Source organism: Neomonachus schauinslandi, chromosome 14 (genome assembly GCF_002201575.2).
Source record: "Neomonachus schauinslandi chromosome 14, ASM220157v2, whole genome shotgun sequence".
NCBI classification, from domain to species: Eukaryota; Metazoa; Chordata; class Mammalia; order Carnivora; family Phocidae; genus Neomonachus; species Neomonachus schauinslandi.
Window position 1 is genome coordinate 15,414,104 of NC_058416.1, and position 72,089 is coordinate 15,486,192.

The 72,089-nt window shown below is 36.5% G+C and overlaps 1 pseudogene; it reads right to left on the reverse strand.

Annotated features, from left to right (window-relative positions):
* Window positions 1–10,445: 10,445 nt before the first annotated feature.
* Window positions 10,446–40,180, reverse strand: LOC110576998 (annotated as a pseudogene).
* Window positions 40,181–72,089: the final 31,909 nt, after the last annotated feature.

A 72,089-nucleotide genomic window follows, 5' to 3' on the forward strand; every position in this document is an offset into this window, starting at 1 on the left:
CTTGTGACTCACTGTTATTTTCATACTTCAGATCTTCTGCCAAAGTAGAAAGTTGTCATGTGGCTCGAGTTGTGAAATATAGGCTCTTTTAAATTTTGCTTTTTGTGTTACACAGTTCTGTGGGATTTGACAAAGGCAAGGAGTAATGTATCCATCGCTGTTGTCATGACCCAGAATAGTTCCATGGCCCCCAAATTCCCTCATGCTGCCCCTTTAGAGACAAGCCCTCCCCCAGCCTTCAGCGTATGGAGCCACTCATTTGATCTCTTGTCTCCATAATTCTGCCTTTTTCTACAATTCATATGTAACTTCTTTGACTTAGCAAAATGGATTTGAGCATCATCTATGTTACTAACAGAACCAAGAGTTCGTTTCTCCTTCTTGCTGAGAGTGTACAATGGAGTAGTAGGTACCACAGTCTGTCCATCTACTGGTTGAAGGGAATTTGGGTGGTTTCTAGGGTTTTGTTTTTTGTTTTTTGGGGTTTTTTGTGAAATAAAGAAATAAAGCTGTTATAAATAAACATTTGCATGCAGGATTTCTAAAAATATAAGTTTTTATGCCTGTAAGATAAATACCTAGGAATGGAATTTGCTAGATCTTATGGTGAGTCTGTGTTTCACTTTATACAAAAAAGTCCATGTTTTCCAGCATGCCTGCTCTATTTTGCATTCCCAGAACAATCTCTGAGAGTTACAGTCAGTCTACATCCTTGTCTTGCACAAGTAGGACAAGTAATGCAGAAAACAGAAAGATCCCGAACAGGTTTAAGGAAAGGGCCAAAAAACAAAAATTGTGGTATATCTTGTTATGTTGCGATTCTCCTAGGGAGTCCAGCATCCCTAATATAGTGTGGGGAAAGCAGCGGAAATTTTCCAAGTTCCAAGGGGTCTGTGTGAGTGCTGAATGGTTACAAGAATACAGAACTGTGGAGTTACCAATAACTGAAGTTATGTCAGGGTGAGGGCATGAAACTTACTTGCCAATGCAAGACAGAGGAAGCCAAATGGAATGGAATGAGCAGTAGAGTACAGCATATCAATTATTTCCCCGTAGCAGCATAATAAAATATTTCTACCCCTAACTAAGACCACCTCCAGAACAAATTAAAGCAGAAGGAAATTTGTCCTAGCCTAAGCCCTGTCTCACAATACTCAACTAGGAAGTCTCTATCTTTCATGGTCTTGGAGTTAGGAGGTGAAAGGTAAGCATAAAATGAAAAGAAAAATGATACAAAATTATTCTTCTCACATAAGAGAAAAACAAAACCACAGAAATGTTCTTCACGTTGGAAATCAAGGAAGAAGTACAGACCAAATTTAACAAAGCTATTAAACAACCGTATATAGCTAGCATTTTCACATTTTCGTCATCCTATTTCCTGGGGGCATTTAACTTTTCAATACAGTTATTGTAGCAAAAATCCAGAACTGTTGAATTATCATAATAAGTCATCTGTTCCAAGGAAATTTTAATTTATCACACAGCTACCGAATGTACTTGCTATATTTATACAAAAATCACTCCATAGGATTTGAGAGGGGCTGAGTAATGTTGATTTTCAAAATTATCCATAAGTCACTGAAATAGAGTGCACATGGTAAAGTTAATGTGTTGAGTGAGGTTGTTGCACTTTTAATTATGCTAATTATTTCCTGAGATATGTGATCAGGCAAAGGGAATTAACATAAACTATGAATTGTGTCATACCTCTAGCTCTTGACTAAGCCAAGGATAATTTGGATATGGCTTCACTTCTATTTCTATTTACCTTTAAATAATTTGACAAATGGGAATAAGGGAGCTGAGACTTGGAAATACTGTGTTTACTATCTGTGAAAGATTAACTGTGGCATGAAATATTCCCAAGGGACTGCAGTGATAAAATGCTCCCAGACAGGACTGCAGGGTTGCCAAGAGAAAATCTGAAATCATGGGTCAGTTCCAAGTACAAGCTCCAAATACATGAGAGGTCTCTGTAGCCAAGATTATATGGTCTGCCTGGGAATACAAGACCAACCTCAGCAAATGCAACATTGATTATTTTGATCCAAGTGTGTTGCTTGCTGTCTCAAAAATCCCTGAGTCTCACATGAAAAGATGTTCAACATCACTCATCATCAGGGAAATACAAATCAAAACTATGATGAGCTACCACCTCACAACTGTCAGAATGGCTGCAATTAATAACACGACAAACAACAGGTGTTGGAGAGGATGCAGAGAAAGGGGAACCCTCTTACACTGTTGGTGGGAATGCAAACTGGTGCAGCCACTCTGGAAAACAGTATGGAGGTTCCTTGAAAAGTTAAAAATAAAACTACCCTATGATCCAGCAATTGCACTGCTAGATGTTTACCCAAAGGATACAAAAATAAAGGTTTGAAGGGGTACATACAGCCCAATGTTTATAGCAGCAATGTCCACAATAGCCAAACAATGGAAAGAACCCAAATGTCCATTGACTGATGAATGGATAAAGAAGATGTGGTATATTTAAGAAACAAAACAGATGAACATATTGGGAGGGGAAAAAGAAAGGAGGTAAAGGGAAGCAAACCGTAAGAGACTCTTATTAAGGAGGGCACCTGTTGTGATGAGCACTGGATGTTATATGTAAGTGATGAATCACTGAATTCTACTCCTGAAACCAATATTGCATTGTATGTTAACTAACTAGAATTTAGATAGAAATTTTTGAAAAAAGAAATAAAAAATTTTAAATTGGTGACTAAGAAAAAAAAATAATCCCTAAGTCTCTCATAAATATCTCATATATCTCTTTATATTGGTAAACACTGGGAGTAGGATTCTCAAAAATAGCTTTTATTCTTGCTGTTATCTCAGACAGGTGGACTCTAAGCTCACGGCACATCCTAACTCACCTTGGATCAAGAATAACTCAGGGCTAGGGATGCCTGGGTGGCTCAGTCGGTTAAGAATAACTCAGGGCTGAAATTCTGGTAAAACTTCTTTCCCAGATAAGGATATACCTCTTCCTTCTAGATTAATGTTACATTTTCTGATAAAGTCTGGTCATTTTATCAGAAAGGTGGTGTTCTTGGCACCTAGGAAATAAAATGATAGAACCAGAGTAAAAGTGTTTCCATTTTGGGGGTGTTGTCGAATTATTTGAAATACCTTTCACTCAAGTAACAGATTCATAATCTTTACATCTTTCTTCTTTCAACAGTTGAGATCATACTTTTTTTGACGCTGCCATCTGCCAAATTCCTACCGAGGCTTCCAGGCCCAACTACAGACTGTTCCACATCATGCCTTTCACACACGTTTTGCACATGGAAACACAGCATGGCAAACTAGAAAGAATCTGAGTTTTGAAACAGAACAGTGAGTTTGAAACCTACCTAAAAGACTAAACAAACAAATAAACAAGAACACTCGTAAAGCTGGTGTTTCTGGTATTAATATTAACATGTATTAGGGGCTTATTACATTCCAGGCACATTTAAAGTATGTAACATATGCAAAGTAATCCATGTAATTCTCATACAACCTGTGAGGAAGCACTACCAGTGTTTAGTAGAGAGATGGGGAGAGTGAATACAGAAAAAGCAGGGAACTAGCCCGATTTGCCTTGCTCGTAAGGGACAGAGCTAGGATTTGATCCTGGGAAGACTGGTTCCAGCATCCATGCTCTTAACCTCTTCGTTATACTCTTTATTTTCACAGTTTGTGACGGTGCCTTCTTTAGAAAACAATCAGCTAAAATAAAGTAAGTTATGCCAATGTGATTTTAAACTGGAAAACAGCTATCAAAGATTAGGTATTATCATTACCTATTATCCCATTTACATCTGTTGTTTTTTATTTGCATAGAGTTGATACACAATGTTACGTTCGTGTCAGATGTACAGCTTAGTGATTCCATACGTTCCTGTTATGCTCTGCTCACCACCAGTGTAACTTACCATCTGTGCCCATATGTCCTATCTTGCTATTATAACATCATTGACTATATTCCTTATGCTGTGCTTTTTATTCCCATGACTTATTCATTCCCTAACTGGAAACCTGTATCTCTGACTTTCCTTCACGAATTTTGCCCAACCCTTAGCCGCATTCTCTCTGGCAACTACCAATTTATTCTCTGTATTTATAGATCTGATTCTGCTTTTTGTTTTATCCATTTAGTGCTTTGTTTTGTTTAGATTCCACATATTAGTGAAATCACATGGTATTTGCCTTTCTCAGTCTGACTTATTTCAATTAGCATAATACCCTCTAGGTCCATCCTTGTTGTTTCAAACGGCACAATCTCATCTTTTCTATGGCTACATAATATTCCACTGTGATTATACCCTACATCTTCCTTATCCATTCATCCATTGGTGGACCCTTAAGTTGCTTCCATATCTTAGCTATTGTAAATATGCTTCAGTAAATATAAAGGTGTATATATCTTTTGAAATTAATGTTTTCTGTTTCTTTGGGTAAATACCCAAGAGTGGAATTATTGGATCATATGATATTTCTATTTTTACCTTTTTTAAGTAACCTCCACAGTATAACAGTAAAGATACTGTTTTCCACAGTATCTTTACCAATTTACATCCCCACCAACAGTGTACAAGGTTCCTTTTCCTCCACATCCTTGCCAACACTTGTTGTTGCTTATTTTTTTTATTTTAGCTATTCTGACAGGTAAGGTGGTATCTCATTATGGTTTTGATTTGATTTCCCTGACAATGATGTTGAGTATCTTGTCATGTGTCTGCTGGCCATCTGTATGTCTTCTTTGGAAAAATGTCTATTCAGGTCCTCTGCCCATTTTTTAATTGGATTGTTTGTTTTTTTGGTGTTGAGTTGTGTAAGTTCTTTATATGTTTTGAATAGAAACTCCTTATCAGATATATCATTTGCAAATATCTTCTCCCATTCAGTAGGTTGCCTTTTTGTTTTGTTGATGGTTCCCTTTGCTGTACAAAAACTATTTATTTTGATGTAGTCCCATAGGACTTTCGTAACGCAGTTTACCAGTGATTTGTAGGACCCAGTTTAATTATTTGTTTTTATCAAAGTAAAAATAGCAAAAATATTCATGGCCTTTCAAGGAATCGTAGCCTAAGGTTCTGCTAGAATTTATTGACCAAAGGTAATTTAATTATTTTATAATTAAAAACATAGTAAGGTTTGCAACTAGATGTACTAAAATTACTTTTTTTTAAAGATTTTATTTATTTATTTGTCAGAAAGAGAGAGCACAAGCATGGGCAGTGGAAGGCAGAGGGAGAAGCAGGCTCCCTGCTGAGCAAGGAGCCGGATGCAGGACTTGATCCCAGGACCCTGGGATTATGACCTGAGCTAAAGGCAGATGCTTAACCGACTGAGCCACCCAAGCATCCCTCAAAATTACTTTCTCAAGAAAATTAAAAGTTATTTTTAGCAGGAAATGTCAGAATATTGTGTGGAAGTTGGGAGAGGATAAGACTGTGAAATATCCTTTGAGGTGCAGAATTGAAGGCATATCCATGTTCTTTATAAATGGTTCATTAATTTGGGAGTATATGGATATGACTTAATGGGATATCTATTATTTCTATATATAGTTTAAATAACATCAGCATAGCTGCTATCATCATTGTATCAAGGAAGCTTCTTGCAAAATTGTTTTCTAGGGTGAGAGGACATTCCATGTGGGAATGAAGATGAGAAAGATTTAATGTCCATCAACTACTATATTTGTAAAAAAGGAAAACTATGAGGGGGACCTAGAGATAAGACCTCACATGACACTGGGGGAATAAATTCCAATATTCTTATAAAATATTTGTTGAATTTGTACTCACATTTCATACTGGAGGGTTTGGCCCAAGAAAAAGACTCAGGAGGAGGTACCCTGGGTTGAACCTTGCAGAATAGGTACACTTTTGATGGAAAGAACCGGGTCTCATTACAATGAAAGGGAACGAGGAAGGTACCAAGTAGAGCACAGACACTTGGGGGTTGGTATTCCTGAACCCTTGATGTGGGCTGGGGGTTAAGAGTCTGACAAACAGCCCACGAGGAAAAGCAAGGGACTGGTTGGTCAGAATGAACATTAAAAGCTGTGACCTGGATAGAGGACCGATGTCAAAGTCAGACATTTGAGGGGGGAGGGGTGGAAAAAACCCCAAAACCTTGACCCTTCAATCAAAGGGAGTCATAGGACCAACTGAGCTGAGACAAAAGCCAGACAGAAAGCTGAAGAATGCAAGGATATAGAGTAATGGGATTCAGCAAAAGAGAGACTGTTTATAATTAATATAGGGCCTTAGTGGCTTTTCCCTGTTCCAGGCCCACCCCTGCAGGGCTGCACTGGAAATATTTAAGAGTTAACTACACCAGAGTCTTCAAATATTCCTTATCAGTCTCTTGGGTAAAAGATAAGCACGGAGATAATACAAGGGATCCAACTGTTAAATCAGACTCAAACAAACCAGAGATCTTATCCAGTACAAAGCCTTAGTAAGACTCTCGAGGATAGAGGTGATTATGAAGCAGAAAGTAGGAAGAGGTATGGAATTATCCAGTGGTTTCCCAGATTCTTTTGTGCTGGTTCAGGATGCTCTGTGACCTGCATTAACATATAGAGTCTCTAAGTAATGTATGATTACACAGAAGGGAGCTCATTCAATCATGAAACATCTCCACTTTATACGCCAATAGTTACATAGTTTAAGTGATATTTTCCACAGCGCTAAATGCTCTGAATTCATAAATTCCAGTTTACTTACTATATGCAAGCTAAATGGACCAATGACATTGTGCAAACCAGGCTCTCCCTTTTGCATTTCTGTGCTACGAAGATCTAAGCTGTCTCTCAAGCTAGAAACTAAACAGCGGGCTCTTTCAACTTTTCTCTTCCAGACACATTTTGGTAATTTCACTTCCTAAATAGCTCTTAATTCCCTATTGGTTGGCACTATTAGGCCCTTATCCTTCGTTGGCTTATTGCAATAGCCTCTAAAACTAAGGTTCTGTGCTCAAGGCTTGAACCTCCTCTAATGCAGCCTTGAAACTACCATCAGAATAAAAGCCTATATGTTGTGTATGATTCTATAGAAGCACTCAATCAAAAATACAATTTTAAGAAATGCATTAACTTCTTTTTTTGGTCTACCTCACTGTACTCTAAATTCTGGAGATACAGTCTCTCTGGGAGTCATCTCTTTTGGTTAAATGAATGACATTCATAGTGTTAAAAACATATTATGTATGTTTGGTAAAAACTTAAATAAACAACTTGGTAATATTCTTTTAAGAATTTCATGTTAGGGCGCCTGGGTGGCTCCGTCGGTTAAGCGACTGCCTTCGGCTCAGGTCATGATCCTGGAGTCCCGGGATCGAGTCCCGCATCGGGCTCCCTGCTCAGTGGGGAGTCTGCTTCTCCCTCTGACCCTCCTCCCTCTCATGCTCGCTGTCTCTCATTCTCTCTCTCTCAAATAAATAAAATCTTAAAAAAAAAAAAAAGAATTTCATGTTAAACTAAATCTCTTAGCAGCAAGAAAGGGGACTTTCTATAGAATTTCTGTAAGTTATGGAAGGCAAACTCACACATTATTTCATGCAATTCAAGGCTAATGCCAGACGCTTGTTTGAGAGAACATAGCCATGGGAAAAGTGGTTAAGTGTTCTGTGGCTAAGATAATTTTGATTGACCAGTAAATAAAAAATAATCCAAGGTCAAGGAGGTAAGGGGTGACATAGGTTAATGAATATTATCCTTTAATTTAAATGTCACAAATTTTCAACCTTGTGTAAAAAAGGTATCCAAATAATTGGAAATGTTGCATACCTGAAAATAATAGAACAATTCTTATTAGGTTCATTGCTATTAACGGGGCACCATTGAAAAACTCAGATTGTAGATTTCTGGAAATGCTACAAAAAATATTTGCTTAATCCATAGAATCGATATTAGAAGAAAGCACTGTTCTAACCTGTTTCTATAACCCACATAATATGCACATTATATTGAAGTAGTATTATGATTTACTATATTCTTATTTCCAAGTGTTTTTTAAGAAATAACACGAGTACGGACAATTGTGAATATAGGGACAAAAACTTGAGGTGCGCTTTTGAAAAGGAAATGTTTAATATCTCTTTGATAACCTTTATGTAATGATAGGTAATCATGCATAATGCATAGGGAAGAAACAGATTTATGTTTCTAAGCCTGACAAACCCAATCACATTTGGAACAAACCCTCCAGTCTAGAACATTAATTCTTATCAAGGGATACATTGCACTTAGATAATTAAACTGCCATTCCCTATATCTCACAAAGACACAGCCTATCAAAATCTGTAGCATAATCAATTTTATGTCTCCTCTGAGGAAAACTTTGGAACTGAAATGTCTTATTTATTTGGTAGAAAAACAATTGAAAAGAATCTCTATCCCAATTCATGTGTTTTTCTTTCTAAAATATAGAAGTTCTTACACATTTAACTTGAATGAATGCAACACAGCTTGGAAAACAGAAGGGTACAATGTCCTCTGCAGTAAAGAAACGTGACAATATCAGATTGTAACCCTGAATGATTAATAAAGATAAAGCCAATGTTATGGAACTTTATTTTTACTTGGTATATATTTTTAAGTCTCTGGTTCTATTTGGCATACTAAAAAATGAAACATGCAACACTAACATTAATTATGCACCGAGTCTATACACAGTCAATGCTATAGGTCTCTTCCAGCTTCTTCTTTGTCTATTGGGGGAAAGTAAATTGTCAACAGGCTATAAAGAAGAAGTTACATATACTCTATGTTAAATTTTTTCCCTCTTTATATTTTTCTCTAGATTCAACCCTATATTTCCCTCCACTTTTCCCAGTACGTGATATTAAGTTTTAAGTTTTCAGATTCCTTTGAAGTTACAGAATCATTTGATTTTTTTCTATATCGAGAAAATATCTTTTTATTTTTCCAGCTTGATTGTGATATAATTGACAAAATTGTAAGATATTAAAAGTGTACATCATGATCGTTTGATACATGCATACATTATAAAAGAAAAAACTGACACAGTTTAAAAAAATATTTAACATAACTATTTTATTCTAACAAAAACCTGTAGCATGGGCATCATTATTATTCCTGTTTCAGAGAAGAGCAAAGAGAACTGCTTAAGTCAAGTGATTTGACAAACGGCTCAACTGGTAGGTAGTGAATGTTAATTACAGCAGATATTTGGCAGATTCTTCGTCATGCACACTTGAGAAGAAACATCCTAAGCTTCAAATTTAGGTTTCATTACTTATCAGCAGCATGATGTTAAACACATTATTTAAACTCTTTAAATCTTCATCTTCTCATTCGTGAAATGGAGATAATAAATCACTTAAATCACAGCATTAATAGAGAACTGAATGAGACTGTGCAAGCTGAAATACTTAGCATACCATCTGATATACAGTAAGTGCTCAATTAATGTTAGCTATTATCTCCAAAGTGGAGCTGGAAAACGCTAATGATATCATCAATATGGAGCCACCTGATTCCATTTTATAAAATATGGCTGCTATACTTTTGGAGAACTGTAAAAGATGGCGCCGCAGTTGATCTTTAGAGACATTAAAAATGGTGCTGCAGAGGGGCGCCTGGGTGGCTCAGCCAGTTGAGCGGCTGCCTTCAGCTCAGGTCATGGTCCCAGGGTCCTGGGATCGAGCCCCGCATCGGGCTCCCTGCTCAGCAGAGAGCCTGCTTCTCCCTCTGCCTCTGCCTGCCACTCTGCCTACTTGTGCTCTCTCTCTGTGTGTCAAATAAATTAATAAAATCTTAAAAAAAAAATGGTGTTGCAGAAAAAAATGAATTAAATTATTGCACAGAAACATGGTAGACCCACAGTCCCTTCTAAATACAAAGGCAAGGTTCAAAAGGGAGATGTCAGACCCTGTCATTCCTGTCTCTCTGCTCCAAAATACAGAACACTTTATTCCATCCGATCTGTTTGAAAAGGAGAAACATGCTGTGTCTGATTTTATTTTTTACAGAGACAGAATACTACCATGTGATATTGAAAATGATTTCAACTCAGGAAGTCTTTATTCAGTTAATTCCAACATGTAAATATATGCCAAGTTACTGAATGCCCACAGTGGAACTTCTTCCTTTACAAAAATCCTCTAATGGAGGGATTTTTATCTTTCTGACTCTCTGGTGTACTCTGAACACACCAAGAAAAGTAGCTGACATTTAACAGATTTTCAATAATTTTGATCAAATTAATGAAAATAACAAATACATGACTGAACTTGAACTTATTTATCTTCAGTGAACCGGCTTCCCTTTCATCATCTTACATAGCAAAGGATAAAAGAGAATCATAAGTTCTAAAAGAGGATACCACTTACAGTATTCCTCTCTTGTTATCTTCAGCAGCAGATTTTTTTAAGTTGTTGTTCACACTTGTATTCAAGCTCATACTGAAGTCTCATAAATCCTTTCCAAGCCTTTCAATTTCATCAATAAGGTAGTCAACATCTGCTCGCCTTGTGGCAGGGTTAGAAAAAACCATTTGAAAAAATTTACTTTGTCCCCTCATGGCTGGTAGCTTATCATGGCTGTGCCTTCCTTCACCATCTGTGCTTTCATCTTCGGAGCAATCTGTATGTAAATGTAAATATTATTAAAAGGTAATTTTACAAGTATAATGCTCTCCCACATTCTAGATGGCTACATAACTATCATTAGTTCGGAGTAAATAGCAGGCAATTTAAAACTATCAGGGATAATTTTTAAGAAGAGGCTGAGTACAGGAAAACAAAAAATAACACCCATCATGCTCTATATTCCTATGGTAGCTCTCATTACTTCACAATGACCAGATGCATAAAATAAGATAAATGTGTTAGAATGCATTAAAGAAGGTTGTATGACATCTTGCTTATATTTATATGGCAATTCAAATAGAAGTATCTGAGAAAGAGGTGAAAGGAAATAGGAAATGGAAAAATGGCATATTTTGGTATTATAACTTTCATTATTTGAATTATTGTACTACATCTTGAGTTTTTCTACAAGGTCATTGTAGAAAACTGCAAAACGGTTTCTTAGTAAATTTCCCGGAAACAAATCCCGCCTGTGTAATCATCCTGAACGGCTCTTCCAGCAACAACACACCCGTGACGCTGGGTCACATTAGTACCTTCTCGGGGTATTATCGGCAGGGCAAAGTGGCGCGGACACTCAGGAAAGCCAGAAGAGGGCATTCTAGAACCCCTCAACCTGCTCCTCTTCTCAAACTTCTACTTCTGCACACAGCTCACTTTTAGAATGCTGCAGATGCTATCCATGACTTAACTTCCCCCTAAGGCTTATGTAATGGCTGTGTAGAAGCCAATATATATTTATCTCCCTTCTAGTCGGGCATTTCACGTACTGTCCTTCCCTAGCTAATATTTTAGTTAATCAAGATGATCATAAAATAATAGATACTAGTTATTGCCTGCAATATTTTAAGGAATTGTTTCATGGTCTTTCCCTTGCCTTCCATCCAGGAACATGTCCCTAAGAGGGACAGTTCTCTGGTAAATGAGCTGTGTGTACCTCGGGGGCCAGCTTGCAAGTCTGTGTAAATACGTGCCTCACTAGCTCTCAGCTGGTAGTAAGTGCCCTCGTGGAAGACCACACTTATAGATTTAGAAAACTAGGAAGAGTTTCACTTAAAACTTACCTCAAATCATGAAATATTTTAACAAGTCATATTATGAGAAGCAAAAAGCAAAACAAAACAATCTTTATTTTCACTTAGGACTTACAAGCCCAGTGAGTTTTTTGGGGTTTTTTAAAGATTTTTTATTTATTTATTTGAGAGAGAGAGAATGAGAGACAGATAGCAAGAGAGGGAAGAGGGTCAGAGGGAGAAGCAGACCCCCCGCTGAGCAGGGAGCCCGATGCGGGACTCGATCCCGGGACTCCAGGATCATGACCTGAGCCGAAGGCAGTCTCTTAACCAACTGAGCCACCCAGGCGCCCGCCCAGTGAGATTTTGATGATTGAAAAAGCTGAAGCTCTTGAACACTGGTATCAGAGAGTTTGTGTTCAGTGCGTCCTAGGACACCCCACATTACCCAACATAAGTGGTTATGATGTTGGCTTAACTCAAAGTAAAATGTGTATCTGTGATGCATGCTTAAGATTGGTAAAAAACTTACAATAAATATATGTGATAAATTACATATAATGGTGGTGATCCTCTTTATTTTAACATATATCATTAAGGTAAAGACAAAATATCCCCCTTGCTATGATATTCATTTGGATTTTTTTTCAGTATTATTATTGTTCTCTAATAAAATCTCACATTCTTGCTCAGATGATCTTTTGATAAGTATTTCAAATTTTGTAACACTTCTCCAACTACCTCTTCTATTGCTGTTAAGAATTGTGATGGTTGGGCGCCTGGGTGGCTCAGTCATTAAGCGTCTGCCTTCGGCTCAGGTCATGATCCCAGGGTCCTGGGATCGAGTCCCACATCGGGCTCCCTCCTCGAGGGGAAGCCTGCTTCTCCCTCTCCCACTCCCACTGCTTGTGTTCCTGCTCTCGCTATCTCTGTCTCTGTCAAATAAATAAATAAAATCTTAAAAAAAAAAAAAGAATTGTGATGATTTATATTCTTGTCTTCTCTCCTACTAAGCTTTCTTAGCCAATTTAGGACTGGGATTCTGTCTAATTTATTTTATACCTCTAACTCTTATTGGAACACCTGATATACAGTAATTGATGAATGGCTTAAGCAAAGAGTAGGAAACTCAGCATATTGCATATTAAACACTCAGTAAATATTTTTAAATTATATAAATTATGACTGGATTAATTTGCAAAATGACTGACATGTTGAGATTGAGCTCATCTCTATACAAGTATTAAATTAATGGCTTGGGGCCACATGACCACCATGTACTAGCCAGTCAAACTAACCAGACAGACACATTATTTAAAAGGCAATATTAAAATTAAAAACAACACACAACACACACACACACATACACACATATACACTTACCTTTTGGAATTCTTGATCTCTTTCAAAACCTTTTGTCATATGTTTAAGTCTTGGTGGAAAATACCAGAAGCAGACATTGGTGAACTCAGGCTAAATCAAACATAAAAAGTTTACAAGTATCCTTAAAACCCTACCTAATTCCTTAAGTATTTCAGAGGTATTTTAATGAATTTGATTGTTAATATGTTTAAAAATAGTTTTTAAGGACCTAATACACATCAGACCCTGGGCACAGAGACAACAGAAATGGTCACTGTCCTCACAGAGTTCCCAGTTTGGCCTAGGCTCTTGCTGTCTTTCTCGAAAACCTCTCCTACCACAATTCTGGATGATTTTCCTATCTATGCAGGTCATCCTCAGTGTGCTCTGGGCTATCAGTTCCCTCAGAGATCTTCAGCCGCCCATTCCATGACCATTCCTCAAAATATTTTAAACAATAATGCTAGTTCCAGTTTCATATTTGAGAAAGGTCATTTGGGTTGAAATATGGACAATGGATTAGAGGAGAGAACAAGTGGAGAGAGAAGAATATTAGATATTAGAATATTAGGCTCTGATAGTAAGGCAGGAAAGAATGGAGAGGACTTCACTAAAGCAGTGGCTGTGGGTACAGATCGGAGGGTTTACACTTCCAAAATCCTCAACAGATATAATTAACCTCTCTCTGAATTCACCTTGAAATAACCTCTGAAAGGTTATTTCAAGGTGAATTCAAGTTTTCTGGTTTCAGTGACTAGATGTCTTTCACATAGATAAAAAGTATAAGAGAACTTTACTTAAATTTAAGCTCATTTCGGAGAGAAAAATAAACTCGTAGAGGATATGCAGTATTTAAAAAAAGACAGACTTTTGGGCACCTGGGTGGCTCAGTCGGTTAAGCGTCTGACTCTCAATTTCAGCTCAGGTCTTGATCTCAGGGTCGTGAGATCCAGCCCCATGTGGGGCGCCACACTGGGTGTGGAGCCTGCTTAAGATTCTCTCTCTCTCTCTCTCTGCCCCTTCCCTTCCTCTCTCTCTCTCTAAAAAAAAAAAAAAAAAAAAAATTAAATTAAATTATATTTTTAAAAAAGACTTCTTTACTTCTAGTTTCCACTTAAGATTGCAAGAGACTCACAAAAATTAAGATAATAATATAGTCAGAGGAAAACAATTTCAAAGACAGACAAAGCACATTTTTTTTCCTAACAGTTGTTCTTATTAGCATGGTTTCATGCCATTGGATGGTTGACTGGGACTTGGAGAGGAAAGTGGACAGAATGCTGGCAAAAATCTCAATTTTTTTCATTAATATCTACCTAGTGGCTTAATAACGATCTACTAAAGATTATCGTAATTTGAAGTCCACCTTCTCCTATGATCTACTGTCCAGAAACCCAGCTGCATAGTATAACATACAAGAAAAAAGCAAGTACAATTAAATTACTCTTATTCTGTGCCAGAGAAATCAGAAAAGCAATTGTAACCAAGTACTTTTAATTGTCTTAAAAATGAAAATATTGAATATAATCATCAGATAAAAGTCTTTTGGACCCTTGGCATATAAGACATAAAACTTAAATGAAACAGGTTTTAAAACCTAAGTGATTTGCATTTAGATAAGATAAAAATATTTATGATAATTGCTTTAAAATTATCTCAGGTAAAATTCAGGTAAGAATTCTCAGCAAAGTATAAACCAATTAAATTATAAAAAAAAAAAAAGAAGTCCTTACCTCTGCATCAAACACAAGCTTAAAGTTATCTTTTTTCTTCAAAACCTTACAGAAGTATTTTGCAAGTTCCATGTATCTGTTGATCTGTGCCTCAAAACCACGGGTTCCCTATAATAAAAAAAAAAATCAAAATAAAGTTTCCATTCAAAAGTAAGTTCCTTTAAATTACATTGAAAAATTCCTGAAATTGATTACAATTATTTAAATGTACTTATTTAAATAATGTGATTATTATCTTACTACTAGTAGGTGTTCTCCATTATTACTTCATTTTTATTTCCAGATCCTTATCCCACTTTGATCCCTACTGTCTGTGAACTTAAGGCCAATTACTTAGGCTTCCATACTGCAGGGCCTAGATCTACACCTGTTCGCTAAATATTTTGACATGTAATTTTCATCTGTCTAGTATGTAAAGCAAATTTTTAAAAATTACATGTAATGTTATGAGGAGTGGGAGAAATACTACAAATAAAGCTCTTGGCATATTTGCCAGCAGAATGTATTTAAAAATTAACAACCGTTGAGCTTCTGCTACATCACAGGCATGCAGTTCAGTACTTGAATCACATGGTTAAATTTACTTTTAGAAGAGCCCTAAAAGGTGGGCAACTGAGACACAGAAGCACTGTCCAGTCTGTGTCTCCACCTACCTTCTTTCCCTTGATGATTTCTGCTTGTCTCGTGGTACTAAGCACTATACAGGGGGTGACTTTCCCACACCCTGTTTTCATTTGAGACCTTCTCTCTGAATCTCAGACTTATACACTAAACTACTTATTCAACTCTCCACTGAGATGACTAATGAACATCTCAAAATGGCATGTCCAAGACTCAACTCCGGATCTTTCTACACAAACTTGGTTCTCCCACAGTCTTTCCAATGTCAATAATGTATCAATTTGATCTTCTAGTTGCTAAAGACCAAACCTTAAAGCTCTCCTATCCTTTAACTTCTGCTTTTTCTCCTAGTCCACATCTAACATTTTGGTAAATTTCATTAGGGTTACCTTCAAAATGTAATTAGAATCTAATATTCCTTAACCTGTCCACTGCCACTCTGCCGGCCCAGTCACTCTCTCCCCATTATTGAAATTGCCTCCTAACTGATCTCTTTGCTTCTGTCCATACACCTGTAACCCAAGCTGTGGGTATGTATTCACAGTTATTCTAGGTTTTACAACCACATGAAGTGGTATGTTAGTGGATTCTCAATACATAAGCCTTTGTAATCAGAGCTGGCTTCATGGGCATGCCACCTGCATGGTCACGCAGGCCTTATACTCAGAAGGGATTTGTGTTTAATTTAATTCTCTGCCATTGCTGTCCTGAAATTCTTTAAAATTTTGCCTTGGGCTTGTGTTTGTAGGTAAAGTGAATAAAGTGTCCCTAATGAGACTGTGGATCATGCATGTGAGCTAAGGAGATACAGGCAACTTCCATGTCTTGCCACCCTATTCGAACACAGCATTTGCAATGTTCAATGAACACGGAATTCCACTGGCCCTGTCATATGTGGGAGCTCCGTGACTCTCCATGCAAGAACAGGTGAACATAACTGAGCAAGCGGGGATGGGAAGAGCCCTAAGAGACCACACTTTATGCTCAAACCAGAACTTGTTCCCAACAGAATTTGTTTCCTTCACTCCTTATCCTTTTCAGTGAATTCAGTATCTTTCTCCACAGGAAGTATATATGTATATTTTGTGTAATATTTATAATATGTATATTTTATATGTACACATATATAATATATGTAAAAAATTTAATTATATGAATATGTGGTTAGAACCAACAACTCTCACAATTTTGAACAAACATTCATTTGGAAAAGGCATTGTTAGTATTTGAAATGCTTAAGAATATGAATGATTCAATATCAATGGACTGATTTCTTGTGATAACCACGTTATCATCTGATATTATGCCAGAAATTTTTCTTTGAGGGCAATCTGGTTCGGGGGAAGTTATAAACAGTTAAAAAGGGAAGGAGAAAAGTTAATAGAAATTTATTGATGAAGAATGTTCCTACTTTCAATTCTGACAAAATGAGGCCAAGGATCATTGAAGTGATTACCATAGAATTTACTACTTTCCAGGAATTTTCCATATAGAACTTTTGGTGGCATTCATGCATATTGGATTGGCATTTAAAAATATCAAGGTATGTGTCCATATTGCAAATGCATCTTTAAGCTCTGTGAAAAAAAAAAATCTACAAAGGTTGAATATTATAGACAATGGCACTTATAGTTAAAGCTTTATTGGCCCCCGTTAGCCCATGTTCTCCAAAAAGCAGACATCACGATGAGATTAAAGGTGCCAGGATTTTAGTGGTGGAAGTAGCTTGTTGGAAAAGATTAGGAGGAGTTGGTTAGATTGCGAGAAGAAGTCAGACCCTAAGTGAAGGGGAAAGGGGGCCTACGTGGGGTGAGCTCCCTAGACTACCATGAAGTCTGAGGAAAATACAGAAAGGCCACTGGGGAGGCCTCACACCAAGTTAGCTGTCAGAAGAGCCTTATGCCTCTCAGGAAGGGGAATGCTTAGAATCCTAGACTCAGTCACTGGCTGGGAGAAAACTTTGGGAAACAGCCCCGGGGCAAATGTAATTATGAATTTAAGAGAAGCAGATGGGGCTTTTGGACAATTAAACTCCCTATAGCATTCTCATGGCCAAAACAGATTCATTTTAAGAATCCAAAAGCAGTCCAACCCATGTAGAAAAATCCATGTAAAAGGAAGCTTTTGTGTTATATTTGCTTTTGCATGTATAGTCAGTGTTTGTAGCATCTTATATTAGTATATGATTTTCTCCTTATTTTTATAACCTATCAGTATTTTATGTAATTGATTTTATTTATAAGAAGTATGAATTTCATTAACAGTGGCTCCTCTTTCTACCATCAATGAAGTACACATTGTGTAATTAGAGCAAAGGAGGACAAAATAGAATTTTTCTTTTTTTTTTTTTTTTAAGATTTTATTTATTTATTTGACAGAGAGAGAGATAGCGACAGCAGGAACACAAGCAGGGGGAGTGGGAGAGGGAGAGCAGGCTTCCCGCTGAGCAGGGAGCCCAATGCGGGGCTCGATCCCAGGACCCCGGGATCATGACCTGATCCGAAGGCAGACGCTTAACAACTGAGCCACCCAGGTGCCCCCAAAATAGAATTTTTCAAACTTGCAAGTCAACTCCTCCCTTTCGAACCTGCTATGGATATTTCCTGAACTTGATTTCCAGTGTGAGTCATGTTTTTTTAATGGGAAAAGCATTTGCATTCCAGTGTATACTGAGTTTTTATGTAATCATCTGCACCCACTGAAAGGGTATTAAATTTTTCTTATCTCCCCAGGAGTCAAATGCTTTTCAAAAGAAGATACTTTAGCATTCAGGAGTAAACATGAGCTCTCTCCTTCCCTCTCTCTCCCTCAGAGTGGGTGTGCCAGCTCAAGTACAAGATTCCAGTTTCCGAAATGCAGGCTCCCTGTCCTGTGGTAGAAATCTCCTTTGCACACATAGGGTGATGTGACATGGCCTCACCGTGTTGCCTGAGGGGGAACCGGGGTATGGGAAACTGACACTGAAATATTCTCTAAGTAAATAGGTGATCTTCCTCTGATTCGGAAACCTTATGTTTATAGGAAAGATGAAGTAAATAAATATAGATACTAAATATTCAGTGGTCACATCTGTTTTATAGAAGGCCAAACAAGGTGGCCCAAGTACACAATTCTTTGACAGTCTAGCTTAATCCAGGCCAAACGTGCTTATCTGTGCCTTTTAAACTGCAGGTCATAGGCCATTGGTGGATAATAGAACCAGTTAAGTGGGTCATACCAGCTTTTCTTTCAAAGAGAAAGAGTAGAATAGAAAATATTACAGAATTTCATATTATAAGGTGTTTTCCTGAAACTTTTGTTTTAATTGTGTGTGTGTATCTATTATTGGGCCACAACATAAAATTTATTTCTTACTGTGGATTGCATTAAAAAAGGTTAAATGCCACTCCTTTATTGTATAACAGATGAGCTATATGATGCTTTTCATAATCACTTACATATATAATTTCTTTTATAAATGTTTTGATACATATTGAGCATTTATGAGTTCAAGGATAAACCTGTTGACAAGTATCTAGGTGTATATACTCATTTAAGGAAAGTCAAGGTATATGCAGTGACTGACAGCTAAGCTTTAGCAGAACCAGCAACCTCTTATAGAATTCAGGAGGTCCATGAGAATATTTACATAAGTAAAATCTGTACAGAATCAAACTGAGGGATATTTGGATTATCAGTGTCTGAGAGATCTACACAAAATTTTGAGCTTTGTGTTTGCAAAAATTTGAACTTAGAATATTTTTTAAAGCAAGTTTAACAAAATTTCCAAACTGGATATTTAAAAATCTTCAGGAAAAGAACTTAGACAATGCATATCTTTGAATAGTGAAAGTTATCAGTGAAACTCCAAGATGAACTAATGGCTGGTTGTCTTCCTGAGTAACTGATATTCTTGTATCAGAACGTTGACTATACATCAGGTTGTTGCTGGGTGACTTCTATGAAAAGTGGTGTCTCTGGTTTTGTGGTAATAGATTTCTAACAACAACAACAACAAAAAGACGTCAAATTAAATAGCAGTGTCGGTAATACATTATAGATGGTGTTAGTTCATGTCAAAGCTTTCATCTACACAGAACCCAATGTCCATCTTTCTATAGAGGACTGGGGATGGAGTGATAGAAACAGCTTCTAAAAGCATGCCAATTATTTAAGTTAAAACTTATAAATAAGGGGCAGGCGAAGGGTATAGAACATATCCTGCTTTGTCATAATCTTTGGAGAGAACATCTGCTGATCTTGACTCCAAGGTAGATTGCACATCCATGTAATAAATAGGGGTTCACATCTGAGAATCTATGTTGACTTTATGTCTACTTGACTATTAACAATTCCAATGAGTAGGAGGGAAAAAACAGTTTTTTTTTAAAAGTTGCAGACAAGTTTAAATTCTTAACAGATTTTTATTCCTACAGTTTGGTAGAGTATATAGTAACAGTGGGACATGCCAAATTTTTTTCCACCTCAGTTGGAATTTAGACCTGAGAAGCCAAGCTTGTCATCTGTAATTAGAAATATAGTGGTTTTCTTGAGAGATGTTTAGGAAAATAATGAGACTAAAACTTTGGAAAAGACACCCAAATAGAACTCAAAAAAATGGAATAGTCTATACTCTTTATCCAAATGAAGAGGACCTAATAAAGGGATGACAACTTCCTACCTTTGCTTTCCACATTAACCATAGCTTAAAGATATCAACATTTCGGCCACACTGAATAGTTTTATCTCCAGTGTCAAAGTCTACATCGTAGAGTTTATCTGGCTGGAAAAGATATCCAGCTCGCATCTGGTTGCATGCTTCCAGAAGACCCTAAAAAAGGAATAATATATCTACATGCAGATTATATACATTTCAATAAGAAACCACCATTATTTATTTCAATTAACTTAGCATTTCTACTTTACATACACTTTTTTTCGGTTACCTTCATTTATTTTATTTTTTAAAATTGTATAAGGTTTTGCATTTTAATTCCGGTATAGTTAACATACAGTGTTATATTACTTTTGGGTGTATAATCTAGTGATTCAACAATTCTGTATGTTATTCAGTGCATGCACTTTTAAAGAGAATTTTATCTTATATAAAAATATGTTACTTTTCTAGGATTTTAATACATCCAGTTGTTCTTTGGGTTTATCTGGAACAACAGATGGTATAATTGGATTAACACAATTTCTATATTTTTCTTTAACTTTTCTCAAAGTCCTTGAAGTTTTGCTGCTCTTTTGAATCACTTGCTACAATATATTGAAGTTAATGAGCACTGAGGGCCTCGTTCACTTGAACTAAACTATCCCATGAATCAGCCATTCAGGTGCCAGTTAGCAAAGTGCTCTGAGAGTCACAGTAGGTAGAGAATAAAGTAACCCATTCATTTAATTTTGTGCTTCTCACATAAAAGATGTTGAAAGAATGGAGAAATATTTGCTTTGGATGGTTAAGAAGAAATGTTTCCCATCACCCAGTTAAAGAGAGACTTTTCTCAAAGGGTGTGTGCAGAGAGAGCACAACCAAGGCTAAATCCGTGTGCACAGACGGGGTACCGTTTAAATATACATCAAGCATAACTTTTGTACAAGAAGCAAATAACAATATTATGTGTTTAGTATCAACTGGCCGCTTCACAAATAGTATATCATTTGAGCCTCACAGAAAACTCATAGCAGAGGTACTATTGTTCTAGCATTTTTGTAGACTGAGGAAATGGATACTTTAACATATTGAGCAATCTTCAAGGTCACATAACCAAACAGTGATCAATCTGGGATCTGACAGAAGGGCAGTTTGTCTTGGAGTTTGTGGAAACCCAACTTCAAAGCAAAAATCTCACACTCCTTTGTTTAGGATAGGCTGTGGATCTAGGCAAAGGAGCACAATGTGGTGGTAAGAATTGAAGTATTTAGGGGAAAAGGAATAGAAATGATACCTTGAAAAGAGTGACTTATCTATCTATATGTTAGGACTCCTCTTTACACATGTAAATGTTTTCTTTAGTTTACTTCAAACTCCCTTTTAATGTTATGTTAGACAAGAGCTGGAGACTATTTAAAATACTTTAAAACAGTATAATCAGTGTAAGTTTTATCTACTCTCCTGATGTGATGAGTAAGCTACAGTTAGTCATATTTACCCCCAATTTGTTGCGCACTGTGCGGGGGCCGGGGATTTGTGGTGAGCAAGGGTGGAAATGCTCTGCCTCACGAACCTTACAACCTGGGCTTCAGGAGGTTGGGTGGGTTGGACACTAAACCAAATATGGCATATGTGAATGTGAAATTGTACCCAGGTTAAATGCTATGAAGGAGTTTCACAGTGTTGGGATATTCCACTCTAAGGATCAAGGATTTTTCCCTTAGTCTGAAAGTCTAGGAAGACTTCTGGGTAAAAGTCATTTTCGAGTTCAGTATGAGCTAAACTAGAAAGATGCTGGGGGAAGGTGTGGGAGACAAAATGGAGCCAGACCCTGATAGGCAGAAGGAGAAACTCCTGCGAAGGTCATAGGGGACAAGCTGCATGATTCCTTGGAAGTAAGGGCAGGTCAAGGGATATCAAGGGCAGAAAGCAAAAGGAAGCACAAGATGAATGGGAGAGCCGAGAAGGGTATGGGCTGTACCTCCCAGGCTTTGTAGGCCATGTCAGGGATTTTAATCCCCATCCTAAAAGCAATGAGAAGCCACTGAATGGGTTTCAATTTTGCATTATGAAAAAGTCCTTCTGGTTGAAAGAGATTGACATGATTAGCACTTCATTTCAAAAACACACAGCAGAGGATGCCTTGGGTGGCTCAGTCGTTGAGCGTCTGCCTTCGGCTCAGGTCATGGTCTCAGGGTCCTGGGATCGAGCCCCGCATCGGGCTCCCTGCTCAGGGGAGAGCCTGCTTCTCCCTCTCCCACTCCCCCTGCTTGTGTTCCCTCTCTCACTATGTCTCTCTCTGTCAAATAAATAAATAAAATCTTTAAAAAAACAAAAACAAAACACACGGCACTTCCTTTCCCTTAAACAATTAAATAAAAGACATTTAAGATAGTTTTAATTGTATTTTAGGTACAGTTACAGCAAAATATATATACTTATAGTGCCTATATGTGCCTTTTCAGCATCAAAAAATATATTCATCAAATACTGAATATACTTGGTTTAAACTGCTCATTAAGGCATGAGTTAAAATGGTCTAATGTGCAACCTTACGCATTCAGATGGTTGAATAGATAAGGATCAAATGTTCCTCTTAATTTAAGGCTACAGCACAATAGGCTTATTTTCCAGAGATGACCCTAAAACTAGTGAAAGCTTTAGTAGTTTGGGGGTTCTGTTCTCCCTCCATTGATCATCTATCTGTCTTTAAGAAAAGATAAAAAAGAAGTATAAAACAAGAAAACAGAAACTTAACTTCTTTGAGGAACACATGATATGTGATAACAGAATAAAATGTACTATTTCAACGTACTCACTATGGATGAAGAAATCAGGGAAGACTGCAAAACATTTGTTTTTGAGTCTTAAACATAAAGATATCAGAAATCCGAACGTTGAGGACAGACCTGTTAGCAACAGGAAGAGGGAGCAAACTCAGAAGCTTCTTAAAGAAAACAAATGTAGTCAAACTATAATTTCCAGATATTGGACACACAGGAGAGGACAGGAAGGAGTAGCCTATTAACCTGCAGGCTTCAAACACAAGGCAGCTGCCCTTTTATTGATGGGATATTGAAGGAATATGGCCGCCATGTGGCCAACTTCACAGTCTGAAGCAGAGCTAAAAGTTCCAGCCTGCGTCGCTGAGAATGGTCTAGGCTAAGAGAGAATAAAGACTCTCTCAGAAGAGACAAAGTGGGCACTGAGTACTCAGGAGTGAGTTTCTTAAATTCCACATATAAGTGAAATCACATGGTATTTATCTTTCTCTGACTGACTTATTTTGCTTAAGCAAGATACCGTCTAGCTCCATCCACATTGTGGCAAATGGCAAGATTTCATTTTTATGGCTGAAAGAGAGAGGCAAACCAAGAAACACACTCTTAACCCTAGAGAACAAACTGATGGTTACCAGAGGGGAGGTGGTGGGAGGGATGGGGGAAATAGGTGATGGGGATTAAGGAGGGCACTTGTGATAAGCACAATATATTGTACACCTGAAACTAATATTACACTGTATGTTAACTACACTAGAATTTAAATACTATTTAAAAATAATTAAAATAAATTTTTTTTAAAAAGAGTAAGTTAAGGCAATTTGTAGTAAGAACACCGACACTTTATTTTTATAGCCAAACTCTTTAGATTGCTGGTGAGTAAGAGAGAAAGAAAATAAAGCTGTAACTGATACTACATAAAATGCATTTGCATTTCTGACAATGACATGGAGATAAGAATTCCTAAGTTGAACTTCATCATTGTATCCCTCCTTGGAGGAGATCATGGGCTTATCTCTCTGTGTAGCATTGCCTTTACTATTGATGGAGATAAAATACACAAATGAATAAGCATATAATAATTTCATACAACACATAAATTTGTGCTTTCTATGCTAAAAATATATTGCAGTTACTCATAGTTATCTACACTTAAAATAAGCGACATTGGGGCGCCTGGGTGGCTCAGTTGGTTAGGCGACTGCCTTCGGATCAGGTCATGATCCCGGAGTCCCGGGATCAAGTCCCACGTCAGGCTCCCTGCTCAGCAGGGAGTCTGCTTCTCCCTCTGACCCTCCTCCCTCTCATGCTCTCTGTCTCTCATTCTCTCTCTCGCAAATAAAAATTAAAAATCTTAAAAAAAATAAAATAAGCGACATTTTTGGCCCTACACTCTGAAATAACAAATGGCCTATGGGCCAAATTTGATCCCTAAGAGACATTTTGTTCGTTCATGGTGTTTTTAATAAGTGGGGCATGAATGATCAGGTTTTTTATAGACCTCATCACCGCCCACTGTGTCATCCCAGATCTTATCCACACATGGAGTTACCACCTGTGCTTACAGTCATTTGGTTTTGTGGCACCTCAATGACCCAGTGGCTACTTAAAGATCAAGGGGGAAGGATCAGCTTAGGAGGGCAAATTGTCCTTCACTGTGCTAATTCAATGAGGCCATAATTATTTTGATTTTTAACATTCACAACGAAGCTAGTCTTTACCAAGACATCCATCACAGAACTACTTAAAAATAGAAATCATTTACTTTGTCCCGGATCAGGATAGCAGAGCACTGAAGGGGGACACCCATGAGTTTATGTGGATTCCAGGTCACAGAGTTGGCCCTAGGTGACAAAACAGTTCCAATCAGTGCTCACAGTCTAATGAAAGAGAACAGAAGCCTAAACAGGTAATTTTGCTTTCACAAGCAATGGCGCAGGTCTTACCTTTCAATGCCACTGAGTTTATGGGAGTGGTTTCTGGACAGCAACAATCCACCTCCCCAGGCTGCCTACAGGTACAAAAGATATGTGTTCTTCTATTAATTCTTTCTTTTTAAATAGCATCGGCCACTTTTTCCCATGTCAAATTATTTCAAAATTTGATGAAGCTTTAATTGCTGTGTTAGATAATTATAAACTTGGCTATCATTATACTACTTATAAGAACAATGCATTTTAAAATTTCCTCCTCTGAATTCTCATTGCCTATTCACGACACAGTAAAGTTTTAGGTTTCTAATTAATTTTGTATAATTTCCAGAGACAGATAAAAAAGTTGGCATCAAATTTGGCAATACCACAGAAAAATTAGCATCTCTCCCATGTTGTATAATTTTAAATTTGTCTAACTCTTACCAAAGCTGAAGAAAGTTTTGCCCAAAGTCATTGTACTAAATTAATAGCATCAAAAATTGTGATTTCCTTAATAGGTATTAATTTTAAAATGTTTATTAGAGTAATGGGCTAAATCTTCTTTTGATTTAAAATCAGGTTTAAGGGGCATCTGGGTGGCTCAGTTGGTTAAGCGCTTGATTCTTGATTTTGGCTCAGGTCATGATCTCAGGGTCCTGGGATTGAGCCCCGCATCAGGCTCTGAGCTCAGTGTAGAGTCAGCTTGAGATTTTCTTCCTCTCCCTCTAACCCTTCCCCTGCTCGCACGAGAGTGCTCTCTCTCTCTCAAATAAATAAAAATAAATAAATAGATAAATAGATAAATAAAATCAGATTTAACTATTTCGTCAAATTTATTTTCTAAATTGTTGGTTGAAGAGAGGTTTGGGCTCTTTTAAAATACTTGATACATTTGTAGCTCTTTCCAGGCTAATATATTAAGTCTATTTTATTCATTATAAAAATTAGTTTCCAGAGAAACTTTCACCTGGCCTGCAATGTCAATGAAGCGATTTTAAGGACTGCTCATAGGATACATTTTTTAAAGGGGAAGTTATGAGTCAGACTAAAGGAGGTGACTTACGTCCACGTGCATCCAGAGGCTGTGTGTCTCACAAATATCAGCGATGTCGTGGAGAGGGTCGCAGGCCCCGAACACTGTGGCGCCGCCTGTGGATGTGACACAGGAAGGGGTCTGGCCCTGGTGATGACACAAGCTGAGTTGTGGGCACAGTCTCAGGAGGTGCCAGGAACAGCCCTGTCACTTCACCACTGCACTCCTGGGCACCAGGAAGCTGGATGACTTGGACACGAACACTAAGTACCTAATAACTTCAAATATTCTGAGGTACCTCCAGGACTGGAAGAAGTAGCATAACCATAACAGGAACTCCTATCACTGCCTCTGAGTTTCAGTTATTATATTTCTCTCCAAATTTATTTTCGCAAAATAATACCACAAAAATGGAGATGACCAAATTCCTTTATGTAGTCCATGTCCTGATAACTTTTCATTGGATATCTGACAGAAAATTATGAGAGAAATACTGCAATGTTAACTTAATTATTTCAGTTTAATTTTATAAGGAATTTCCCACACTTAGGGATTATTTTATTTCTCTTAGCAATTACCTTACCAGTTGTTTTTCACTAATGAAAATAGGTAAAGAAAATAAAAATGAATTTACGTGTTAAGTATGGAGCTATAGAACATACCTTTGTTTTAGCCTGTAATATATTTTTCTCTAACTCATCTGGAATCATCTTTCCCCTTAAAAATACAAATACACACTGATTTATCATGAGTGAATATGCATACCAATTCTACCAATGAGAAGAATAAATGATATGCAAGACTAAAAAAAATTAGTTTTTAGTGTCTCCCTAAGGCATTCATATGTGTGTAAACACATATTAGGTAAATGTTCAGTTCCCAAAAACCAATGGTAAATATCATGTTGAATTAAAGAATGTTTAGTGTGCTATTCGGTCATCTTAAAATTTGTATTACTTACGCTTTCTAAGAAAGACACAGAATTATGATCTTTCTTTCAAGTGATTAAACTTCAATTTATTTTATTTTATTTTTTAAAGATATTATTTGTTTATTTATTTATTTATTTGTCAGAGAGAGAGAGAGCACAAGCAGGGAGAGCGGCAGGCAGAGGAGAGGGAGAAGCAGGCTCCCCAATGAGCAAGGAGCCCCATGCGGGACTCAATCCCAGGACCTTGAGGTCATGACCTGAGCCAAAGGCAGACGCTTAACTGACTGAGCCATCCAGACATCCCTAAACTTCAATTTAAAGTAAAGATCTCTTCTCTGGCATATACCCTCACCCTGACCCTGGCTGTAACCCTGAACCTAACCCTAGATCTGGGGGGAAAAAAAGGGAGAAGAAATTCAGAATTTCTAAATACATAAAATGGTATATATACACAATGGACTATTACTCAGCCATATAAAAGAATGAAATCCTACCATTTGCAAAGACATGGATGGAGCTAGAGGGTATTATGCTAAGCAAAATAAGTCAGTCAGAGAAAGACAAATACCATATGATTTCACCCATATGTGGAATTTAGGAAACAAAACAAATGAGCAAATGGGGAGAGAGGCAAACCATGAAACAGACTTTCAACTCTAGAGAACAAACAGGTGGTTACCAGAGGAGAGGTGGGTGGGAGATGGATGAAATAGGTGATGAGGAGTAAGGTGGGTACTAGTCATGAGGAGCACTGGGTGTTCTATGGAACTGTTGAATCACTATATTGTACACCTAAAACTAGTATCACATTGTATGTTAAGTAACTGGAATTTAAAAAAAACTTAAAAAATAAAAAGTAAAAGCCTCTTGACATCAAGGTATAAAAATCAGGTATCCAATCGCAGAGGGAGGAAAAAGGGTGGCAAATTTCAGATGGCCTTCACATTTCTTCACAGCAAATATCTGAGAAAAACAAGTCAGTACTTTTCTACTCAGTCCGGGTATCAGACTGAAACCCAGCATGCCTATTGATGATTCACTAGAAGCATTCCTACTAACGTCAGGAATAAGATCAGGATGCTCACTACCATCAGTACTATAGCATTTTTCTCTGAAGAAATTATCTATTATTTAAATGTATGATAGAAAGAAAGAAAGAAAAGAAAAGAGAAGGAAAAAGAAAAGAAGAAAAAAACCTAATGGGAGTACATATGGCTATATACCAGATACCTAAAATTATGTATTAAAAAGCTTTTGAAAATAACAAGAATGTTGAGCAACTGGGTGCTTACAAGAGTAAATCATATTCTTATTTTTAAAAACTAATTGTTGTGAATAAATAATAGAATATCCCATTCATAATAATAAAAAAGATGTAAAGTATCTTGGGTGGGGGTGATTCTCAGGAAATGCACCCAGAATATATAAAGAAAATCAAACAACTTGTGATAAAGTACTGAATAATAAACTTATAAAACACATTTGCAAGATATTTTATATTCATTTACTTTATATTTCAGAATTTCTAAATACATAAAGATTCCTTACCAGCCAATTAACAAATAATAACAACCAATAAAAAATGGGCAAAGAACATGAACAGACAAATCATGGTAATATACAATTGGCTGGTCAGAATTTTCAATGATAGAAGTATGGATAATATTTGGGGTTAGCATTGTAGTTAAGAGCATCAATTATCTCAAAAATGTTTGAAGGGCAAATAAAAAATCTTTATGAAATTGTAAATCTAGACATTCTTTGAATCAATAATTTAGTTTCTAGTAATTCATGTGAGATATTCAAACAGACTCTCGAATATTTTTATACAATTATATTCATTTAATCATTGTTCTTAAACACTAACATCTAGCAGGAAACCCGTAATTGTCTTTTAAAATAAGATTTATGAAATTCTGTTACATTTATAAAATGGAAAACTCTGAAGTAATTAAAAAAGAATAAAGTCTGCATGAATTCATGGGATAAGATTTCTAAAACATATTCTAAAACCAAAAAAACCTATGAAAGCAAGTTACAGAATACACATAGAATTGATGTGTAAGTTTGATATGAATAAAAATGATCCTCATAATATATGTAATATTTGTCATATTATTTATTTCTGAAACCTGGTATTCAAGGAAAATGGAAATATGTTTTTACTTTGTAGATTGCTAAAGCAATTGAGTTTTTATCTACAAATATTATTACATTTTCATGTGTATTTATTATGCATATAATTCAATATATTTAAAACAGTGAAGATCTGAGACAGTCCCACTCATATAAGACTATATTTAGTAAAGAAATTTTAAGAATAGGATAGGATAACTTTGGCACTTCTTATCATACTAATGGCAGTTAAAATTTATTGAAATTGGGAGAGTATTCTTGCTAAAAATTGGAATAGGAAATAGGATTTTAATCTACGAAGCATAATGATAATAATGATTTTTAAGAATGTGTTAGAAACATACCTTTCATCACATTTTACTTCAATTACATTGTCGGTTCCAATACCAAGGATTGCTGCAGCTTTTTTTACTGAATAATGACCCTTGGACAAAAATGAAAATAGGAAGGGCATTCATTTCTCTGCATTTCATGATCATTTACACGAGTGCATTTGGGGGCATAAACACGTAGCTTTGAATGGGTTTGCACATGTATACGTACATCTATATACACATGTACGGTCTCAAGGCATATTTCCAGGCCCTCATGGTAACATTTGTTCAGATGAAGGAGGTTGTGACACCTTATTTAGAAGGCACCATCACACAACTCTTCACATGCAGTGGGGGTTTGAATATTCTAGCTCTCCATATACATAGGAAGTCATGTCACTTATAAATCTAGTAATAATATTCTCCAGTGGTAAAATCCTTACATGCTCCAGACAGTTGTAACTCTTGCATTACAGATATCTATATCTATATCTATATCTATATCTATATCTATAGCTATATCTATATTTTTTAAGGTGTAAGGCTTGGAGAAATGCATTGATTCTTCTGATGCCTGCAATTCTGAATTTTGGCTTTGACATCAACTTTGATTTCTTGCCTTTTAGATAACTATTCCCTTGTATCATTCTGCCTGGTGTAAATAGTATCAGTAAGATGGAGGTATTAACAGCTCAAGATCTAAACTTGGACCTGGTTATTTTTAGTTGCCAGGAAAAGACCAGATATATGAAAGAAAAAAATGCAGAAATTTAAAACCCTAACTATGATTCATATCAATGGAGAATGCACCAATTAAATAGGAAATGATATTTTTAATCTACATTATGGAAATTCAGCATATTTACTCATTCTATGCAAAAGTTATATGTCAAATGATGAAAATGACATTTGTAAACCAGCATCTTAAGTTATGTAAGTTTTACAGTAAATGACATTAATTATGCAGCAGTGGTCTCCAACTTGATAATATGCCTATATATAATGCCAATTTGAGTTTGGTCATAGAAACATATTACAAACACAGGGACATTTCAAAGAAAACCCTGTGTTTAGAGGCACTTTCAGGTGGAATTCTCAAACTGGAATGACTATTACATTTTAATATCACAAATATTGCTGAGGTGGAAAAGAAAAATGTGACCAGATTTATTAAAGGGATGCATCGATTTTTAAAAAAGAAGCATTGATGCCGTATACAAGATTGGAACACTAAAACAAAAGGAGATGTCAGTGGATACATTGTCAATATCAGAAACATTTGGCTGAGGACCTAGTCTATAAAAATATGCCTTTCTCTATAACTGATTCCTTTGATCCTCACTGGAAAAATAAAACATCAATCACATTCTTCTCTACATTCAATGATAAAGCAAATCATTAAGTCTTTACAATTTTTATGGCTTCATTTTTTTTTGGGTAAAGATAGCACAATGCTTTATATTTATAATCACATTTTTTGTCAGTTTCTCATATTTTGAAATTAAATTTTAATCCTGAATTATCTGTATTGCTAATCTCTAGAACCTATATTGACTGGAAAGTTGTTTTTTCTCTTTCTAATATCAATATGCAGACCCAGACACAGAGATTACTGAATCTATGCATTGTTAGAGTGAAGCTAATATTTTGACTTCCAATTACTTTACAGTTTATCCCAGAAGGCTCTTAAAAGTTGGAAAAATCTAGACTTGATACTTACTTGTTCGGAAACAAATAACACAACGCACAGGAGTGCGGTCATGCCTTGTCTTTTTATCTCTGGATATTGCTTATAACGGGCTACTAACAACACCATAGAGGTTGGATATACTTCCACCTATGCAAAAGAAATAGTAACATTAACTTAATTTCAACAATCAGAAATGTTTATTGAAATCATGACAATCTGAGAGCTTTCTGAAACTAAAATGGTGCCAAATTACCAACATTATTTTATTTTTTTATTTAAAGATTTTATTTATTTATTAGAGAGAGAGCACAAGTAGGGGGAGTGGCAGGCCGAGGGAGAAGCAGGCTCTCCACTGAGCAAGGAGCCCTATATGGGACTCGATCCCAGAACCTTGGGATCATGACCTGAGCCAAAGGCAGATGCTTAACTGACTGAGCCACCCAGGCATCCTGCATCAACATTATTTTAAAACTGTCTTTCCTTGAAAGTGTTGCGAGAAATGTCAAACACCAAAATTCATAAGTTTTAGATTTATGGAAATTTTGTTTATAGTTATAACTAACACAATGGCTCATGAACATTCATCTCTTAAAAATAATAGCATTCACTGAAATATATTTTGAGTGTCTCCTAATATGTATTTTATTTAGTTTAGAGAAATGATTTCTTGCTTTTTCTTACCAGGTGCAAATATTCCTTCTGCTTCTGTTTCTTGCCAGCCAATAATTTCATACATTTTCTTAAGAAGAACTGTTTCGATGACAGTAAATACTGGAGCTATTTCATAGGTAAACCTATATTATATACATAGATTTCTATTGTATATACCAGGGTATCTATTGAATCATATAAAATGGAATAAATCATGTGCTAGATAAGGTTATACACATTTTTTGGTTCTATAGAAGACTGTAGAAGAAATAGTTAAAACTTATATGCTCTAAATCACCCCTTCCAGATTAAGAGTATATTAGTTCTACAAAGTTCTACAAGGAAAGTATCATGGACTCCATTGTTTTGTGCAGTAACTGGGAATTTCTTTCACACCAAAAGTAATTTTGAAAGTAAACCCTACCCTCAGCACATACACAATACCGTTTATGGCCAGAAAATGCCCATATATATATATACATATATTGCAAGTCAGAAAGAGATCTAGAGCTACAGACAATATTGTGCAGAACATGAAATAGGTAGAAAAAGCCTTTTCTCAAAATTGATTGATAAAGATTTTCTACCTAAAGATAGCACTTTGGACAAGCACACCAAAAAAAGGCTAAAAACTATTACGTTTTCAGTAACAGCTCGAAGCAAGTAGATGGTACAAGGCAAGAACAGCATGGGATTCATGAACAAGAATTCAGAGAGCATGGCAATGGGGACTCACTCTCCTCTGAGTCACACCATGAGATTAGAGTCCCTTCCACAAAAGAAGCAGCTAAGATTAAAAAGGCTATCAGCTTTTGTCTATGCATACCATATACAATAAGCAATGAAATACTGTGCATTCTGAAATCAGAGTTGGTTTGGTTATTTTCAAGAAATTCTTTTATTTGTCCTCAAACACATTTTTTTTTAAAGATTTTATTTATTTATTTGAGAGAAAGAGAGAGAGACAGAGAAACAGCATGGGAGGGGAGAGGGTCAGAGGGAGAAGCAGGCTCCGCACTGAGCTGGGAGCCCGATGTGGGGCTCGATCCCAGGACTCCGGAATCATGACCTGAGCCGAAGGCAGTCGCTTAACCAACTGAGCCACCCAGGTGCCCCTCAAACACCTTTTAAAGACCCCTGTAAGTGTTCTTAGATAGAGATACCCCAGTATCGGACACCGTTTATATGCCACTTGAGATGCTCTCAGCTTCCTCTGTCTCTAAAGCCTCTGGACGTGATTCAGGCCCAGCCACAGCTGTGACCACTTTCACTCAGACACACTCACAACCCAACAGAGAATCACTTCCCACCTACAAGGCAGGCACTGACCTACAGCCCGGGGGTCGCCTTTTGCATCCAGCCATGGCAAGTCATGGAATCTTCTGGGAGGCCCAAGAATGCCCAACCATGGGGGAGTTAACATCCCATGGTGCAGTCCTTTGGCCATAAGACAGCCGGTTGAAAATCAGTTCTTTCCCCTTGTTCCCTACAGATGGACTGCCCTTTGGAGCAGTCATTTACAAGAGGGCACTGCATCCCAGATGATGAAGCATTCGCTTCTGCTTGTACTAATGGTATGAACAGGTCTACCATCTCCCTTATGTTGCTCTTCTGCCCTGTCCTGACTCCCTTCATCTTTCCTCAACCCTGTTCTTCAGGATGGCGTGGCCTGATAAAGTGGTTACGCATAAGCTCTTGCCCAGGGGGCCCCACACAGAGACCCAGTAAGGAAACCCATTGCCTCTGAGAATTAAGACTCTAGTTCTAAGAGAAACAAAGTAAGAAGCAAGCCATATACACTGATATTTCAACCGGCTCATTTCCGCCAGCACATGGTATGCCAGCTTCAACTTCTACATTACCTTTCTGATCCTATCTCTGTGCCATGGAGTAGGCATTATTATTCTCCGACAACAGAGACTCACTAAACTTCCCAGCACTGCAGAGGGTAGAATTAGGACTGGAATCGGGTTCTCCTTATTTCCACCTCACATGATCCCACTGTGTCAGGGTATATTAAGAGATCTCCATTCATTAAAAAGGAAGAAACTGAAGGTCAAGGACACTCTCTGAAATCCTTTCTCTCTGCATCTCCCATATGTTCTTTCTACTCTTCTTCTTTATTTTCCTCAATAGAGAATGATTAAGTCTCATAACGGTGGGATTCTAAACAATGGAGTAAGATTTATAAATTGAGTTTTCTGTCATCATTTATAGAGCAAAGAAACATATTCTCTCCAAAGATAAAGTTTTTTTTAAGTAACATTACTCTGTGCATATTTCAAAGGCCATAATCAAGCAATGAAAATTAAAAACAGCAGTAGCTTGTGTAAGCCATTTATGTTTACATTTCATACCTACAAAATGCTAATTACTACCATGAGCGATGCATCATTAAAGACCCAAAGGTAACTAAACAGTTAAAGTAAACCTTACTTTCCACATCGCAAAGCAGTCTCTCCTCGTAAACATTTAGTTCTTGGTTTTAAAGTTTAAATTCCTACCAGCTCTCTCTTTTGATTGCTAGTTAAATTATATTAACATTTGACACAGACTGTTCCTTTCAATTTCATACCCAATCATTTCCCTGTCCTTTTAACCTTGAAAAATATTGCCCTAAAATTAACTTTACTTCAAAACACTGAGGCAGTCGATCTAATTTTTATGTGACCAACAGTTTTGCTATGGCAAAGGCCAATTTTTAAAGAATCACACTGGAGTTGGGTATAGATTTCCTTTAGAAGTTTACTTTCTTCACCTTTGATCAGATTCGGGTTCTAATTTATATTCAGGCTACTTCCCATACACTTGTGCGTGTCTTTTAGACTACTGTATGCTGTGGGCTCTTTGGAGTAGTGTTTAAATGATTCCAACCCAAGAACTGGACTCACAGTCTGCACACCAATAACCCAGACTAATTAACTGACCTTTACTCCTTACCAAGGAATTCAGATCCTGAAAGTTTCTAGAGACTGTCCAGAGAACATGGAGCAGCTTCTTTGCATTTCTCTCATGGTATGGACTATTTGTTTTTGATACAGCAATCATTGTATCCAGCAAAAATATACAATCTACATCTTCACTCTTGTTTACGCATGTCTCTGAGGCCCAGAAGGATACCCACATGTTGGTATTGGCAGTGGCGGTCAACCATTCCTCGGCGAGTCCGACCACATCTAGCCCACTGGAGAGCTGGTTAAAAAAGCGAGGATGTCCTAGAAAAAAGACAAAACTACAAATGAGCCAAAATAAAAACACAGGGCTAAAAAGCGTTTCGATTTTCTATCAGTTTCTCAGTTAACAAATATTCAGGGATCAAGCACACATAAACGAATTATTTCATTCAATAAATACTACTGAGAGCTATCATAGGCAGGGACAGTACTCAACACGGGGGAACACAGTAGGAAACAAGGTGGACAGAGCCACTACTGTGCAGATCTTACTGACCAGTGGAAGAAAACACCAATGTGTTTAACTGCAATTGTGAAAAGCACCACAAAGGAAAAGATGGGCATGTTATAAGACCATAAGACCATTCCTTGAGGGCCTAAGGCGGTCAGGGGAGCAGGAGAAGCAATCGTTAGAGAAGGCTTCTTGGAGGAAGTGATTTTTCAAGCAAGATCTAAAGTTAGCTTCCAGACAGAGAGTGGAGGAGACGCATCATGGGTAGGAGGATAGCTTGTGAGAAGCCAGGGAGTTGAGGAAGAGCTCATAAGCTTGAGGGGCAGGAACCCATCCTGGGTCTAAAGTAGAAAGACCCAGGCTGGGATGCATGAAACCACCTCAGTGAGTGGGGAAGGGACCTCCAAAATCAAATTAAATAATTGTTTCTCAGAAGCTGCTTCCACGTTTTTTTGGACTGATATTTACAATGAGTTTTTGAAGACTTATATTAATAAAGAATCACCCAGCATTAGTTGCCACATTGAACATTCTATATTCAACTCAGTTTAAATTAATTTCCTCCTTAGCTCCTTTGCACTTCTTTGACAACATAGCTCAAGGATGACATGCATCACAACTCTCTGCAAACCTCTTTTCCCTCGGGTCACTTTCCCTGGCTTGCAGCGCCCCTCTTCCCATAGCGCCTGCATAGTTTTAACACGTAGGTGCTCAGTCAGTGTTCCTTAAATCGAAAGGAATGGAACGCCTGGAAGTTGTGGCTGTTACAAGTGCTTCTTTCTATTATTAACTTTTTGCTTTCTCAGCATCTTTGCCTTTTCCCTCTGTGCTTGATCCTGGGAAATGCAAATGCAGGGAAAGGGCCCCTAGAGATTCATCTACATTTGCAATGCTGAATAAGGGAAGGAAAAAGATCTTGATTTACATCTGTCAGAGTGCTTCCCCACTGCCCTGCTGTTTTTCAGAGCTTCTTTTGCTATTTTTGTTTCTAACGAAAACTTATTTCAACTTCACATTTACTTTGTATGGTTGAACTTAGTCTTAAAACATGCCTTTTATTTCGGAATCCTATGAGGCTTTCTTTTTGCCTTATTCAATAATATTTTTCTAGTTGTAAATATACTATATGTTAGAGAAGTGCATAGAATAGAAAGTGATACATACAGAACAGTAATTTTTATGCATATATGTAAAGAAATTATCTACATAGCTGTCTCAATATTTATAATAAATACATTTGGAAGGTATAACTTAAGAATGTATTTTTATAAATAGGTAGTTTTATATGTGTGTATATATACATTTTCACACAGAGTTTAAAGTATAAATATAATTGAAATCATATTAAGCATTTTATTTTGTGGTATGTCTTTTTATAAATGATTAAAATTCTGTGAGAAATTCCCCATGACTTTCCTAGGACTTTAAATGGTAACATTGCATAGTGTCTCTCAAAGGATATCCAGTTTATATAAGATAAATGTCAAAATGAGTATACTTTTTTTGGGGTTTTGGTATTAAAATTAATGCAGAAATGAGCATTCTTAAATATAAGTCATTTTTGCTTGTTAGCATGGTTGATCAGTTTGGTCTGAAGATAAAATATTTGTGATGCTAAAAGTTTCTGGGATGTCAAAAATACATTATTTTAAGTGTCTATTTGATTTCTATCAAATATTAGGCTAGTCATCATACACAAATGATTTCTAATTATTAAAATATACATGAAGTATTTTCACAGATCACATAGTAAGAAATGAATAATAAACCCAGGGATATAGGTTGTAGTTGAACCCTTTTTGTGTGTGTCTCTTTCCAAAGATTATGTTGTTTCCAATACATTATTTAGTAAACAGTTAAGATTTTAGAAATAGAGTTCCATAGAGCCTATTGAAACAGTGTTAACTCCTGGAAGTATCATTGCTCTAAGTGGTTAAGAATAAAGTTACAATAAAGCTAATCAGAAAACACAATTTCTGGGCGCCTGGGTGGCTCAGTTGGTTAAGCGACTGCCTTCGGCTCAGGTCAGGATCCTGGAGTCCCGGGATCGAGTCCCGCATCGGGCTCCCTGCTCGGCGGGGAGTCTGCTTCTCCCTCTGACCCTCCTCCCTCTCATGCTCTCTGTATCTCATTCTCTCTGTCTCAAATAAATAAATAAAATCTTTAAAAAAAAAAAAAAAAAAAAAAAAGAAAACACAATTTCTAAAATATAGGATATATATACATATTTATACATATATAATTTTTTATCTCTCTATATTTTATTGATGTAAAAGGATAATCAATTGAGCATCAATAATAAATATGACCAAATGAAATAGATAAGTGAAAATAAGTTAAAATGGAACATTTAGTTGCCATTGGGATATAACTCCCCAAACCAAAACTATTTTATTTACTTTTCTTGTTAATTAATAAACAATTCATATGTGATAACACCAATGTTTTAAATAAAAATGAGTAAAACTGGACCATTTTCAACATATACATAAACCTAAGACTATTCAATCCATCTCCAGTTCAGGAGCATCAGTTTGAAAATTACCTGTTTTAACACCGTATTTTAAGGTATCTGTACAGTCACCAAGTAACTGCTCCAAAGATTCTGGGAGGTCAGACAGTTCCAAGTTAAACCCATCCAAACCTTCAAGAAGTTGATGAGGATAATGAAAGTCCAGTATTTTACCCTTAACATCAAAACTTTTTTTGATGTAATGCAGAAGAATATTTACCACTTGTACCAAAAAACATTTTGTTAAATCTTTACCATCCTTGGATGGCAACAAATCTAGAGAAAAAAAAAAGAGATAAACAGCCAGGTCAGTAACTAGAATACCAAAGAAAATCACCACTGGAGACAGAGTTTTGTTCATTGGAGATTAAAGATATTAAAAGGCCATGTCAAATAACAAGTAGCATTTGTCCAAATCTTACTTATAATTTTCATTCAAAGTCCCACTGGATAACAATTTTCACCAAAAAAAAAAAAAAAAAGCCATTTTAGATTAATGCCATTGGAGTAATTGAACCATCAAGATGCCCCAGGTTGACCTTATTATATTGTCTAGTCAAAAAATGAGCTGCTAATTGTACGTTTAAAAGAAAATGAAAGCATCAAGGGGCGCCTGGGTGGCTCAGTCAGTTAAGCGGCTGATTCTTGGTTTCAGCTCAGGTCATGATCTCAGGGTTGTGAGATCCAGCCCTGAGTCAGGCTCCATGCTGGGCATGGAGGCTGCTTGAGATTCTCTCTCTCCCTCTCCCTCTGCCCCTCCCTGCACGTTCTCTCTCTCTCTCAAAAAAAAAAAAAAAGTTAAAGCATCAAATCTTAAAGAAATTACAATTGCTTCAATAAATATGTAGATGACAAAAAAGAATGAAACAAATAACATTTGTTACCGACATCCATACCTGAAGCATAAGCATTTGATAAATTAGTCATTACATTGTCTGTCTGAACATCTTTTGTTGCATTTTTCTCAGTTGATTGAAAAGCATGACTGAAAAGATTTTTTTCTCATCTGTTCCTTATCTAAGTTAAAAAAGGAAGTATTTTGTGGTTATTAAAGCATGCTGATAATATGTATTTAGTGCTTTTATCTATAAATAGATGCTTTCAAGAAATTCATAATCATTGAAATTCTTATTTACATCCACATGTGATCTCTGAAGGGTAGGTATAAACTGGAGAGGAGCATTAATTCTACTGAAATTATGTAAGCTCTTTTATAACCATATAGAGAACAAATGATACAATTTGTGGTTGTTAGTTTCATATCAGTTTAGTGTACAGGATTAGGAATTTAGTAATTAAGATCTACCATGTTTAATTATAAATAACAATGCCCACTTCATAATAAGATCCTGCTACTAACATTTAATATATGTAATAATGTCTACTATATTTTAAGAGCCTTGCACACATTTTAATCCTCACAATAATCCTACAACATAATCCCATTTTGCCAGTATGCAGATAAAGAAACAAATTTAAAGAAGTTAAGTAACAGTAATAATCCTAAATATAAATAATTCTAAATAATTCTAAAATCTCATATGTATTGTTCTATTCAATCCTCATAACACAGGGTTATGATATAGATGCTATTATTATTAACAAAAATAGCTTATGTGGTAGAACCAGGATTTATAGACAGATGTTTGAATCCAAAGACCATTAAGTTATCCTTCAAACATTAATATTTAAAAACAGCAAATCCTGAAGTCCTCTTCAATAAAAATATTAAACCAAATATCCAATCAAGCAAACAAGTCATTCTTAAATATCTTTTAATGTTCTGGGCATGTGGTGCAGGGAAGGACATATAAACTGTAATTCATAATATCAAGGTGTTTTGCCTACAGCTAGACAGAAAATACGAAGTAATTAGAAAATAGTTTCTAGCTAAATTTTGTAGTTTTGACTTTATAAGCTTAGTGGTATTAAATGCTTCCAGTTCTAATGGATTTTTCTTAAAATAAAATAAACCATTCTCTATATATTTCAGATTGCATTTTTAGACTGTAGCAAAATCAATTTGGTTTAGTTTTGATACAATGTTTAAGCACTTTTAAGTGTTTATGTATGACAGATAAAAATGTTCTATTAGAGCCTTTTCCATAAAGGATAAAAACCTGATACATGAAGAAACTGTGCAAGACAGAAATTACAAAAATGTGAGATTATCAGTAAAGCATGCAGAGTACTTAAAAACAAATTTCCATATTACACGTTGACCCTGTAGACAGACATATATTAGGTTAATTCTTCGTAAAAATTCTTTTTCTAGAGGAAAATTGCTTTTTAAAGTTTCACTCCTATACAGAATGAATAATAATTAATAACATAAATTCTAAAGTAACTAAAGTTTGAGAAGCATAAGTCCTTTTAAATAATTGGTGGAAATAACAATTACAAGAAAAAGTGAAATTAAAAAAATTCTACACATGGAACAGTATTACAAATGTTTATAAAGAAATTATGTAAAAACCAAAGATCTGATATATTGGTATAAGAATTATCCTTCATTAATAGTTCAACTTACACATTGAATCTACAACCTAAAATTATATTAAATTTATATTTAATAACAAAATGATTGTTTAAATATGTAAGACAAAGATTGCTAAAATGTTTTTGTCAAAATATGTGATATATGATTCATATATGTGATTAGTAATCATATAAAATAAGTAAGACTTGTTTGACAGTCTGCACTTTTTGACAAGTAACACTCAAAATCCCACTCTTTCAGTTAATAATAATTGCCATTGAATTCCCACTTCTTCTCACAAAATTTCAACTTACTTGTCCGGCTATCTCCACAATCCTTGACATCCATGTTCTCTGAAGAAATAGTATCTGCTTTCAAAGATTGCCTGGAGCCAGAGAGTGATTTTTATGTGATGGAAAAGAACCTGACCATGAAAGGTGTGTAACTGCTCTAACTTATAACATAGATTCTCTTAAAGCCCTTTTTATTGATGGCACAGAAATCTGAAGCAATTTCATTATTTGTAAAAATGGCAGGGATACAATGCTTTTATTTGTTTAGAGAATTAAACAAAAGATGATTGTAATGTATTTGTGTTTAAACGCTACAGCTTTTTAAAAGTATGATTTCCTGTCAAAAAAGGAATGGGCTTCAACTTCCCTTTTGACAATTACAACTTTTATCTGCAGGGTAAAGTGTTAGGTACTTAACATTCTAGGGCAGAAATGAAAAAAAATGCATGGGCATGTTAACAATACAATTCACACCCTTGCAACACAGGTATTTACTTGCCTTTGGATTGAAAACCTTAACATTTTATTTTTTTTTTAAGATTTTATTTATTTATTTGAGAGAGAGAGAGCACAAGCAGGGGAGAGAGGCAGAGGGAGAGGGAGAAGCAGGCTTCCTGCTGAGCAGGGAGCCCAATGAGGGACTGGATCCCAGGACCCTGAGATCATGACCTGAGCTGAAGGTTTCCGCTTAACCGACTAAGCCACCAGCTGCCTGACAACCTTAACATTTTAAATAATCCAAAAATACATAATGGTCTTCACTTCTGAGCCTCATTTCCAAGTATGCAAATTTTCTGCATTCTGCAGAAAATTCTGCAAATTTTCTCCAGAATTAATCAAATGTCCACTTATCCCTTGGGATTTACAACTATTAAATAATATGCTGGTCAACATCATTTTTCTTTATTAAGCAAGTTTAAGCATGTTAATGAGAGAGCAGGAAAACACTGATGATTCACATAAGAAAATCACCGGGAATACATTATCCTCTATCCTAGGCATTTGGGTGCAATTTATAAAATGATTAAGTAACTTAATTTATTCTAATAATAATGAAAAAAACATTGTGGTTTATCAAAAGCCATTTACAACTTTCAACCCAATTTGAGACATTACTGCAGCTTTTTCCTCATTAAGGAGTCCACTTAGAGCCTGTAACAAACAAAAATATATATATTTGATGATTTGAAAACCATTTCCCCCTTCCATTGCTTTCCAGTGGAACTGATTGATGATGGTAGAAGTGGCATATATGTGGGAAAATAGAAAAAATAAACCGCAAGGAGTCCACAGCTGTCTTTCCATTTCTTTGAATGATCTGCAGAACTTCTTTGCTCTAATAGTATCATGACATCCATTAAGGAAAATTATCCCATTATCTTCATTCTGCAAAGATGAACCCTTCTCAGGACTCCTAGACTCACCCTCATCTCCATCAATTGGCCCACCCAAGATCGCCCACTACCTGTGCAGTGTGTCATCTCTCACATTCCAAGTTCATCCCCGAAGCTCCTCACCTGCCCCTTCCTTTCTCACACATAATAGCCAGCGGCACTCTATGTTCAAGACTCAAACAATCCCAATTCTGAGGAAATGGGTTTTGATCCATAAATTACTCTCTAGCTATCATTCAGTTCTTCCTTTCATGTCCTCATGTTGGCAATTAGATTTTTATTTGTAGACATGCTCAGGCCAAAACCCTCCCCAGCCCAAAGGGAAATTAATGTTGTTGTTTGTTTCACCTTACCCTAATTTTATACGTTTGTAAACACAAGTAAATTAAAATTAAAACCCACAATTTGTCTCTCCAAAGCATGTGAAAGCTTTCTTATATTACATGGCATTATATAGGATTACAAAGGGGAAAAAGAGGACAATACTCCCCTCTTATGATTGATACTAATATTAACGCCTACAGATTTCTTTCACTGGACCCCTACTGTATTTTGTACTGTGCTAAATATTTTTCATATGTTGAATCTTCATAGAAAGTCTATGATTTTGGCATGTCTCCTTACCTCAGTTCTGCCATCAATAAAGTGTGCATGGTACTAATACTTACTCATGGCTTTGTGGTATTGAGATAATGCCTCTTAAGGTCTTCTAATATTAATTCTTTATGTCACTCTTTTCTCTGGCAATCCTGACAGACAAAAACAAACAAAAAATCATTTTGAGAATGCCACTTGCTCTGACCAAAAGAGTGCACTGCTTCCCAACTACTATTTGATAAAGTCCTTTATTGACTCTTTCCTTGTGTTAACCTCTTAGTATGCATTTATAGAAATTTTCTGCATCTCAAAAGTAAGTTCATTCACTCTTTTTCTTACTTCCCCTCATTATATTTTGTAAAATTTCATCTGTTTTAAATGCCTTCCTTCTTCCTTTCTTCTAATCCAAAAGTTACATTTAATGCATATTTATCAAGTACTTCTATGTGCCACGCACTCTTCCAAGCTAAATTTGTATGAACTCATTTAATTCTCCCTGAAACCTTATAACACTGCTGTTTACTTACTCCATTTTACAGATGAAGAACCTAAGGCACTGAGAATTCATGTTATTTGCTAAGAATCACATAGCTACTAACTGGCAGATCCAAGACTCAATCCCAGCTATTCTGGTTCTACAATCCACTCTCTTAACCCTATCCTGAATTCTATCTGAGAAGTTCCAACTCACATCTTAGTAGCTCCATAGATATTTTCTTACCTCCATCAGTGAGCCGAAGTGATCTTTATTTTTCTCTGAATTATCACACCAAATATTGGTCAATTTTTGTATAGTTTATTTGGCAGCTTAATACATTTATTAGAAGTTGTGTCTTGGGGCACCTGGCTGGCTCAGTCAGTAGAGCATGTGACTCTTGATCTCGGGGTTGTGAGTTCAAGCCCCAAGTTGGGTATAGAGCTTACATTAAAGAAAAAAAAGAAGTTCTGTTTTGATGTGGGAGGGGAAGTACCAAATGTACATTCAATACTGCCCGTAAGGAAGTTACAACTTAGCAGAAAAGTGAGTAATGGACAGAAAAGTGTCATATTTTAATAAGGGAAAAAGTGCTACATTTATAACAAGGATGATAATCATAGATTCTAGAAGAGACATGGGACAGGGTGGTACAGGAAGGTGCCATCAAGGTGCTCTGTGAACATTTAGCAGGAGACGAACATGGAAGTCCTCTCTACAGAGGACAACATGTGAGCTAAAACATGTAGGATTAGTATGATTTAACTACATGCTGAGAGAAGAGACGTATTCAAGGAAGAATCAAACAAATGCACAGGATATTGAGATGTCAATTGAAGAAATAAGAGAAAACCACAGTATAGGACAGCCCAGAAAACCAACAGGGAGAAGTAATCCTGGGGAGGTGGGAAGGGCACATGAATGTGTTTGGTGCTTATCCTTAGAGCAAAAGAAATAAGAGAAAACCAGAGAAGGGTTTGAGATATGCAGTGACATGACTGTGTTTTCCTTATGGTTGTAGAAACAATGGTGAAGGGATGGTGGTTGAATGTAATACATATATTAGTAAAACTCTGAGCAAGAGCTGTTTATCATCTTTGAGATTAACAGATTATAGAAAAGGAACATATGCCTTCTGAGAAATTTTCCAAAGTGCATTCTAATTCAAATACATGAAATTGAGGGGCTCCTGGGTTGGTTAAGTGTCTACCTTCCACTCAGGCCATGATCCTGGAGTCCTGGGTTTGAGCCCACGTTGGGCTCCCTGCTCAGTGGGGAGTCTGCTTCTCCCTCTCTCTCTGCCCCTCCCTCTGTTCTTTCTCTCTCTCTCTCTCTTGCTCTCTCTCAAATAAATAAATAAAATCTTTTTAAAAATGCATGAAATTGATAGTGATGATGGCATTATACAAACACATAAAATGATACAGAATTATAAGGGGGTAGAAAATGCCATTGAAACTGAGAGATTTAATAACGATAATAATTTATAGGCATTGAGCCTTTAGTCTGAGGCACAATCTGTTCTAAACCTTAATGAGCATTAACTCATTTAGTTGTTCCCAAGCTCTATGAAGTAGTTTATTAGTTAAAACCATATATGGCTGCTTTAACAGAAACAAAAATAGTAACTTAAGCCAATTAGAAGATTTATTGCTCTCCTACATAGAATTCTAAACTGGTAAATGGCTCAGGGCAGTTGTATTATTCTGTCCATGAGGTCATCCAAAGACCAGGGTTCCTTCTATCTTGTGACTCTCCCATCCCCTAGACCAGTGCTCTCTGAGATATATATGTAAGGAATAACATGTGTAATTTTTAATTTTCTATTAATCACATTTAAAAAAATAGAAACAGGTGAAATTATGTTTAAAAATTCATTCAGTTTAACCTATTATATACAAAATATTATAATTCAAACATGCATCTCAATTAGATGTTAAGTGGATGTTTAATTACATGTTAATTGGGAAATACTTAGTCCATATTTAGATTTCATAAAAGCTTCATTTGAAAAAAAAAACAGATAAAAAAAGATTAATTTATGTGTGTTTCAAACATACTTAAAAAGTTCTTTGAGGGGCGCCTGGGTGGCTCAGTCATTTAAGTGGCTGCCTTCAGCTCAGGTCGTGACCTCCGGGTCCTGGGATTGAGCCCTGCATCGGGCTCCCTGCTCAGCAGGGAGTCTGCTTCTCCCTCTCTCTCTCCCCCAGGTCATGCTCTCTCTCCCTTTCTCTCTCTCTTTCAAGTAAATAAATAAAAAAGTTTTTAAAAGTTCTTTGATAACTAGAGTATCAGTTTTTAAATTTGAATTCATTAAAGCCAAATAAAAAAATTAATTAAGTTCAAAAATTAATAACCACATTTTAAGTGTTGACCAGCCGCACGAGGCTGGTAACCACTGAACTGGACAGCACAGGTCAAAACTGTTGCTTTCACCCACTTTTCATTCACAAAGCTAGCTCGTTAGCACTGTATCTGAATTCTAAACCAAGGAATGGGGGAAAGGAAAACAAGAGAAATTAGACCATCACTTAAGGTGTGATCTAGAACTTGTGCACATCTTATTGGCCAGAACTTAGTCACATGACCAGAGAGCTGACATGGCCACACGGAGCTGCTAGGAGGTTAGGATAGAAACTATAGTCTCCTGCTGGATGGACATTGTCCCTGCTAACACTTTGTATATAAGGGAGGAAAGAGGTGAGCAGAGAAGAGGAGGTTTAGCGTTACTAATACAAAGATGAGATGGATATTGGGAAGCATTAACAATCTACGCCATGTGCAGATACTATGACACTCATTTTCAGATAAGGAAAGGGAAGCACAAAAAGGTTATGCACCTTGCCCACATTTGTGCACCTATTAGCTACCAAAGTGGAAGAAATTATATTTGGACCATGATATAAAAAATGTTTGGTATTTCAACATGTTAAACATACAAGATTGTGACAATTGTTACCTAATATTTTCTTATTTCTTAACTTACCTATGTCGATACTCCCGATATTTTAGATTGTATAAACTTTGAAGGTGAGAAAAAGTATAATTCAATTCCTTATACACTTTCACAGTGCTTAATATCATGTAATGGTTTACACATTTATATGATGTGTAGTCACACTGTAATATCCAAAGAAGGGTTCCATCATTCCCTTCACCTAGGTCATATTTATTAGCCTTTCTTTCCACATAATTTCTGATTATATGGGTTCAAAGAGAAAGATAAATTTCAAGATAGAGTAAACAGCTAAAGCTGTGGGACAGAAAGACATGATAACTCGATAAACACCCAGAGACATTGATACGTGTTTACTTTGTGTGGTTTGACTTCATCTGTTTTTGTAAATCACTGATGTCTTCTGGGAAAATTTCTTTTCATCTCTGAGAAATTGTTTTCAACAATACCATGAAGCATGATATTCTAAATACACAAAGTACAGAGAAAATCTCTCATGCTTTCATCTGGTCTTTTACATTCATGTGATTCTTTCATCTTTCATTTCACCTTCATTTTCCAATAAGCACTTGCAAACTTATTGTTTATACATATTGGAAGGAGAAAAGATCACAATCATATAATATACTCGAAACCATATATTGTTCTTTGTAGTTATTGTGGATAACTACAGGATATCTTTCTTTTATTAGCTTGATCTTTAAAGTTGAAAAAAAGAGTTTTGTTTTGTTCTTGTAAATCACCATTTGCATTATACAGATATATAATTCTAACAAAATATCCACAGTATAGAAACCTACAGAAAACTTAAGAGAGTTTGCCCAACAAAGTACAAGTAGCGGGTGCCTGGGTGGCTCAGTTGGTTAAGCGACTGCCTTCGGCTCGGGTCATGATCCTGGAGTCCCGGGATCGAGTCCCACATCGGGCTCCCTGCTCAGCGGGGGGTCGCTTCCCCCTCTGCCCTCTTCCCTCTCGTGCTCTCTGTCTCTCATTCTCTCTCTCAAATAAATAAATAAAATCTTTAGAAAAAAAAAAAAGTACAAGTAGCAACTGTCAGGGCAGAGTTTTGACTCCAGACCAAAAACTAGATCTTCCAACCTTAATCTCTTCATTTTGCTGAAACAACATAACATACTAACTATTCCTGCCTACCTAGTGACTTAGTAAATAGACCCTGTGATGTTATCAAAATTTGAAATTGTTTTCAAGTAATGTATGCTTTTACTTGAACACAAAATATTAACATGTAAAGCAACACCGATGCTTTGCTTTCAACATTAATTCTTTCAATTATCTGAGTTCGTTGAGGCCTTTCTAAATGGCTCCCTACAATGAGGGAATTGAATTGCCGTTCGTATCTCCACATCCTATTTGTTGACACATGTAATTTATATTTTTTCTCAAAAGCTCCCACATTTTCTCAAAGCCTGCATTATGAAGAATGATTTCTTTTAAGATTTGCTTATTTATTTTAGAGAGAGTATGGGAGCAGGGGGAGGGGCAAAAGGAGAGGGAGAGAAGCAGACTCCCTGCTGAGTGCAGAGCCCAACGTGGGGCTCAATCCCGTGAACCTGAGATCATGACCTGAGCTGAAACCAAGCATCAGACGCTTAACCGACTGAGCCAGCCAGGTGCCCCGAAGAATGATTTTAGAATGTGGACCAATAGGGACAAATAATTCCAAGTTGAATCTCACAGGGTTTAATATAATCTGGCCTGAACCAGATCTATAACATCTATGCTAACTGACTTATAGCAGCCTTGGAAAATCAAGGCAAACCTCAAGTTATCCCAGTTTTGTAAACCATAAAACAGCTAAATAGCCCCTACTTCATTATGAATAGTAGTTATTCGGAGACAACTTAATCTAGTAGCTGAATGAAATACATATGGAACAACTGGTAATTAAACCAACTAACTTTCTGATATTTTTAGGAATTAAGGGTTATTAGTATTTATCAGGTTATATAATCTGGAATCAATCAGTCCCTTCCAGCCAGGCCAAATCACCAAAGTTTGAACTGAAGATACTATGAAGATTGCAAACAAGAAATAAAAGAAAAAAATTAAAAATAGACATTAGGGAAGTGAAAAAATTATGAATCTCAAAAGAATCAAGGAATGGCATGTAAATGTGACTTTAATAAACTCTTCAAATTTTAATAATTCACAAATTAGTTGATAATACATTATTAGTATTTTGAAAATTAAAATTATAAAATTATTGCCTATTAGACTGGACAAAGAGAATGATTTCTTACTTTTAAAAATAGCCCTAGGAAAAAAGGTTGATCTAGACTTAATAATGCTTAAAAACAAGGATCCTTAAAAGGATATAACAGTGACCCACAAGTAAATTAACTACCTAACAAAACTCGGCATTCTTTGAAGGATGACATCTAAATTCAAAATAACAAAAAATTCACAATGTCCAGCATGCAATAAAAATTATAAAACATACAAAGAAGTAGAAAAAAATGTGACTTGCAACCAAGAAAAAAATCAGTGACTAGAAACAGAACCAGAAACGACAGAGATGATGAAATAAGCAGGTAAAGACTTTTAAAAAATCTGCTACAAATATATTCAAGGATTTAAAGAAGACATGCACATAATAAAAAGATAAATGGAGACAATAAAACTAAATTAAATAGAATTTCTAGGGCTGAAAAAAAATAACTGAAATGAAAAATTCAATAGCTTGGCCTAATAGAAGATTAGAGGTTATAGGAAAAAAAGATAAGACTAATGGATTTGAAGAAAGGGCAGTAAAAACTATCCAAACTGAAGCACAGGGAGAAAAAAATGCTGGAAAAATATGACCAGAATCTAGTGATGTGTGCAGCAAGATAATGTAACTTAATATATCCTTAACTTGAGTTCCAGAAAGAGAGGAGATGCAGAAAAATATGTGAAGAAATAATGGCTAAAAAAATTTCCAAATTTGATCAACATTATAAACACACAGATCCCAGAATGCTCTACAAATCCCAAGGTGAATAAACAGAAAGAAAACCATACCCTGAATACATATATCAAATTGCTGAAAGCAGCTATTTAAAAAAAATTTAAAACAGCCAAGAAAAGATTTATTATGTACAGGGGACTAATGTTAATAAAAAAAAGTAATGACTAGATTTCTCATCAGAAATAGTGTACGTCTTGGGGCGCCTGGGTGGCTCAGTCGGTTGGGCGACTGCCTTCGGCTCAGGTCATGATCCCGGAGTCCCGGGATCGAGTCCCGCATCGGGCTCCCTGCTCGGCGGGGGGTCTGCTTCTGCCTCTGAACCTCTCTCCTCTCATGCTCTCTGTCTCATTCTCTCTCTCTCAGATAAATAAATAAAATCTTAAAAAAAAAAGAAAGAAAAGAAATAGTGTACGTCAGAAAGCAATGAAAAGACTTCTTTAGGGGCGCCTGGGTGGCTCAGTCAGTTAGGATCTGACTCTTGGTTTCAGCTCAGGCCGTGATCTCAGGGTCCTGAGATTGAGCCCTGCGTCGGGCTCTGCACTCAGCTCGGAGTCTGCTTGAGAGTCTCTCTCTCTCTCCCTCTGCTCCTCCCCCCACTTGCGCTATAAATAAACAAACAAACAAATAAATAAGACTTCTTTAAAGTACTGAAAGAAAACAAGCAGACGTTAACTAGACACTAACTAGAATTTTGTGTCACATTGTCCATCACAAACAAAGGGGACTTTGTTGACAGTACCACAAGATACATTAAGGATGTTCTTCAAGCTAAAAAAAAAAAAAAATGAAAAAAAGATTTTTAAAAAACTTGGCTCTACACAAAGGAATGAAGAATGTTAGAAATGATAAATATGTGAGTAAAGGCATTTTTCTTATTTTAAGTTTTTTAAAAAACAATTGTTTAAAGCAAAATACATATGTACACACGCACACACATATATATAACTATTTTCCTCAGATGCAACAGAGAAAACCAGTAATATAAGAATGTAAGGGCAAGGAGTACTTGTTGGATTTGGCAGTATAGAGAATATTGTTTGTCCTTGCGAAAACAAGTCACAATGAAGTATTAAGAACAGAAGCCAGGGCGCCTGGGTGGCTCAGTTGGTTAAGTGACTGCCTTCAGCTCAGGTCATGATCCTGGAGTCCCGGGATCGAGTCCCGTGTCGGGCTCCCTGCTCAGTGGGGAGCCTGCTTCTCCCTCTCCCGCTCCCCCCTCTTGTGCTCTCTCTCTCTCTCTCACTCTCTCTCTCAAAAAAAAAAAAAAAATCTTTAAAAAAAAAAAAAAAAAAAAAAAAAAAGAACAGAAGCCAGTCTGGTGGGTTGACAAGTGAATGGTGGTACAATTTTTTTTTTTTTTTTTTTTAAAGATTTTATTTATTTATTTGAGACAGAGAGAATGAGAGAGAGAGCACATGAGAGGGGGGAGGGTCAGAGGCAGAAGCAGGCTCCCTGCCGAGCAGGGAGCCCGATGCGGGACTCGATCCAGGGACTCCAGGATCATGACCTGAGCCGAAGGCAGTCGCTTAACCAACTGAGCCACCCAGGCGCCCGGTGGTACAATTTTTATTTTGGTCTTGGAAAATAGGATTAATTTTATAAAACAATGTTATTAATGTTAATATATATGATCATTAATATAATAACTATTATTTTAAAATACATTGATAAATATTTTAAATTTAATATTTTTTCTCTTTGAAATCTAACTTCTTCTTTTAAATTTCATTTTATTATGTTACATTAATCACCATACATTACATCGTTAGTTTTTGATGTAGTGTGCCATGATTCATTGTTTGTGTATAACACCCAGTGATACATTCAATACATGCCCTCTTTAATACACATCACCAGGCTAACCCATCCCCCACCCCTCCAGAACCCTCAGTTTGTTTCTCAGAGTCCATAGTCTCTCATGGTTCCTCTCTCCCTCCGATTCCTCCCCCCTTCATTTTTCCCTTTCTACTATCTTCTTTTTTTTTTTTTTTAACGTATAATGTACTATCTGTTTCAGAGGTACAAGTCTGTGATTCTAATACAGCCAAAATTATTAGTTATACCACAGGAAAAAAAAATTCTTTGGGTTTTCTTTGAGGTTTTCAATAACTTACAAGCATGTAAAGGGATTCTGAGACCAAAAAGTTTTAAAACTACTGCATTATAAAATGCTGCCTTCATAAGCATAGATGTTGTAGATACAAAATTATTCTAAAGTAGAAAGTAACATTTCCAATGGTATTGTCTTATTGAAATTGAAAAGAAAGCAATAAGTAAAATGCTTTTTCTTATGGTGCCTTATTATTCATTTTTAATGATACATAGGTATGACAACCATGCCTAGTGTTTGCATTTGAATCTCAAATGATCATTACTGAATACAAAGAAGGAAAAAAAATAACATCTGGATATCACAAAATAAGCCAATAACACAAATTGGCTCACGAATATTTAATTTGCACATTAATTCACCTACCGAGAAGGAAGGCTTGCAAAACAAATGAATAAACTCATAAATATTCCTTGAATTATTTATCTATATGATCTTTTGTAGGTGTATTATGCAAAATTTTGCTTCTTAAATAAATGACATTTGAATAGTTGAAAAAATGCTCTCTCATTATAGTCACTGGACACCGCTATGCGAATAAAAGCAAAAAATGAAAGAGATTTACATGATTGAACACCATTTGAAATGAGATATTAGTTTGAGTCTTGTTTGCACATTAGAAAACTTTAAAACTGATAGAGATGGTGATAATTAACTAAGAAAGAGCAGAGCATAGTTCATTTATCTCTCATATCTCTAGTTTTTTGGGAGTGAGGTAGAGTTCTATCTACCCATTCACACTCATTCACTTAGCCTCCTGTGTGATCTATATATATCAGATGATAGGGTCTTGTGTATAAGTCCAAAATATATTTATTTCCTTGTGAAAGTTTACTTGCATGAATTAAAAGTTAAGCTCTGGGGGCGCCTGGGTGGCTCAGTCATTGAGCGTCTGCCTTCAGCTCGGGTCATGGTCCCAGGGTCCTGGGATCGAGCCCCGCATCGGGCTCCCTGCTCGGCGGGAAGCCTGCTTCTCCCTCTCCCACTCCCCCTGCTTGTGTTCCCTCTCTCGCTGTGTCTCTCTCTGATAAATAAATAAAATCTTTAAAAAAAAAAAAAGTTAAGCTCTGTTAAAACTGCTAACTCAGTTTTGCATGCCTTCCCCAAATTTCCTTTATTATTTGAGTCCTACTTATTCCTACAGGGCTCCCTTACATCCTTCTTAATACCTTAAGATGAAATAATTTTGTTTCCTCAGTATTAGCATAGAGTATTTTAAGTTTTATTCTGTTTTTACCTTAAAGTGCTAATCAAGTATCTTGGACTGTAATTATTTATATACATTTTACGTCATTGACTACAAGGAACTAGCATTGTGTCTTATTCACCTTTGTGTCTTAATCAGCTCTGTCTGTATCGTTCTGGTGCACAGCAAAGAACTTAGTAGATGGCTATTTTCTGTTAACTAAAACAAATTAAACAGCCTCAGCAAGTTCTATCAGCTCAGCACAAATCTCCTGCTGTGAGGAACAAAAAACAAACTTGATACAGGGAAAGTCAGTGGCAAGAGTATCATCTTCATATTTTGTATTATTATTGAATGAGAATGAAAGAATACCTTATTTCCTATTGCAAAAGAAAAAAATACAAAATCTATGTTCTTAAATCTTAGGATAAATACTAAATATAGTCTTTTGGGTGCCTGGGTGGCTCAGACACTTAAGCATCTGCCTTCGGCTCAGGTCGTGATCCCAGGGTCCTGGGATCAAGCCCCGCGTTGGGCTCCCTGCTGAGCGGGGAGCCTGCTTCTCCCTCTCCCTCTGCCTGCTGCTTCCCCTGCTTGTACACTCTCTCTTTCTGTCAAAAATAAAATAAAAAATCTTAAAAATATATATATAGTCTTTTATTTTTTTTCCCTCTAAATTATGTCAAAGTCCTAATTACTAAATATTAGATCATATGGAGAGACAGAGTGTTAGAGATGTGACCTAGAGTTGAGACACCTACGGCATGTGTCACATCAAGGTTCACTGTGAAGAGTCAACTTTTAATCACAACTTTGTGTCATTCATCTTGTAAGTTGCCAACAAATCTCAGTAGCTTCCTAACTGAATTTCTTCTCTATGCTCTTGTTTTCTTCTAATCCTACAAACCATAGCCAAGTGAGTATTACTTACATTCCTGCATTGATTTAGTCTAAGGACCTTTACTGATGCGTCAGTCAGGGAGGAAGAATAATTTTTCTTCTACCTGTCTAGGTTCATGGCTGAGACCCCCAAAATAAAAGACAGATTAACAGGAGAAAAATGAAAAGAAGTTTAATAACACACATGCCTTCTGTATACAATGGGACATATCCAGGAGAAACTGAGTAATTCCCCAAAATGTCCAAGCCACCACCCCAAATACCATCTCCAGCTAAAGACAGAAGAAAATGTTGGGGGTACAGGGAGCAGAGACCATTTATGGGGGGTTGCCAGAGAAGCACAATAAACAAAGGTATGGTTGTTATTCAGATTAAGTCACTGCCTTCTCTATTGATAAGAGTTTCTAAAGATTTAGTCACCTTCCTTTTCTGGTACAGAGATGGAGACACCTTTATAAATGGAGCTATCCATTATATATGTAAATGTCTCTTACAAAAGAGTAACTTCTACCCGGTTTTCAGAGCTTCTCCGGGATCTGCTCCTTCTTAAAAATAATCAGCCTCAAAAAGTCAGTATACCAAAGAGGCATATTTGGGGGTAGAATATTTTGTTCCACTTCATGTCAAACACATAGGTCCTCAAGGGCCAATCATACACCCTAAGACATGATCAATCGCACAGCCTATGACCATTGTCATTCATCCAGGGTTGAGCATATAACCCAAGCGAGAACAGTCAGAGCCCTTCCCCAAGAATTTTTTAATTGAAGCAGGTGCTAAAGACCTTTTTACTTCACTAACATATCAGTGTCTGACCCCAGACTGCTGGTAATTGTTCTCTGCCACATGAATCAGCCAGAGTGAATGAAGCTAATTATCAGAGAACATAAAAAACAGAAGCAGAAAAAGAAAATTCTGGATCCAATCAAACTCTGGTTGTTTCTTGAGGGACTCTAGAGCTGTTAGAGTAAGCAATTAAGTTCTAACAGGATACTCTGGGGGTCAGCAATGAGGAAGTCATGGCCAGCTATTGGAAAATCCAAGGCCTATCCTGGCAGCACTCTACAAGAAGTCAGATCAAACCAGACAGGCCCAGGATGGTGGGTGCCATGACAGGAAACCCCTGACCAAATTAGGAAGAAAGAGCCAGAAACTCTTTCCCCACCCCAAGTAATCAATATTCCACTCCCTACTAACAACTGTCAATAAAAGATAGAAACCCAACCCCCAGGGTGAGCAGCTCACTGGCTCTCTTGAGCTCACCTGCTGTCATATTTCAAGAGTGTACTTTTCACTTTAATAAACACTAGTGCTTCTGTTATTCATCCACTGTGCTGCATGTCTGTCCTTGAATTCCTTCTCATGACAAGCCCAAGAACCTTCGGTGACTCCTTCAGGTCCAGCTGGGTCCAGGCCCTAGGGCCCCAGTGTCTCCCCACTTCACCCAGCAACAGAGTGTCCCTATTTTCTAGAACACTTCCTTCTGTGAACTATTCCAGTATTCTTAATATTCTTCCAACACCTCTTCCTTCTTTTTATCTTTATTACTAAGCTAGTTCAAACAACACTGCTATGCTAAAGAATATAAATTATCTTGAAGGTCTTTTTTCTAACAGCTAAAAGAGGATAAAGTAAAATCTTTGTATTTGAAAGGAGCATTATGTCACACATATCTTCCCTTATCAAGAATGTTACTCAATTGGGGTAATAAAGATCAATACAATATTGCAATACAAAATCTGAGAATCAAAATTAAACTGAAATGAAAATAATATATCAACTTTCAATTCAATTTTCTAAAACTAATAGGCAAAATTCACCAGCATTGTACCCACGAATCAATGATGGTTAAGTTTTCTCCTTATACTATATAATTATAAATAAAATATTATTTTAAAGTAAGCATATTATGTATAGAGTATAAATCTGCTGGCATATTTATATCAAAATACAAGATTTAAGTACTTTCACAGTCTTCAACAATCATTCGAGCCTTGGTTATCATACCCTTCATTGTATCCTTTCCTCACTGAGGTACTTTGGTGGAAAAGCTTGAGAAGAGTGTTCTAGGATACAAGAAGCCATTGTGGAGTTTATTGTGGAAATGACATTATCAGATTTGTGTTTCAGAGTTGCACGTGTGTATGGTAGTAAGAAAAAGCACTTAATAATTGCTATTATTAGAGAGGGTACTGGACTCCATTGCAGGTTCCCTTAAGAGTGATAAACCAATATGCCTGCAGCAATGTTGTACAAAACTTGAGAATTTATCTAAATTTCTATTATGTTGCACAGCTGTAACTGCAGAGTATTGTACCTAAAATATATTTAATTGTATATTATCTCTCTCTCCCAAAGAAGTACAAGTTCTTTGAAAGCTGAGCCTTCCTTTATTTGTTGTTGTAGACTCATCACTCAAAATCTCTGCTTGACATATTCCAGATTATATGTATATGTAAGGCATAGAATATGTATATATGTATATATAATGCATAGAGTAAAGAATCAATGAGCACCAAAAAAAATTCCTGATAAAATTATAAAGAAAATAATTTTGAATATTTATAAAAATAATACAGAGTTCAAAGCACACTTAACATCTTACTCACTTTAATCAATGGTAGGAAAGTTTTATTTAAAAATCTGACTTGGAAAACAATTCTATATTATTTTCTTTTACTTTCTGGATAAAAGGTAATCAAGTTAATTATAATTTCCCCTCCAGGAAAATTCTGCTTCCCCAATAATGAGAGAGAGAGACTTGAACATGTTGCAGTAATTTAAAAGCTTAGTCATGTATAGAAAATTATAATGAACTTAACTATATAGAATAAAATGAGAACAAAAGATATAAAAGAAAACTAAAGAGTGGAAGAGTGGCCAAATGCAATATTTTAACAATCTTACATCCCTGTGTGCTACTTTGATGTGAAAAAAATAACCTCCAACTTATTGTTTCAAGAGAAAAGAAGAAGGAAGGAAGGAGGGAAGAGAGGGAGGGGGGTAGGGAGGGAAGGAGGGAGGGAGGGAGAAAGGAAGGGAGGGAGGGAGGAGAGTCATAACACTACACCAACTGACTGCATGTTCTGGAACATGTCACTTCAAACTTTGGGGGTCTTTGCGGTCTGTGAAATGGGGTGATTTCTTCCTTCACTGGGTAATTGTGAGGCTCAGGCATGACAGTGAAAGTGTAGGAAAAAATGTTGCCATTCACTCCCTCCTCTGATCTTTAGGTGCACAGTGCCAGGTGTAACCACTAGTTTCTTGGGAAGATAAAAGAAGTTTTCATATTCTTTTGGAGGAGGTCAATTAACTAAACAAATAGTTATCTCAAGCCCCAAGTGAACTTTATACATGCTTTGCTATATGAATTGTGTAGAACTGAATTGTGTAGAATTGAATTGTGTAGAATTGAATTGAATTTTATCCTGGCTCTATAGTCTTTATGACCTACCTACATGCATGTTCTCTCTTATGCTTATTTAACAAGAAATCAGTCTTATTTCCATATTTATGTGGAGGGATCTCTCTTTGTTAGTAGAATTTTTAATTCCAACAATATAAATTACTGAAGAAAAATATTTGTTTCATACAGGAAAAAAAAATAGATCAAAATATGCTCTTTGCTTTCATTGAAATTTTAATTTTTAAATTCCCTGTTATAAAGTGTACTCAATGAATCAAATATCAGCAGTGGTGGTCTATGAAGGCAAGAGACTGCTGGGGCACCGAAGGAGCTGTTCTAGTTACAAGGACCCCCCCGCCCCAAAAAAGGAAACAGGCATAATTGAGACAAGTTCTACTAACAGGACATTGAGTAAAATAGATGAAGTAAGATGGCAAACAGTTCTTTTATGTAGCAATCCAGCCAGTGGCCTAAAGTATAAGGAAGAGGATCTAGTAACCGTGGAGAGAAGACACACAATAAAGATTGCAGATTCAGGGCTGCCTGGCTGGCTCTGTCAGTAGAGCGTATAATGCTTGATCTCAGGGTTGTGAGTTTGAGCCCCACATTGGGTGTAGAGATTACTTAAAAATAAAATCTTTAAAAAAAAAGTGTGCAGGTTCAGAAAAGGGTTGTAGCCCACTGGGATTATAGTAAACCCAATGAATTTCGGTCACTCCCATTATTAAAAATAATGGAGGATTATTGATTTAAGTAACACCAAGACAACTTGGAATGCCCCCTATTAAAAATCACCTACAAATTCTGTATAAAATACAACAATCATACCTTTAATTGTATAACTGAGCTCATATGAAAGTAAAAGAAACTTCCAGGAACCAAAGGAAAGAGAGACCTTGTGGAGATCAAGTTGACTTTCAGATGGAATGGAAAAGCTCTGAGCTTATCTCAAGAGAAGTGTGCATGTCTGGTTTTTACTCTGAGTCAAGATCAGGGCAGTGGGATTTAAGAGGCACTATTTAGGATATACTATTTTATGTCCTATTTTAGGTTCCCTGGTAACTTCCAGAGTCAGATTCTTTACCTAGCTTTTGCAGGTGGCCTACCTGCTTTGATAAACTTGGCTTGATTACCTGACAGGCCTCCCTGAAAGCTTCTCTTTAAACTTCCACAAAGCCATGATTTCTCATATTGATCCTGCGGTTCAACCTGGAGACATGGTGCAGTTCATGTAGGAGTGAATAGGAGCACTGGACATCTTGCTCTTAAGATGTCTAGGACTTCAGATGTTTGCTGCATTCTTTTTCTCTTATTATACCGCAATCTCTGCCTTTAAGTAAAAGCCTCACGTAAGTATGCCCTTTGGAGTCTCATGAGCCCTTTCAAAGAACTGGGGAAATCTTTGCAGGTCTGGAAAGAATAGTGACCAGCACATGAGCTGACACTGTTTTATCACTGGGAAGGAAGTTTAGAAGAGGTGGCCTTTGCTCATCTCAGGAACCAAAAGCTTAGATGCCCACATAATGGTAGGGATAGAGTCTTCTTAAGGCTGCAAAAGAGAACACTACCAACCAACCAGATTTTCATAGGAACCAAATATTATTTCTAAAAATGAATCTACAGTCATCAAAAATCAAGTGGAACAATTAAACAACATATTTGATACAGCTCCGCTAATGAGGAATGATTCTCACCACACACACACACACACACACACACACACACGCACACAAAAGGTAACTATGTGAGGTAATGGATGGATTAGCTTTTTTTTTTTTAAGATTTTATTTATTTATTTGAGAGAGAGAGCACATGAGAGGGGGGAGGGTCAGAGGGAGAAGCAGATTCCCTGCTGAGCAGGGAGCCCGATGCGGGGCTCGATCCCAGGACTCCAGGATCATGACCTGAGCCGAAGGCAGTCGCTTAGCCAACTGAGCCACCCAGGCACCCGGATGGATTAGCTTGATTGTGGTAATTCTTTCACAAGGTATATGTATATAAAGCCATCCCGCACACCCCTTAAATATATACTTTTTAAATTTGTCAATTACACCTCAACAAAGAGAGAAAAAATGATGAAAAAACAAATGATAAGTTAACAAATTTCAAACCAGATGCAAAGAATCACTCCGGGTGTATTACAGAGACCCAGAAATGAAAACTACCACAGAGACAGAGAAGTACAGAAGACAGCACAAGAGGGTGTAAACAGGCTGGAAGACTAGAATGCGGGGCGAGGGGAAGACACTGCTGGAAGAGATCATGGCTGATGTTCCAGAAAGGGAAGAAAGCTCTGGGCCCTCATACCAAAGAACATGTCGTGCTGAGCAGGACTCAAACACACACACACAAAAAGCACACTCTGCACTACACACGAGGCAGGCAGCAATTCTCAAATACCTTGGCCTCAGGACCCTGCAGTGTTGTAAGTCACTGGGGAAAACAAAACAAGCCTCTTCCATATTACATTCATATGAAAAATTTATTTTCCAAAACTAGTAAGGGTGTCATTGTTTCACATTTCTGCCAATCTCCTTAAATATGACTTAAGGGAAGAGAAACGGATCCTCCCATCTTGTTCTGCCTTCAGTATCAGTCATGTGGCCTCTGAAAAACCCATGCTGTCCACTTGTGAGAGAACAAGAGGGAAAAGGATAATATTATTATCCTTTTATATTATTGTTCTTTTGTAATATTATGAACATCCTTCCAACTCACGAATCCTCTCACTGCTGACAAGATGACACTAAAGAATAAAAAAGGTAAAGGATAGATCTAAAAACTAATCTGACAGGAAAAAAACAAAAACAGATGGACTAAAGTCATCAGCCAAAGAGAAGGATTGGAAAACACAGGACCTTCCGGGACTTTCTGCGTGACCTTCTGTTAGGCAAAGAGCTCTTGAATATATAACATCAAAAGTACAATATTCTTGAAAAGGCACCATTAAGATGAAAAAGAAAAAGCCACCTACTCTGAGGAAATATTTGCAAACCATATCATTTACAAAGGACTTATTTTAAAACATAGAACACTAACAACTCAATAATAAGACAACCACCTCATTTTTTAAATGGAGAATATATCTGAATAGATATTTCACCAAAGGTATATGAATGGTGAATAAACACATGAAAAGGTCTTCGGTATCATGAGTCATCTGAGAAATTCCAGTTAAAACCACGATGAGATACTATTTCATAAATACTTGAATGGCTACCTCCAAGATGACAGACAATTACAAATGTTGGAGAACGTGGAGAAACAAGACCCCCTCCTATGTTGCTGATGGGAATGTAACACGGCGCCATCACTTCACACAACAATTTGCAGTTTCTCAAAAAGTGAAACATAAACTTGCCATCAGACCCAGCAAATGGACTGCCTGGCATTTTCCTAAAGAAATGAAAGCTATGTCCACACGAGCTTTGTCTGTGAACGTACATTGCAGCACTAGCTGTAACAGCTGACTGGGATCTTTTAGGGGAAAAGAAAATGCTCTAAAACTAGATTTTGGTGATGCTTTCACAATTCTATAAATTCACCACAAAAAAATGAAAGGTAAACTTAAATAGGAGCATTTTATGGTTCTACAAATTATATCCCAATAAAACTATATTTTAAAAAAGACAGTGGTTAATCAAATTGGATAAAGAACATAATCCAGATATGTGTTATTAGCAAGAAACACACATAAGGGTATAAGGATACCAAAGATGAAAAGTCAAAGGAAGGAAAAGAAAAACTAGGGGAAGACAATTACAAGTAAGCTGTGTGGTTAAATTAGTATCAGACAAAATAGGCTTTAGAGTAAGAGAAAAAAATAATCAGGGATGTTTCTAGGATGAATTTTATCACTGTTTGTGTTCAAAATTTTCTTCAGGTTCTAGAGAACATAGTAAAACAAAATAAATAAGTTCTAAAGATTAAAATTTCCACTACTCACAGACAATATCACTGTCAATACAGAAAATCCAATCAAATATACAGGAAAACTATCAGAGCTAATAAGAGAATTCAAGTTTATTGGATTGAAAATCAATCTACAGGAATCAGTTATGTTCCTATATACCACGAATGACTACTAAAAATCATATTTTTAAAAAAGACATTTATAATAGCAACAAAATTCAATGTTACCTAAGAAGAAATCCAATGAAATGATGCAATTAGTCTAGAGAGAGAGTATAATAAACATTTATTGGAAGCCATAAGGGAAGATCTAAATAAATAGAATTATTTGCCTCATCATAAGATGACCTAGTCTCGTGATGGCAAGTCTTCTCAAATTTATCCATACATTCATTGGAATTATCATCAAAAACTTAACTTGACCAGGGATACCTTGGCAGCTCAGTCGGTTGAATGTCCAACTCTTAATCTTAGCTGAGGTCTTGATCTCAGAGTCGTAAGCTCAAGCCCCATGTTGGGCTTTTTTCTTAAAAAAAGAAAAGAAAAAGAAAGAAAGAGAAAAGAAAGAAAGAAAGAAAGAAAGAAAGAAAGAAAGAAAGAAAGGAAGGAAGAAAGGAAGGAAGGAAAGAAGAAAGAAGGAAGGAAGGAAAGAAAAAGAAAGGAAGAAAGAAAGAAAGAAAGAGATCTTAACTTGACCAAAAAATTCTAAAATTAGCAAGGAAGAATAAAAGATCCAACATGGATGAGGCAATGTTAAAGAAGAAAAAGACAAGGGAATTTATCCTAACAGATAGAAATAATTATTATAAAGCCAACATTACAGAAGCAACTTACTCATGCGGGCATACACAAACTATTGGGATAGAATAAGGAGACAAGAAACTGACCCATACATATGTGGAAATTTGACTCATTGAAACAACACTGCATATCAGTGGAGAAAGGATGGACTACTCAACAATATGATGCTGAGACCGTCAAATTAAAATAGAAAACTTTTTTAAGTTAGAGTTTTTACACAATACACAAATAACAATATGGAACTGATTAATGACTTAAGCACGAAAGAAAAGTTTAATTAAAATGCATAAAAATATGAAAAGATAATTCATAGAACAAAAACCTTAATACCAATAGCATTGAAAAATTACTCTTTCTCATTGATGATCAGGCAAAGGGCAAGTTAAAACCCATAGAAGATAAAATGTCATACTCTAATTAAACTGGCAGAAATGTAAAAGCCTGGCAATATTAAGTGATGGCAAGAATTTTTTTTTTTAAGAATTTATTTATTTATTTGACAGGGAGAGACACAGCGAGAGAGGGAACACAAGCAGGGGGAGTGGGAGAGGGAGAAGCAGGCTTTCCACTGAGCGGAGAGCCCGACGCGGGGCTCGATCCCAGAACTCTGGGATCATGACCTGAGCCGAAGGCAGGCGCTTAACGACTGAGCCACCCAGGCGCCCCGGTGGCAAGAATTTTTTAAAAAGGTTTATTTATCTTAGAGAAAGAGAGAGCAGGGGGAGGGGCAGAAGGAGAGAGAGAGAATCTCCAGCAGACTCCCTGCTGAGTGTGGAGCCCAATGTAGGGCTCGATCTCATGACGCTGAGATCATGACGTGAGCCGAAATCAAGAGTCAGACACAGCCAACTGAGACACCCAGACGCCCCACGAATTTTTTTAAAAAGGGAATTTTCACACACTTTCACTAGAAGTGTAAAATGGTTACCCCCACTCAGAGGAACACTGTATGAATATATGGTAAAGCTGAAGATGTTTATACACACTACCTACAACCTAATAATTCTCCGCATATAAACCTATATCATATATAAACCTGTATCAAACTCAGTTCACTATGGGGAACTTTAACATAATCCTGATGCCCAAGTCATTCTGCAGATCAATTAGGCTATGATTTCTGGGGGTGAGAGTGAGGCATCAGAGTTTTTTTAATACCCCCCAGGTGATTTCAATGTGCAGTCAAAATTAATAACTTCCATCTTACAGGAACTTCAGCATCTGTGTACAACTTGCATAAGAATGTTCATCAAAGCATTAACACATACAGAAAAAAAATATATCTATATATCACTATCCAAACACTATCAATGGAAAAAGGGATAAATAATATTGATATATTAATTTAATATATAGATAAAATTAATTAACTGGCGCTCCAAGTATCAAATTAATAAATCTTATATAAAATTAGTACACATTGTTTAGGTTTCATATATTTGTTGTAAAAGTGTTGAAAAAAGAGAAGAACTGGCATGAGAATTATATACAATAAATACAAGATAGTGGACGACAGATAGAGAACTGAGAGAAGCACACGGGGCATCAGTAAGATTGGAAATACTTTATTTTTCAGGACAAAAGATCTGAGGCAGGGAAATGAGACAGTACAGGGGAATGTAGGTAGCTTAGTGAATGGGTGTTTGTTTCATCATTTTGCTTCTTAAGTTATGTTTGTGTTATATATATTCCCTCTGTGTGTCAGATACTGTATGTCAAGCCTGTGAAAAGATATTAAACAAACAGTATCAATGTTAAGATTGGTAGTGAATACATGGATATTCCTATATTATCACAGAAATTAAACCCTAAAGTTGGGAATCCTGTGGATTTATGGAGAAAATGTCAATTCCATACACCCTTAGATTTTAAGTTATACTACAAAGAAAAGGAAGGAAAAAAGCAACAAATACATATTATATACCACTAAGTTATTTGAACCAGTATGTAAATGCATAGTGTATTTAATACAAGTTCAGTGTAAGAAGAGAATTAAATATTCAGAACAATCCCTCCATTTCCCCCATTTGGATATTGACTTTCAAATTCATACTATATTTCTATAGATATTTTGGATCAATAATTTGTAGGAGACTTTAATTCAATACCTTTGAGTAAGCAAGTTCAAAATACTCTCCATATTACTATTAACCATAAAGTGGATCATAGACAGTCTGGTTTAGGAGTGGAACAGTAAGCTTCCACATTTCCCTCCAAACCAAGAATACTAAAGCCTGTGGAGACTAATCTTGTCTCCACTGTTAAGGGATGTGAATCAGGAGGGAATGAGCTGAGGACACTGTTGAGAGGTGGAAAATGATGAAACAATTCTATATTCAATTCTAGAATTCTTGTTCTATATTCTCCTGAGTTCTGGACACTCTAAACCTAAACAAGGTGATTCATGAGAGACAGGATTAAACTTATAGATATGTTAAAAGTTGTGATGGAACGTGTTCCTAATTACTGTAAATGGCACCCAATGAAACTGAGGGGAGTCTGCAATGGGATAATTAAATGGAAATATGTCTTCAATTTATCAGATATGTATTACAGAACGAGATGAAGAGAAATAAATAGGGAAAATACTGTGCTCTCAAAAACAGGTCAAAGGAGGGGTACCTGGGTGGCTCAGTAGGTTAAACATCTGACTCTTGATTTCTACTCAGGTCATGATCTCAGGGTCCTGGGATAAGCCCCACATTGGGCTCTGTACTCAGTGGGGAGTCTGCTTAAGATTGATTCTCTCCCTCTGCCCCTCACCACCCCTCTTAAATAATAAATCAATCTTTTTAAAAAACAGGTTAAAGGAAATTGTCTATTATTACAATGCAAATCAATAATTCTTTAAATTTTGAAGGATTACATCATTATCCTTTAAAAAATTTAAGGTGAACTTGTCTTCCTGTTTCATTCCATATTGGAGTTCTTGGGATCTGAGAGCACAGATTGTAAAATTGCTTCCAATCTCCTACCATGATTATTGCTATGACTATCCTTTGCAACCAAAAAATATAGGGTTTTTGTTTGTTTTTACTTTTTTCATACTGCTATGATTCTTCTGTCTCATCATCCACATCTTCCCATTGGAAAGGTCTCCTCCTCTGATACCATCCTGTTGACAAACTTCTTGAGCAAATTCTCAGTTTCATGAATGAGCAATGAGCATTTCAGATGAGAAACCAACCTGGAGTTTATGCAAAGTGGAATAGCTATTTTCCTCCTAACAAGCTATAGATTTGCAAAAAACAGCGATTTGCTCTTTGATTTTTCAAAATCTTGAAGTAGATAACAAAAAATATATAGAATTCCTTGCTGCTACTATAAACCAAAGACACTCTAATCAGTGAAATAGTGAAATTTACATTTACACTGATTTTCTTTGATTACCTACCTCACGCAATCATGGAATCTAGACTTTCCCACCCATATTGCTTTTAGATTAATTGTAGCTTTTATTGACAGCCAACTTTAATTATGAAACATACAAAATAATTGTAATAAATATGATTTAAGTGACTGTGCCATAAATGCAGTAGTGACCATTTTTTCCTTATATTTAGGAGAGATTTCCATACATGGATAGTATTTTACATACTTATAGGAAAAAATCATAATTTATTCTAGGAAAGGACTCATCAGCTTGATTTTATTCTAAATCAGTTTCCACCAGTCTCGTATAGTGTCCCCATCAATTTGCTACGTTTAATTCTTTAAAACTAAATCATCTTAAAGATTTTTAAAATGTATCTAAACAGCCACATAAAGATTAGTTGTTTCTTTTTGGAGAAAAATCATGGGGAAAAAAAAATCTTACCTATTTAGAGATGTAAATTATGTTTAAGCAGTTAAACGTTTCCTTGTGTGTTTTTATTCATATTATTCCCTCTGTCTGGACACTTTTTCCCTTTTTTTTATATCAAACCAACTTGCTCATACTTCAAAATCATAATCTTATCATATTTGTGAATACTCCCTACCTCTCCTACAGTTACTTGCACTTTACCTATTTCTCCTAAGAGACCTTTGAACCACAACAATCGCATAACTGATTGAGTCATACCAACCAGTAAAGCACAAACCTAATAATGTCTCCAAATAGGATATGAGCTTTTCAGTGTTAGGAATGGTGCTTGTTTTATTCTGTATTTCTGGCCTCTAGCATATGCCTAGTACATAATAAGTGTGCCATTAAGACTCTTTCAAAATGAATAAAAAACTTATCTTAGTCTCAGAACTGAATCTCTGACAGTAACAATCTCTTCCCTCTAAAGAAGCCACTAAGAGGATCCCTATGTCATCCTATTTTTATTGAGATGAATTTTGGCTGGCTTTCTCCATCTTTCCCAAAGCAAACTGTCCCCCTGCTCAAACCGGCCACCATAATGCAAATGTGGATGTGTCCAGACTGATCTGGGCCTGAATCCTAAACCCACTTTTTAAAATGAACATTGGCCCCCAAAACTTACTTAATTCAGAGGCTCGCATTCCACCTATGTCCATGTCAGCCGATTTGCGGTACCCTTGTATCTAAGGAAGGATGAAGAAGGGTGTCAAAGAAAAGAAGGAAGAAGGGATTTGAAAGAAGATGGAAAATATAAGAGTGATGCTCTTTGAGAATGATCAGAGTTATAAGCTGCTTGGTTTTTACTGTGTAAAAGCCAACAGTGTAGTTCACTATCTATTTTAAAAAAAAGTGACACTCCTTGAGATAGAAAGACTGGAATGAGCATGAATGTGTACAATTTATTTATTCCATTTTTAAATCATCAAAATAATTTATTCCTCTTTTTCTCTGTAGAACAGCTGAAGCAGGAGTAGAGATGCTAAATCAATAGATTGAGGAAGGATCCATATTTCATTACAGAGTTTTGTGAATTTATATAACATGTAAAGCAGTGGTGAGCAATAGGCGAAGGTGGTAGGAGTGATGATAATCAGGGTGTTTTTTTTGGTATCTCATGACACATTAGCTATACTTTTGGAAAATAAAGGCTTTCTTTTACAGAATGCATCATTTGACACTTAAATATTTAATAAGTTCACCTGTTACTTTTCTTGCTTTAAAGGATATGAATTTTAACAGACTTTAATAATAGTGCAGTACTAATTTATGATATAGGGAACAGTTAAACATTTTAAACTACAGACAGCGAACTTAAAATAGACCCTTTATAACTCAGACATAATTGTGATCACTCATCAGTTCTCATTTGATTTACTTTGTGCCCCTGCAAGTGAGATTGACCCCCGCCCCCACACACCATTCTTTTCTTTTCCAGACATTTCTTCCAAAATTATTTTTCTGCCCTCCACCCTAGGAGCACTCTGCAATCTATTCTTGGCAACAATTCTCATTTTATTAGTCATGAACATTTCAACCCTCAGTTCTGTTCCTTCAAAATAAGTATTATATTCTTTTACCCAAAGGCAACATCTTTCAAAACATCATAAGATAGTGAGTAAACACACCTAATATTTATTTATATTTATACCTGGTATAAAAGGATGTACTGAGTGATCGTATTAACCTCTATGAAAGAACAAGCATCTTTCTTGTATAGAAAGTTCAATGATGTTTGGATAAGAAAAAGCATGGATGGATTTAGCTAAAAATAAAAGTTAAAAAAAACATCATCCTTTAGGTTTTTATTTTTCAAATTAATCCTAAATCCTGAGCTCTCTAGGCCTTCAACACCCTTGTCAATACCTTCCCTTTAATGTCTTCCGATCTTCCGTCCCTTCCCCAGCCAGCATTGGCTCCATGGCTCATGGTTTTACTTCCTGCCAATAGTCTCAACCTCTTGTTACTGTTTTCTGGCCTCTCCCACTCAGCAAATCTTCCTCAACTTTACCTCAGCTGCCACCATACTTCCTCTCCCTCCACAGATAAAAGCCATCAGACTCTGATTTCTCAATAAGCTTAAATTCATCTGTATCTATCTACTTTTCAACCTCTATTATCTAAAACAATGTCTCTCCTCTATGGCTGATCCTCTTCTGCACCCTGTTCTAGCCGATGTCCTTCAGGGACTTCATTCTCTCATGAATCCCCTCTCTTAGGACTTCCACTTCTTCACTCTTACTGGAAACAGAGCTCCAACGACGTGTGTTGTGGGTTGAACTGTGTCCCCAGAAAACTCAGGTTGAAGTCCTAACCCCTGTTAGAAATGAATTTGGAAATAGGTCTTTAAAGAGGTGATTAAGTTAAAAGGGATCATTAGGGTGGGGCCCAATCCAGTATGATTGACTCCTTATAAGAAGAGATCAGGAAACAAAAACACATACAAAAACAGCAAAGTAAAGACACAGAGAAATATGGTCATCTACAAGCCAATGAGAGGGGACTCAGAAGAAACCAATTTCACTCATATCTTGAACTCAGACTTCTAGCTTCCAGAACTGATAGAAAATAAATTCCTGCTGTTTAGGCTACTCAGTTTCTGGTAATTTGTTATGGCAGCCCTAACAAACTGATACAGATTTCATTGGACTCTATGGAAATTCAAAGCTTTTCATGGGGCGCCTGGGTGCCTCAGTCATTAAGCGTCTGCCTTCGGCTCAGGTCATGATCCCGGGGTCCTGGGATCGAGCCCCACATCTGGCTCCCAGCTCCGCGGGAAGCCTGCTTCTCCCTCTCCCACTCCCCCTGCTTGTGTTCCCTCTCTTGCTGTGTCTCTCTCTGTCAAATAAATAAATAAAATCTTAAAAAAAAAAAAAAAGAAATTCAAAGCTTTTCCAACTTCAAAAATCCCTCCATTTTTGAACCCACATGCCTCTCTTATTTTATTATACAATGTCTTTCTTCTCCTTAAGAGTGATTCTCCTTGACTTGTAGATCATTCTACTTGTGTTTTCAAAAAACTTGAATCCAATATTCAAAGTAGAGTATCGGCATACCTCATTTTATTGCACTTCGCTTTACTGCACTCCACAGACACCACATTTTTTTTTTTTTTTTTACAAATTGGAGGTTCAAGACTTAAATGAAGGAAGTACTGCAAATGTGGTGGAAATAGCAAGAGAACTAGAATTGGAAACGAAGCCTGAAAACGTGGCTGAATTGCTGGAATCTCATGATAAAAGTTGGACAGATGAGGAGTCGCTTTTCATGGATGGGGAACAAAGTGGTTTCTTGAAATGGAATGTACTCTTGGTGAAGATGCTATGAAGATTGTTGAAATGACAACAAAGAATTTAGAATATGACATCATCTTAGTTGATAAGGCAATGGCAGGGTTTGAGAGGACTGACTCCAATTTTTAAAGAAGTTCTGCTGTGGGTAAAATGCTATCAAACAGCCTTACATGTGACAGAGAAATCATTCCTGAAAATCAGAGTCAATCAATGTAGCAAACTTCATTGTTGCCTTATTTTAAGAAATTGCACAGCCAACCCAACCTCCAGCAACCACCACCCTCATTAGTCAGCAGCCATCCAAAACCACCAGCAAAAACATGACTTGCTGAAAGCTCCGGTGATGGTTAGAATTTTTTAGCAATAAAGTATTTTGTAATTAAGGTATGTATATTGTTTTTTAGACATAATACTATTGCACACTTAATAAACTACAGTATAATGTAAACATAATTTTTATATGCATTGGGAAACCAACAAATTCATGTGACATGCTTTATTGCGGTGTTCACTTTATTGTAATTGTCTGAACCAAACCCACAATATCTCTGAGGGATGCCTGTAGATAGAAAAGAGATATATATTAAGTATATGGGAGCCGGGAGAGAGAATGGCCAACTCTCCCTGAGAGAACTGGAAAAGCTCTTACAGGTAAGGGTAACAACTAGATTTTGAAGTTAACTTGTAAAGAAGGATAGAAGAGCATTTCAAGCAAAAGAGACTGGATCTAAACATAAAGAGGTCTGAAGGCCCTAGTTATGAAGAAATCTTGGAGACTCCAGTGTGATGAGTGCACCTCACTGGAGATGGAGAAATGGGAATGTGGATTGAGTTATTTGCATTCACTGGTCTCGAAGACACACCTTGCCCCATGTCTTATGAGTATTCAGTCATAGAAACTTCGGATGGGGAAGGGACATTTGCAATACCACCTTGTCATTTAAACTGTTCTACCTGTAGGATCTCAGCTGTGAATTCCAGTTTGTGCTCCCCAATTGGGGAGCCTTCATTTCCCTCTGACCTTGACTTGCTCCCTCCCTGCTCTACAGTAGGATATCCAGCAGGCTGTTTGTTAGAGCCAAGGTAATTATTTTTCTTTTTTTCTCAAAGATTTTATTTATTTGACAGAGAGAGAGAAAGAGAGAGCACGGGTGGGGGAAGGGGCAGGCAGAGGGAGATGGATAAGCAGGCTCAAGGAGCCTGATGTGGGACTCGATCCCAGGACCCTGGAATCATGACCTGAGCCGTAGGCGGATCCTTAATCGACTGAGCCACCGAGGTGTCCTGGTAATTATTTTTCTTACCATGAGAACCGAGAAGAAGACCAAAGCTGAAGTGATCTCTAACACACACACACACACACACACACACACACAGTGGGGGGCGGGGGAGAGAGAGTGCATAAGCGGGCAACTGGAAGATCAGAGAATTAGAGCAGAACTATTTTATCTTCAAATTACAGCTAATACTGAAAATGCACAGGTATTTATCTTAACTTTTTCAGTGTCAGAAGGATGAATGTTGGGGTGGAGTTTAATTCTACCAGAGGCTACTGTTAGATGAAACATCAGAAGGCTTGATGTATTCTAAAAGGCAATTGTCTTTACGCAGTCTCTCAAAGCTCAGAAGGTTAGCAGCGCTAAAGGACATTGTTCTATGTTGAATATAATGAAATCCATGCTTTGTGCTCTGGGACAATAATTGGGAATATCCTTAAATTTGACTGGCTGATGGGGCATGAAATTCAATTACTGTTCATTCAAGTATTGTTTGAACTATACAAGTTTGTTCTTTTGTAAAAATTTAACAAATGAAAAGGAAATAGAGTGCCTTCCAGTTGAGAGATATAATTGGCATTGTTATCCTATAATTATAATTAGCCTTATATTCCATTATTTTTTGAAGCCTGGTCTCAGAGGGGAAAAAAAGAATAAACTTGAACAGTTTGATTAGGTCACCTATATCAACTCAGCAAGTTTTTCAGCTTAAAATTTTATAGCAAATATCTTTAGTATAAATAAGTTAGCAATACATTTTGTCATGAGATCAAGTCTCATTGAATTATTCTATTAAAGATACGGCATCTCCCCTGAAATACTGATGTCAAATGACGCATCATCTCTTACACCAGAATCTGCCTTCTTGTTAGTTTCTCTGGTATCCAAATAACTTCATCCTCTCTGCAGTGGTGAGAATGCTAGATCAATCTTCCCCTTGAAACTTTCAATTTCCACATGGTGGATTATGGTTATTTTGGAGAATAGCTATAATTTTTTTTATCAGCTGGGAAAAATATAGAATAAATTATTGGTTTTCATGAAAAGATTGTAGTTTGATTTTTACAAACCTTCAATTTCAACATGTATTAAAAATGCTGGGGCTAAATTTAGGCTTCTTTTGCTTTATAATGTAAACTGTGCATCTTTTTTTTTTAATGTTTTATTTATTTATTCATGAGAGTCAGAGAGAGAGAGAGAGAGGCAGAGGCAGAGGGAGAAGCAGGCTCCCCGCCTAGCAGGGAGCCCGATGCGGGACTCGATCCCAGGACCCCGGGATCATGACCTGAGCTGAAGGCAGACGCTTAACCATCTGAGCCACCCAGGCGCCCCTAAACTGTGCATCTTGCAGATTTGTATTTGTAAGTAGCCATTTGTTTTACTTAGAAACTTCACTGACATCGAGCACAATGTCTACAGGTGAGCAATAGAGCCTTCCTTACAACCTTAACAGTGAGTAGCTGTGGTTCACAGCAGATAATTTCCATTTGGTTTTTACACTCAAACATTATTTTTTTAAAAATAAAAGACTATTTTAAAGCTAAGCATAAATATGAGATAACTAAAGCAAGAATAAATATTAGATATTTGATTGTTTAGATTATCTAAATTTACCTAGCTTTACCTATGTTATGGTATCAGACTTTAGTTAAAACACTAATTCAGTACAAATCAAAGACTTTAGTCAAGCCATTTAAATGTGGTTTTAACAATCTAGTTAAGAATTATTCACACCCCCAAAAAGGATAATTGAACGATTGCTAAAATATTTGAATTCCAAACTTTTACAAAATCCATAGGAGATATTCAAATTCTTTATGCATTCTCTCCTCCGACCTCGACTTGGTTACCTTTCAGATAAATCACAATTAGAAATTTTAATTCTCGAAACTAGTCACTATTCAAATAAAATTTGAACAAATGATATTTGAGCAGTTCAGAACCTTCATTATATAGAACCAACTACTTTGGTTATCATACGGTAAGCCTCAAACAAAATATCTTGCTGAATCAAACCAGTGTCCTTGCTACTGTCAATCAAAACAAAGTTGTTACAATTGGAAGATAGCTCTACAAATATGTCTGCATCCTCTACGTCCCCTTCATCTCCTTCCCACCCAACAACATGGAGACTTGTCAACTGAAGGGCTAAAAGCAGGTTGTTGTTGTTGTTGTTGTTGTTTAACAAGTGAACTATCAGATCAAATATTAAAATCACTTTCCCTCAATCCACCAAAGGTTAGACCTAAACAGTAAGTTGAAATACTACATCTAGGACAAGAGTCTGAGTTGATATCTTTGGGTTTTTTACAGTCTAATTTCAACTTTACAAATTTCTGAAAATCCAATTCCATTAGTTCTTAGCAGTGACAAACTTCATAGTCTTTTTGAGTGTAGTTGACAGGAAATGTAGTATTAGTTTCAGGCACACAGTGTAGTGATTCAGCTTCTCTGTACTGTGCTGTGCTCACCACATGTGTCTTCACCAGACAAGGGGACGTCACCACCAGCTCTCACCAGACAATGTCACTCCAATACCATGGACTGTATTCCTTATGTTGTGCCTTTATTCCCAAGACCTATTCATTCCACAGCAGTGACAAACTTTGCAGATCATATTTTTAAAGAAAGATATTCCAAAATTTGCCATAGTTCAAATACAGCTTTGAAAATATCATAAGTAATTTATAAATACAAAATATAAGCTATTCCTGGCATCTGTCTTCTTAGGAAACCAGAAGATACTGCTATTTTTTTTTAAGATATTGCTATTTTAAAAGAAAATGTTGAGAATATGTATTTTGGATGAAAGATTACACGACTAAAATTTTCTTATTATTTCTTA